Source organism: Myxine glutinosa, chromosome 14 (genome assembly GCF_964187855.1).
Source record: "Myxine glutinosa chromosome 14, kmMyxGlut1.1, whole genome shotgun sequence".
Taxonomy (NCBI): domain Eukaryota; kingdom Metazoa; phylum Chordata; class Myxini; order Myxiniformes; family Myxinidae; genus Myxine; species Myxine glutinosa.
Genome location: NC_136274.1, coordinates 83,267,601 through 83,339,689, shown reverse-complemented (window position 1 = coordinate 83,339,689; position 72,089 = coordinate 83,267,601). Strand labels below are relative to the sequence as shown.

General features: G+C 45.4%; 1 protein-coding gene across 1 annotated transcript; it reads left to right on the top strand.

Moving 5' to 3' along the window:
• Positions 1-13,283: 13,283 nt before the first annotated feature.
• On the top strand, positions 13,284-55,117 carry SF3A3 (splicing factor 3a subunit 3). The gene is made up of 17 exons (XM_078768464.1): positions 13,284-13,773; positions 20,578-20,625; positions 25,765-25,817; positions 27,619-27,724; positions 31,458-31,527; positions 32,507-32,598; positions 39,900-39,982; positions 40,155-40,293; positions 40,449-40,517; positions 40,662-40,729; positions 47,194-47,304; positions 47,589-47,661; positions 50,511-50,675; positions 50,812-50,922; positions 51,780-51,870; positions 52,137-52,192; positions 54,845-55,117. The coding sequence occupies exons 1-17, from the start codon at positions 13,678-13,680 to the stop codon at positions 54,920-54,922; spliced, it is 1,509 nt and encodes a 502-aa protein (XP_078624590.1). The 5' UTR covers positions 13,284-13,677; the 3' UTR covers positions 54,923-55,117.
• The last annotated feature ends 16,972 nt before the right edge of the window (positions 55,118-72,089 follow it).

Genomic DNA, 72,089 nt, shown 5'->3' with positions numbered 1-72,089 from the left:
AAAATCCAAGATGGCCGCCACACATTTTGAAAAATTGAAAAAGTTCAATATATTCGGTAATATATCACATATAACCAAGAAAGAAGTATCCTGTTCTGTGTTTTCAGACATAAAGTATCCAATGCCATCGTTATTACTGTAAAAATACCTCAGGGGATGATTTTGTGCCTTTTATAGTCTTTTATTGGTATCATCTTTTTCGAAATTATATGTCTGTTCTTTTACTTTTCAGATAGATGAGCAGATGTAACCAGCATCATGCCGGCAAAGAAGAGATTGAAGCTTGTTGACAGTGAGAGTCTGCAGTCATCTACATCAACACCTGATGCTATTGATTGGACCCCATGTACCCTGCACCAATAACATAGCAATGCACCACTTCAGCATCCGGCAAATTCTAAACGGACAGATGTTGGAGCTGGTTGTGGGAGTCTGGGTGACAATTTGACAAATTTCCGTGATCTTGGTGAGAAGCCAGTACCAGTAGACTTGTGCCGGCTTGATGAAGGTGATGGGTTTGTAGCCACCCTGTCGAGAGATCTTGCTCGATGGCGTGAATCGTGTCGCTTGAGGTGTTCTACCAGTTGACTGGCAAGATTACAAGGAAATTCTACATCTATAAGTGAGGCAGGAGGAGGCCCATATATGTATGCGTCGACAGGCGACACATACAGACAGACCTTCCCATTGTCACATGTGTTTCTTTTACGACAAACCTGGAACAGAGTCTTGCCCTCTCCTTGAAGCTATGACAAAGAAGCTAACTCAGCAACTTAAGCAATGTGCACTCAAACTACAAGATCAAATCCTCATAGCAAAACTTATCTCTGGTGACTTAGTGGCACAGGAGGCCGAATATCATTCTCCGTGCCTTGTAAGCTCATACAATGCCAGCAGCCGGATGATTGACGATGCAAAGGAGATGAACCTTGATGGATTTTCCCATGGCATGACTTTGGTAGAACTTGTAGGCTATGTAGAAGACATAAAATTGGTAGATAAGACAGTTGCTCCAATTTTCCCATGTTCCATGGCCTTTACTGGAGGCAACACTGTACCCTCATTCGCAGGAAGGGGTAAGAAAGCTGCTTTCGATATTTGGAAGTCATTTGATGAGGGCACTCCAATATTCACCAGGCTCTCTGAAAGTCCAGAAAGTTTTGATGAAAATATTGTCGTGTTCAGGGAGATTAACACTGTCTCTGAACAGATGGACAGAACAGGCTTTAACTCCCTCAGACTGTGTTCAATTATTGCAGTATGATGCTCCCGTGGACCGGGGGGGGGGGGGGGGGGAGGGATTCCTCCAAATCAGCAGAGGTCTTAACTATAACCTCAGGAGGTGACGAGCAGCTCATTCGGGGCTATTTGTATATACATGTGATATAATGCCGAACATATCAGATTTATTCGATTTTTCAGTTTATGTGGCGGCCATCTTTGATTTTACTCCTTACGGGCTTTAGGGGAAAAATTCAGCTTGGCATTATATTTGAAATCATTTTGTGCATGTTAAACATGATGTATTCTATGTTTGGTGCATTTACCACAAAACCCACATTTCATCTGAAGTTTGTCACATATCTGCCCCACAAAGTCACAACCTTCCCTGTAGTCCTTGAGCCAACCGGCCATATTTTGAAGTGAATGCTCCGGCGGGGGGAGTAATTCTCATTATGATTTTCCATTAGACCAATGTCTCAAGTGTCAGAAAAGGTGTGATGGACATCTGAGAACGGTAGCTTAGTGCCCGGATGGACGCCATCTTTGAAACCACCCAGCTCGAAAATGCCCATTTGGTGGGGTACATTGTTGCACGTGTATCTGGACTTCTATACTAGCTATCGATGTGCGGTTGACGACTAAATATACGTCCGATGTGTACCGTCTAAATAAAAAATAATATGAAGCATTTTGTTTTAGATTAATTATTATAAAAATCAATTATCGAAAAAAAATCATATATTTTTCAATATTTTATTATTAGACTTGTACTTTTTTTAGTGAAACAACACTGGTATGATTTTCCAAATTATGTATTGTGCTACACCGTTTATCTGTCTATAAAAATAACTCAAAAACTAAAACATATCATCCACCACGAGTTTACACAAAAAATATATGAAAAGGCATGCACTTTCCACAAACCGAAACTATGTCAGTTGGAATTTCCCGCCGATAATCAACCCACAGAACCCAGTGCCAAAAGTGACGTCAGTCTATTCTATATCTATATTCTATATTCTATATCTCAGTCTGAGATTTGTTGCGGTGACCTGATTAATTTCTGAGGGGGGGGGGGGGGGGGTGGGTGGCTTAAGAACTAAAAGTGAACATGTTAGATGGCGCCACATACAACTCTATTATAGAGTTGTATTGTGGCACCATCTAACATGTTCACTGACTTGGATGAGTATGTCTATGTAAGCTGGCAAGCTTTTCGGATATCGGAGTAATCTAACGTCAGTCTTTTTGTTCTTTCAGCTGAGATGGCCGGTGTCGAGGCGAAACGGGCGAAGATTGAACCTGAGTCCGGAACGTGCATCCTGTGCAGCAAGAAGTCGCCACTCTCTGAACTAAGCAAGGCAGCGGGCAACAGTTCTTGGAAGACATTGTGTGACGCAGCCGCAGTTAGAAACTTTTATCCAATTCTAAAGCTAGTCCAAGAAGGCGCAGTTGAACTTCCTAATATTCCAATATTATACCATAGGGCTTGTAGATCAGACTTCACTCACAAAAACCACCTAGCTACTTTGACCAATGCAGCTAGAAGTTCTTCAGTTGATACTGGCGATGCGGTGCGACGGCGATCATCACGGGAAGAGACAGGATCAACTTCAACGGTCTACGATGATAAATGCATTTTTTGCCAGCGTGCTTCAAAATTCATAAAAGGCAGTCGTACCCGTGAAACAGTTGTCTTGGCTGTTGAACTTCGAGCAGATAAGACAATAAGAGATGCTGCGACAGCTCGCAATGATGAGAGAGTTTTGGCATTGACTACACGAGATATGGTTGCAGCTGAGGCTCACTACCACTTCTCCTGCTATAGAAACTACACACGGCCCCAAAAACCTCAAGTAGAAACTGACATTGAAGATAATATCGAGAAAAAAGAAATGATACGATGTATATTCAATTTCATTCGCACTGACTTGTTCTTGAACCCGAGGATTGTTCCAATAGTTGATGTTGCAACAGATATCCTGTCTTCAGATATATTTTCAGTTGATGTTCGTGACTCCATCAAGAAGAATCTGCAGCGCACATTACAAAGAGAGTTTGGAGAATCGCTCATCTTCTTCAATGTGAAACACCGTGTATACTTGATGCCCGATAATCTGACAAAGCGAGAGATTGCTGCAGAGTGCGTAAACCTGAAAGCAGAAGTGAAAGCATTTGAACGAACGGACGGTGAAAGTAACATTGTGCGTGCAGCTACTTCACTGCGACACCAGATCAAAGATGCTCATTACAATGAACGTTGGCCGCCTCAGCCAGCAGAACTCACTTCAGATTACGTGAAGATACCAGATTCTCTTCGTGTATTTCTGCATACTTTGATTTGCGGGAGTGGGGGTAGCTCTGCGCGTGCCGACACACTGGTATGGTCGATGGCTCAAGATATCATCAATGCTGTACACCGGGGTACCATCAGAACATCGAAGCATGTCCTACTTCCGTGGGTCATGAAAACGCTCACCGGTAATACAGAGGTCATCAGAATATTGAATCGACTCGGGCACGGATGTTCGTACACAGTTCTGGAAGAAATCGAGACAGCGCTATGCATAGACAAATTAGCAAGTGTGGAGAAAGATACAGTACCACTTCCGTCACATGTGCACCCTTCGGTCCCGACTGTATTAGCATTCGATAACATCGACAGGCTAGAGGAATCGCTGAGTGGTGGCGGAACATCGCATCGCGTCAACGGTATCATCGTCCAACCGAAGTCGCAGTCGTGTTTGCCGCCCCAACCTCCATCGGCAGTATCCAAAGCAGATAAGAAGCGATCTATCCCGTCATCCAGCGATTTAGTTCCAATATACAGCGGTGGGAAACGTGAGGGCCCACCTGCAATCAAGCCTGCAGATCTTTCTGACACTCTTGCAGGCGCAACATCCCTTGCGCAGCGCCGAAATCACGTATGGATTATGACTCGCATGCTGGAACCATGCGACCAGACAATCAGTTCGTGGACTGGTTTCAACATCATGACTAGAGATCGTGTTCAGGTGACGGAAGATGTAGTTGGCTACCTGCCGACTATAAACGCGCCTGCCACAGATATGGCAACAGTGCAAGAAATCCTCAGAGAAGCTCTGAACATCATGTCATCACTTCAGCTTGAGCGTATACCGGTGGTGCTAGACCAGGCACTATTTGCTAAGGCGACCGAAATAGCATGGAAAGATGTCGATCGATATGGAAGAATCGTGCTCATGATGGGGAACTTCCATACCATCTGTAACTTCATGTCGAGCATTGGGAAAATGTTTGGAGATGCAGGCCTTCGGGATGTAGCTGTTGAGTCAGGAGTAATCGCTGAAGGTTCCATCAACAGGGTTCTGGAAGGCAAGCAATACAACCGTGCTGTGCGACTCCACAAGTTGATGTACGAGGCACTAATGCGCATCATTTGGAAGGGCTTCCAGGTGTGGATAGAAAGCAATCATCCTGACAAGGAACCCCAGATTCGAAGCACTGACCTCAAAATTCGCAGCATCAAGGAGGATGTTTGCCACGAGACTCTCGCTGCTGCTCTCGATGATGATTCATGTGTACAGAGCTTTGACATGTTCGCGAAATACCTACATTTTCTGCGAACCAAACATGGAGACCTGGCTCGCTTCTGGATGATGTATATTGATATGGTAGAGACCCTGCTGGGGTTGATTCGTGCGGATAGAGAAGGCGACTGGATGCTTCACTTGGCTTGTGTCAGAAGAGTGATCCCTTGGTGTTTCGCAATGAACAAGGTGAACTATGCTAGATATCTACCAGTGTACTATGCACAGATGACGCAACTCCACGAAACATGCCCCGAGTTGTACAGGCATTTCAATCAAGGCTACTTCTCCGTACAGCTTAGACCAGGGAATCCATTTGCCAGAATCGCTGTTGATCAGACAACAGAAGAAACAGTAAACAAAGATACGCAAACAGCTGGAGGAACACGAGGTTTTAGTCTTCGACAAGGGGCTGTGTCACGATACTATCTAACTGCAGAAAATCGGGCTACTGCACTGAGGCAACTACGAGAAACTATCCTTGTGAATGGCAGCGACACATCTCACGCCAAGCACCCTGACTTGTCTACTTCTCGCATCAAACGTGATGAGTCTGGCGTCACAGCTATCTGTGATCTACTGGAAAATGACTGGACCAATCCATTCGCCGATGATCCGTCATGTCTTCTCAGTATATCTACCGGAGCGGCTGCGAGGGAGGACGTTTCTAATGACCTACTCAACACCCTGCAAAAGGGGGAAGCGGCGTACAACGGGAGATCTCGCGAGATCTTGGAGACGGCGGCAGGGATTTTCGAAGCTCCACACGGTCTCCACGTTTTTCGAAGTTAAGTCTGTTCACAATTGTATTTTGTCGAAACTGTATTTATCTTTCGGTGTGTGAAGTTATTGTGTGCAACTTTGGTTATTTCTCGGTGTTTATCTTTCATAAATTGATCGTCTGTTTGCCGTGTCGTGTCTTGAGGCCTTGTACAGTGTGCACTGTACAACCTTGAGGCTTTGTTTTTCTCAGCGGTCCGTCGTTTGTGATCCAATAACTTTCGTTCTCTGTATTCCCAGTCTTTTCACCCATAGCCTACTTCCTTGTGTAAATCTCAACTCCAAAAAAAAAAAAAAAAAAAAAAAAAAAAAATTTCCTTCTCTGTTCTCATTCGTTTATTCATTCTTATTCGTTCGTTCGTTCTTCGACCACGTGTTTCTCCCCCATTTCCCCAGATAGTTTTCACTCATTAACCTTCAATGTTTACACTTTCCCCTCAAGTTATGTATTCCGTCATATTCTATAACACCTTTTTCTTCTTCTTCTTTAAAAGGCTGCTTTCGACTTGCTCACCAAATCAATTCATCCCAAAAAAAATATCCATCTCCTATAGTGCCTTTTTTCTACATTCCCTAAACTCTCCTGCACTCCATCCTCCATCCAGCGTCCTTAAACGTATTTTTAACTCGCAGGTCACAAGAAACTCATTTTGCAATAAATGTTCGTTTCCCATAAATCGTACACTTTCAAAAATCCAATCTCACCCCTCCCCTCCAAATCTTCCCCATAACCCCTCCCCTCCAAATCTTCCCCATCACCCCTCCCCTCCAAATCTTCCCCATCACCCATCCCTTTCAAATCTCCCCCCTTGCCCCCTCCCTCCTAAACTACCCCCTCACCCCTCCCCGCCAAGACGCCCCCTCGCCCCTCCCCTCCTAGACTCCTGCCTCACCCCTCCCCTCCAAATCTCCCCCATATCCCATCCCTTTCAAATCCCTCCCCTTGTCCCTTCCCTCCCAAACTCCCCCCTCACCCCTCCCCTTCAAATCTCCCCACCCTCATTGCTTCTCAATTTCCCCCCTCTCACTCCCCCTCCTCAAAGCGTCCTCCCCGCTTCTTCCCCCTTCAAACTCTCACCTCCATCTCCCCCAACCTTCTGCCTCGCTCTTCCCCCTCCTCAAATAACACCTCATTGTGGCTCACCCAATCACCATCAAACCTTTTGTCCGCCCCATCCTTCCCTTTCTCCGAGCTATTCTGAAATCTCTGACACACCTTCAACAGCTCTCCCTACCTCTTCCACCTCTTCCACATCTTACCCTACCCCTCCTCCCCCCTGTTCTATATCTGATGCTCCCCCTTCCTCTTCATTAACGGTATGGACCTCAAACATCCGGGGCCTTCGTTCAAACTTAACTGATCTCTCCATACAGGTTGCTTCTGTCAAACCAGACGTGATCTGCTTAACAGAAACTTTCCTCCTTTATGATGTCTCTGATTCCATAGTATCTCTCCCGGGCTACTCCCTCCTCCGGTATGATAGACCTGAGCCTCGTCCTGGAGGCGGGGTTGCTATCTTTATCAAAAACTCTCTTCCTCACTCGCCCTGCACTGCACTCTCTCCACCTCACCCCCAGGAATACCTCTGGCTACGGCTTCCCCTTCGCTCCCACCTCTTGTTCATATGTGTGTTGTACCGTCCACCAAACAGTGATGACTCCATCTACATATCGCTGTCTGATGATATGGACAAACTTCTATCTACTCATCCCAACTCTCTCTTCCTCATATGTGGTGATTTCAACTGTCATCATGCCAGTTGGCTGGGTGTGGGTACCTCTCTCACCAGCCATGGCTCCTCAGCAAAGGACTTCTGCGACTCACTGGGACTGACACAATCTGTCAATTTCCCGACCCGGATCTCAGTCAACGGAACATCTTCTCTTCTGGACTTGGTAATGACTAACTTCCCTGAAAATGTCTGCTGCTCTTCTTCTGCTCCGATCGGATCATCTGATCATGTCCTTGTTAAAGTGGACATCTCTCTGACCATCCTCAGGGAGCCTGCTCAGCGTCGACGAGTCTGGCATTTCACTCAGGCCAACTGGCACGGTCTTCAAGCAGCCATCAATCATCTGGACTGGTCTCCCATCTCTACCACCTCTGACATCAACTCATCCTGGGAATTCTTCCAAAGTAAATTGCTCTCTTTCATGCACAGATTTATCCCATCTTGTCTTCAGTTGTCATACCCTTCCTCCCGTCCATGGTACACGGAATCTTGTGGTGAGGCTGTTGCCCAGAAACAACTTGCCTTCGTCTCCTGGAAAGCAAATCCAACGGAAGGAAATCTCATTTCCTTTCACAAAGCCCGAAACAAGTGTGTGTCCACCCTCAGGAGAGCCAGGAAACAATATCTCTCCGTTCTCAAGACCGAACTCTCTTATCTGTCTCCCTCTTCCAAATCCTGGTGGCGTCTGGTCAAATCCGTTTCTGGTGTTTGTTCCCCCTCCATCCCCTCCCTTACCTCAAACGGCTACACAGCTGACTCCGCACGTGAAAAAGCTGAATGCCTCAACTCTGTGTTTGCCTCTAAATCTTGTGTCCCAAACCCATCCCTCTCTGTACCCACCATACCCAGTCGTACCCTGCTGCTCCTGGACTCCGTGTCCTTTCCTCCTGACAAGGTGGAAAAATTTCTGTCAACCCTTGACTCTGATTCTGCAACTGGACCCGACGGCATCAGCCCACGGGTCCTAAAATCCTGCTCTGCTGCTCTATCTCACCCTCTCTCTGTTCTCTTCACCCTCTCTTTTGCTCAAGGTCAACTGCCATCTGCTTGGAAATCAGCCAACATCACCGCTTTGCACAAAAAAGGTGCAAAAACAGATCCTAGCAACTACAGACCAATCAGCCTTCTCCCAATTATCAGCAAAGTCATGGAATCCATCATTGCTTCGGATATGAAATCTTTCCTCTTCTCCAATGGCTTGATCTCTGATCATCAATTTGGTTTCAGACCAGGTCACTCTACTCTGGACATGCTGCTTCTGCTGTCTCAACAATGGATGGAGGTCCTCAATGCCAAACAGGAAATTAGAGCTGTCTCCCTCGACATATCACGTGCCTTCGACACGGTCTGGCACCCCGCTCTGCTCACCAAACTCTCCTCCTTTGGTATCCATGGAAATCTCCACGCATGGCTGGCGGACTTCCTCTCTAGTCGTCGTCAACGTGTGGCCCTGAATGGGTTTCTCTCATCTCCTCTTCCTGTTCAGGCTGGAGTTCCCCAAGGCAGTGTTCTGGGCCCCGTGCTTTTTCTGGTCTTCATCAATGATCTCTCTGACTCTCTCGAAAATCCTCTCTATCTCTTTGCTGATGACTCCACTCTCTGCCGCTCCATTCCTCTTCCCTCAGATCGGCAGTCTGCTGCCTCCTCACTCTCTGAAGACCTGGACAAAATCACAGACTGGTCAAACAAGTGGAACATGTCTTTCAATCCTGACAAATCTCACACTCTTACTATGTCTCTCCGAAAAGATCGACTGGACAATCCTCCCATCTACTTTCTCAACAATCCTCTCCAAGAAGTTCTGTCGCTCAAGATTTTGGGTCTCACTATCTGCCATGATCTTTCTTGGGAAAACCACATTTCCAAGCTGGCCTCCAAAGCCAGTCGCCGACTGGGCATCCTCCGTCGTGCGAAGTCCTTCCTCGGCACACCTGAGCTCCTCACCACATACAAGGCTTTCATCCGCAGCTCAATGGAATACTGTTCTCCCCTATGGGCCGGTGCTCCTGCCTCACACCTAGCTCGGCTTCACGCTGTTGAAACCAAAGCTTTCAGAATTATTGGAATCTCCCGCGATGAAGCTATCTCTGAGGGCCTTTCACTCACTCACCGCAGGCAGGTAGGTGGTCTTTCTGTCTTCTACCGACTCCTCTCCGGCCTTGCACCCCCAGCTCTCTCTGTGCTCTGTCCCCCAAATATTCCTACAGGTCGCACAAGATCTGCCAGCAACCCTCTGATGGTTAAACTGCCGAAATCTCGGCTCTCTGCTCACCTTCACTCTTTCATTCCTCTTTTCTCCCGCCTCTGGAACAAACTCCCTCACTCCCTTCAATCCCACTCCTCCCTCCAGGTCTTTAAAACAGCTGTTCACCACCATCTCTTATCTTCCCCCATCCAAAACCTTGATCTTTTCTACCCCCGCTAATTCACCCCAGATCCACGTTGTTTGAAATTCCAACTTCTTTCCTGGAAGTCCTGGCAGTGTCCATATGTTTTATACCTCTCCCACCGCCCCCTTCCCACGCCCCCCCCCCAAAGCCCTCGCCCTCTCTCAGATCTCTCGATGTCTCCATGTCTCTCGGTCCCTGCTCTCAAATGTTGTGTTTGTGTCCTTCCCCCTCTCTCCCCATCTTGTCTACCGCTCCCTATGTTATATGTTTTATGTGTCGGTTTGTCTTTCTGTGTGATTAATGTTCGCTCTTTCACGAGCCTCGATCTTGTATAGAAAAAAAAAAAAAAAAAAAAAAAAAAAAAAAAGCTTCCAGAAACGTCTTGAAGAGGGAACAGGCTTTCATGACACATTGAACAAGCTAAACTTGAAGACCTTTGGTAAGATCAAGCAGAAAGTTGTGAAGGGCACAAACAAGGAGATCGTCCTGAGAGCTGACAGACAACTGTTTGCCACCATGATACTCATCGCCAAGACAAGGAACCTCGACATGCAACTTGTCCTTTGTCACCCACTAGGGCCGTTACCATGGTCTTTGGCAAACGTTGATGGGGCAATGAAAAAAACGAACAAAGCTGCACTTGCGAAACACATGGAAGGTCTTGTGGAACCAGCCGAGAACGTTGACAAGCGAAGTGCAACAATAATTGATGCGATGGCTCTCATACAAAAGATGCATGGCGAGAACGACACGTTCGAAGAACTATCTGACCGCATCCTTGCTGCAGCGCTTCACGCTGGTCAAGGCAGTGAGCGCATCGATGTTGTCTTTGACACATACACAGAAGAATCCATCAAAGCAGCTGAGCGTGTGAACCGCGGTTCAAATGAAGGCATCAGTTTCAGCGAGATCAGACCCGCACACAAAATCATGAACTGGCGGCGTCTCCTTGCTTGCAGCCAGACAAAGGAGAAACTGGTTGTGTTTCTGGCGGAGTCGTGGAAACATGAAACAAATCGCGAAAAGCTAGGCAACAGAACACTGTATGTCACCTGTGGTGAAAAATGTCTGGTACTGACCCGCGATAGGTGGAAGTTGGTGCAAGCACTCGAATGTAGCCACGAGGAAGCAGACACGCGTATGTTTCTCCACGCAAAGCACGCCGCTACCCACTACAAGACGATCATCTTAGTGGCAGATGACACCGACGTTCTGATCATCAGTCTTCATCTCAGCAGAACCATCGATAGTCAGCTCTTCATCAGACGAGGAACAAAGGTTCGAGTCAGAATGATCGACGTTGGAAAGTTGGCTGCGGTATTGGGGTCTGGAGTTTGCAGTGCATTGCCAGGGCTTCATGCATGGAGCGGGTGTGACACTGTGAGTGCTCTGGCTAGCCAAGGAAAGATAAAGGCTTTGAAGCTTGTGCAAGCGAATGAGCTGTATCTTCAAGCATTCACAGATCTGGGATCTTCGTGGAATGTACCAACAGACGTCTTCAATAGCATTCAGGCCTTCACGTGTCAGCTGTACGCCAAGAACACGAAGATCGTCGGTGTTAATTCGCTCCGTTATCACATGTTCTGTGCAAAGAAGGGCCAGATCGAATCTGGACAATTGCCGCCTTGTGAAGACTCCTTGATGCAGCATACACTTAGGGCCAACTATCAGGCGGCTATCTGGCGACGCAGCCTTGAAAACCTACCAGACGTCCCAACACCATCAGCAGGACATGGTTGGGAACTCGATGATGGCGGTTCGCTCACAATCCGATGGATGGCGGGTCTACCAGCTCCAGATGTCGTCTTGAATCTCATCTCATGCACATGCAGAAGGACGTGTCGACCGTCAGATTGCTCCTGCATACTGAATGGGTTGAAGTGCACTGTTGTGTGTAAGCTGCAGGGATGCTCCAACATGGTGCAGGATGATGCTATCGTGGCTCAGGATGCCAATGACTCTGATGGCGACTCTGATGATTAACTTTGTGTGCACTGTATATTGTATAGCATATGTTGTTCTCTATTATAATGCAGGCCAAATTGCCTGAAAATCTTTATAGACAGATAAACGGTTTAGCAAAATGTATAATTTGGAAGATCATACCGGTGTTATTTGACTAAAACATGACATGTTCAATGATACCTCCGCTTGCTTATTAGGAATATACATCGTATGGTGTTAAAATCAGCTCCATACGTCTTTCCAAACTCTAGTAATGAATAATTAATATAATTGGCGGCCATTTTGAAATCCAAGATGGCCACCAAAGTGCAGATTTCCTATGTAACAATTTCCGCCTGCTTATTAGATATCGTATGGTGTTAAAATCCTCTCCGTACGACATTCCTAACTTGCGTTATCGTCAGAATAGATAATGCCAGCGGCGGCCTAAGTCATTTTATGCCTCTTTACATTTATTTGTTGTAAACTCGTGGTGGATGATATGTTTTAGTTTTTGAGTTATTTTTATAGACAGATAAACGGTGTAGCACAATGCATAATTTGGAAAATCATACCAGTGTTGTTTCACTAAAAAAAGTACAAGTCTAATCATAAAATATTGAAAAATATATGATTTTTTTTCGATAATTGATTTTTATAATAATTAATCTAAAACAAAATGCTTCATATTATTTTTTATTTAGACGGTACACATCGGACGTATATTTAGTCGTCAACCGCACATCGATAGCTAGTATAGAAGTCCAGATACACGTGCAACAATGTACCCCACCAAATGGGCATTTTCGAGCTGGGTGGTTTCAAAGATGGCGTCCATCCGGGCACTAAGCTACCGTTCTCAGATGTCCATCACACCTTTTCTGACACTTGAGACATTGGTCTAATGGAAAATCATAATGAGAATTACTCCCCCCGCCGGAGCATTACTTTTGGTCTGGCTCAAGGACTACTGGAAGAGAACGATCAAACGGTAAGTTAGCTCTGGGGCCTGAGCGATTTAGTCAGAACAACGCCTCCTCTATCGCCTAGTCGTACTAGTAGTTCTGCTGCAATACTCTCTTGCAAGTAATTTTAGGTCATCAGAAATAATTCCATTTACATGAATACAAGACGTACTATAAGCAACACTTCTCATAAAGATGGCGGTGCCTCAAACACGGAAAGGTGTTAAGCTTAATGTGCTGCAGTGCAATAACTCCATCAAGTGATGCGGTGTATGCGCTGCGTCAATTATTTACGTCACCGGAAACATACTCTTCTTCTTCAGATTATTTAGTCCGGGATTGATGATACGGATCTTTCTCTACAACAAACATTATTTCCGAGCCGTTTATTCTCGTTTATCATTGATACCTTGTATCGTCGTTCAATTAGACAAAACAACTCCACAGTCTCCTGAATACTGACGTGCGGTAAAAGCACATACGTCACTTAGACTTCGGGCATACAAACCGGTCACATGACTCGCGCGTCACCAATCAAACTCCTGTGTTTCGCAACGTCCTTATAGTATAATCAACTTTATTCGGCCTGGTTTTGATTTATGTAATAATTCTCATTCAGGATTAAAAAACCATTTTCCCCGCGTTTTTATTGCCAACAAATCGTTTCCGGTAAAATTCGGTGACGTAATTAATTAGACGCGTCGCACACACCGCACACGTTATTGCAATAAAACGATGCAACATTATGCTTTTCCTTTTCAATCTATTTCCATTCTTTGATTACAATGAAAGAAAAACGTGCTGTTATTTCCTATCTACAGGAAATAGTAGTCGACTGTTAGGATCCTTCCTTTGGCGTGGGACCAATTGTCGTGCCATTTGACGAACAAACATGGCCTCTGTCGTTCTTTCAATAGAATGAGTCGCGAATGAAATTGTTCGCTCGTTTGGCGACGTTTCTGTGGTGCTTTAGGCCTTCGAATTCAATTTTGTTGTATTATCGGTGCTCGTGTTTCTGTGTGTGTTTCCCTACAGGTTCCGCTCTTCTTTCCTTTTTTTCAACCCTGATAACATGGAGACTATCTTGGAGCAACAGCGGAGGCATCATGAGGAACGTGAACGGCTCATGGACACCATGGTGAAGGAAGAGCATGGAAAAAAGAGTGTGGTAAGTCCACTCGGTCTATACTATAGCAATAGAGTGTGGTAAGTCCACTCAGTCTATAACAATCGAGTGTGGTAAGTCCACTCGGTCTATAACAATCGAGTGTGGTAAGTCCACTCAGTCTATAACAATAGAGTGTGGTAAGTCCACTCAGTCTATAACAATAGAGTGTGGTAAGTCCACTCAGTCTATAACAATAGAGTGTGGTAAGTCCACTCAGTCTATAGCAATAGAGTGTGGTAAGTCCACTCAGTCTATAGTATAACAATAGAGTGTGGTATGTCCACTCGGTCTATAACAATAGAGTGTGGTATGTCCACTCGGTCTATAACAATAGAGTGTGGTAAGTCGACTCGGTCTATACTATAGCAAAAGAGTGTGGTATGTCCATTCGATCAAAAGCAATAGAGTGTGGTAAGTCCACTCAGTCTATATCAATAGAGTGTGGTACGTCCACTCGGTCTATAACAATAGAGTGTGGTCAGTCCACTCAGTTTGTAGCAAAAGAGTGTGGTAAGTCAACTCGGTCTATGGCAAAAGAGTGTGGTACGTCCACTCAGTCTATAGCAATAGTGTGGTATGTCCACTCAGTCTATAGCAACAGAGTGTGGTACGTCCACTCAGTCTATAACAATAGAGTGTGGTATGTCCACTCAGTCTGCAGCAAAAGAGTGTGGTAAGTCGACTCAGTCTATAGCAAAAGAGTGTGGTAAGTCGACTCAGTCTATATCAATAGAGTGTGGTACGTCCACTCGATCTATAACAATAGAGTGTGGTATGTTCACTCGGTCTATAACAATAGGGTGTGGTATGTCCACTCGGTCTATAGCAAAAGAGTGTGGTAAGTCAACTCAGTCTATAACAATAGAGTATGGTACGTCCACTCGGTCTACAGCAATAGTGTGGCATGTCCACTCAGTCTATAGCAACAGTGTGGTACGTCCACTTGGTCTATAACAATAGAGTGTGGTAAGTCCACTCAGTCTATCGCAAAAGAGTGTGGTAAGTCCACTCAGTCTATAACAATAGAGTGTGGTATGTCCACTCAGTCTGCAGCAAAAGAGTGTGGTAAGTCGGCTCAGTCTATAGCAAAAGAGTGTGGGTACGTCCACTCAGTCTATAACAATAGAGTGTGGTCAGTCCTCTCAGTTTGAAGCAAAAGAGTGTGGTAAGTCGACTCAGTCAAAAGCAAAAGAGTGTGGTAAGTCCACCCTGTGTATAACAATAGTGTGGTACGTCCACTCAGTGTATAACAATAGAGTGTGGTATGTCCACTGAGTCTATAACAATAGTGTGTGGGTTCGTCGACTCAGTCTATCGCAATAGATTGTGGTATGTCCACTCGGTCTATAACAATAGAGTGTGGTAAGTCGACTCAGTCTGCAGCAAAAGAGTGTGGTAAGTCGACTCAGTCTATAGCAAAAGAGTGTCGGAAGTCCACCCTGTGTATAACAAGTGTGGTACGTCCACTCAGTGTATAACAATAGTGTGTGGTACGTCCACTCGGTCTATAACAAAATAGTGTGGGTACGTCCACTCGGTCTATAACAATAGAGTGTGGTCAGTCCACTCAGTCTGCAGCAAAAGAGTGTGGTAAGTCCACTCAGTGTATAACAATAGAGTGTGGTAAGTCCACTCAGTCTATAGCAAAAGAGGGTGGTAAGTCCACTCAGTCTATAACAATAGAGTGTGGTACGTCCACTCAGTCTGCAGCAAAAGAGTGTGGTAAGTCGACTCAGTCTGCAGCAAAAGAGTGTGGTAAGTCGACTCAGTCTGCAGCAAAAGAGTGTGGTACGTCCACTCAGTCTATAGCAATAGTGTGTGGGTACGTACACTCAGTCTATAACAATCGAGTGTGGTAAGTCCACTCAGTCTATAACAATAGAGTGTGGTAAGTCCACTCAGTCTATAACAATAGAGTGTGGTAAGTCCACTCAGTCTATAACAATAGAGTGTGGTAAGTCCACTCAGTCTATAGCAATAGAGTGTGGTAAGTCCACTCAGTCTATAACAATAGAGTGTGGTATGTCCACTCGGTCTATAGTATAACAATAGAGTGTGGTATGTCCACTCGGTCTATAACAATAGAGTGTGGTAAGTCGACTCGGTCTATACTATAGCAAAAGAGTGTGGTAAGTCCACTCAGTCTATAGCAATAGTGTGGTATGTCCATTCGATCAAAAGCAATAGAGTGTGGTAAGTCGACTCAGTCTATAGCAAAAGAGTGTGGTAAGTCCACTCAGTCTATATCAATAGAGTGTGGTACGTCCACTCGGTCTATAACAATAGAGTGTGGTCAGTCCACTCAGTTTGTAGCAAAAGAGTGTGGTAAGTCAACTCAGTCTATAGCAAAAGAGTGTGGTTTGTCCACTCAGTCTGCAGCAAAAGAGTGTGGTAAGTCGACTCAGTCTATAGCAAAAGAGTGTGGTAAGTCGACTCAGTCTATATCAATAGAGTGTGGTACGTCCACTCGATCTATAACAATAGAGTGTGGTATGTTCACTCGGTCTATAACAATAGGGTGTGGTATGTCCACTCGGTCTATAGCAAAAGAGTGTGGTAAGTCCACTCAGTCTATAACAATAGAGTGTGGTCAGTCCTCTCAGTTTGAAGCAAAAGATTGTGGTAAGTCGACTCAGTCAAAAGCAAAAGAGTGTGGTAAGTCCACCCTGTGTATAACAATAGTGTGGTACGTCCACTCAGTGTATAACAATAGAGTGTGGTATGTCCACTCAGTCTATAACAATAGTGTGTGGGTACGTCGACTCAGTCTATAGCAAAAGAGTGTCGGAAGTCCACCCTGTGTATAACAAGTGTGGTACGTCCACTCAGTGTATAACAATAGTGTGGTAAGTCCACTCGGTCTATAACAATAGTGTGTGGTATGTCCACTTGGTCTATAACAAAAGAGTGTGGGTACGTCCACTCGGTCTATAACAATAGAGTGTGGTCAGTCCACTCAGTTTGTAGCAAAAGAGTGTGGTAAGTCAACTCGGTCTATGGCAAAAGAGTGTGGTACGTCCACTCAGTCTATAGCAATAGAGTGTGGTATGTCCACTCGTTCTATAACAATAGAGTGTGGTATGTCCACTCAGTCTGCAGCAAAAGAGTGTGGTATGTCCACTCAGTCTGCAGCAAAAGAGTGTGGTAAGTCCACTCAGTGTATAACAATAGAGTGTGGTAAGTCCACTCAGTCTATAGCAAAAGAGTGTGGTAAGTTCACTCAGTCTATAGCAATAGAGTGTGGTAAGTCCACTCAGTCTATAACAATAGAGTGTGGTATGTCCACTCGGTCTATAGTATAACAATAGAGTGTGGTATGTCCACTCGGTCTATAACAATAGAGTGTGGTAAGTCGACTCGGTCTATACTATAGCAAAAGAGTGTGGTAAGTCCACTCAGTCTATAGCAATAGTGTGGTATGTCCATTCGATCAAAAGCAATAGAGTGTGGTAAGTCGACTCAGTCTATAGCAAAAGAGTGTGGTAAGTCCACTCAGTCTATATCAATAGAGTGTGGTACGTCCACTCGGTCTATAACAATAGAGTGTGGTCAGTCCACTCAGTTTGTAGCAAAAGAGTGTGGTAAGTCAACTCAGTCTATGGCAAAAGAGTGTGGTACGTCCACTCAGTCTATAGCAATAGTGTGGTATGTCCACTCAGTCTATAGCAACAGAGTGTGGTACGTCCACTCGGTCTATAACAATAGAGTGTGGTATGTCCACTCAGTCTGCAGCAAAAGAGTGTGGTAAGTCGACTCAGTCTATAGCAAAAGAGTGTGGTAAGTCGACTCAGTCTATATCAATAGAGTGTGGTACGTCCACTCGATCTATAACAATAGAGTGTGGTATGTTCACTCGGTCTATAACAATAGGGTGTGGTATGTCCACTCGGTCTATAGCAAAAGAGTGTGGTAAGTCCACTCAGTCTATAACAATAGAGTGTGGTCAGTCCTCTCAGTTTGAAGCAAAAGATTGTGGTAAGTCGACTCAGTCAAAAGCAAAAGAGTGTGGTAAGTCCACCCTGTGTATAACAATAGTGTGGTACGTCCACTCAGTGTATAACAATAGAGTGTGGTATGTCCACTCAGTCTATAACAATAGTGTGTGGGTACGTCGACTCGGTCTATAACAATAGAGTGTGGTCAGTCCACTCAGTTTGAAGCAAAAGATTGTGGTAAGTCGACTCGGTCAAAAGCAAAAGAGTGTGGTAAGTCCACCCTGTGTATAACAATAGTGTGGTACGTCCACTCAGTGTATAACAATAGAGTGTGGTATGTCCACTCAGTCTATAACAATAGTGTGTGGGTACGTCGACTCGGTCTATAACAATAGAGTGTGGTAAGTCCACTCAGTCTATAGCAAAAGAGTGTGGTAAGTCCACTCAGTCTATAACAATAGAGTGTGGTCAGTCCACTCAGTTTGTAGCAAAAGAGTGTGGTAAGTCAACTCAGTCTATGGCAAAAGAGTGTGGTAAGTCGACTCAGTCTATCGCAAAAGTGTGTGGGTACGTACACTCAGTCTATTGCAATAGAGTGTGGGTATGTCCACTCAGTCTTTATCAATAGAGTGTGGTCAGTCCTCTGTTTGTAGCAAAAGAGTGTGCTAAGTCGACTCAGTCTATAGCAAAAGGGTGTGGGTATGTGCACTCAGTCTATAACAATAGAGTGTGGGTATGTCCACTCAGTTTGTAGCAAAAGAGTGTGGTAAGTCAACTCAGTCTATGGCAAAAGAGTGTGGTATGTCCACTCAGTCTATAGCAATAGTGTGGTACGTCCACTCGGTCTATAACAATAGAGTGTGGTACTGTCATCTTCACGTTTCTTGTCTACATCAGTTTAACCCCCTCGCCCATCTTTCCCCTTCCACTCTGCGTACCTCATCGTGCACCTGAATCTCAAATACGAGTCGTCGATCATGCGATGTGCAGCATAGCCCACGTGATGCATTCACTATACAGTACAGGATTTTGATATATGTGTTCATGTTTTGAGGGTACAGGTTTGGTGTTCTCGAATGAAGGGCTTCAGCCAATCATTGAGCTTGCATTTGTGTACCTGTGCTCCATGCAGGTCAGATGTGCGTGCGTAGGGCACGTCTTCAGCGGCTCCCAATACATAGATTACATAATATTGCCAATGGCCCTTTAAAGCCAAAATAAGTCTGTCCCTGCTTACATTTCCGACCTAATAATTTCGTCTGGTGAGCTTACTCGACCGAGCAGTGTCCGCAGGTAAGTCCGACAGTCAGTGAGCGAGTTTATCCCTTGCAATTCTTCAGCAATTATCCCTTGAACCAAACACACGGTTTTGATGAAACTTGACCACAAGCTTCATATGTGAATCCTAATGAATGTGTATTGTTCGCATCAAAATCTGCGCTCATTAACGGGTTGAAATTAGGCCTAAAACGCTAGAAATTCCTGCCATAACCCACATGGGTGTTGTATCAGAAACAGTCATGACCTCAGCCAAAACCATGACCTGAAACATGTATCGCTGTAATCGGCATCAATAGGACTTCCATTCAACCGATCACGTGACCAGATTCTGCACATGAACAAAATTTAGGTATTTTATGACGTCATTGACTGCACCTGATCCAGGTGACCTTCAGGACCTGTGGTTCTGTTTTTACCTTGAGCGCCTCTTTCTTCTGCGTAAACGCATTCCCGATCCTGATGGACGTCAGTTCATTGATCACATGTCACTCTAGTCCAACGTGCTTTGAGGTCGTGGTTGGAGTTTAAGACCCCGCTATGGCCGAGCACCAATTGTTTGAATATTCAGTACTTGGCATTTGGGCAAATTTCAATCAAGAGTATTTTGCAAAATATCGTCTCGACCGCAAGAATTGCATCTTGCCGGATATTTCCATTTTGTAGAAGAGAGTATTCGATTTGCCCGAGCAGCTTTTGTCACGGTACCCGAGTCACCTGATCATCTCCACAGCTGGTTTGCTTCTGTTGTAATAAAAACCAACTCGAAGGTGACCTTGTCCCACACTCGTGCAATTTGATGACCTGTGCTTACCTTTGTTATTTAAAAAAAACTTGATCTTGAATGCTCAATTTCTACAGAATTTCTTTTTTTTTTGGATATCTGGTTGAGGCTCATGGAAGAGATGGAGTAGAATGCAATGAAACAAAATGGAAAGGGGGAAACATGAGCAGTAGAGTAGAGAGTGTGATCCAGGGGAGAGGGACACGGAACCATTTGGGTGAAAAAGCTGAAACCATCATCTTTTCTACCCTCGTTAACCCCACCCTAATCCTTCCCTCCTCCTTCCAAATTTCTAGTTTTCCCACCTGAAAGTTCCCTTCTGTATCCATCTTGTCCGCCGCATGCATCCAATCCCGCCCCCATTCCTCCCCACATCCGTTGCTGTCAACAGATGCGTTAATAAATAATAACACACATAATGAGGCAAAGGGAAAATAGTGGGACAACGACAAACCGATGGACCACAGCACAAGGAGGAGAGGAACTGTGGGAGAAAGATGGGCTCTGGGTCTCGTCAGGTTTAGTAAATCACGTTTTGGTAGACATAGGAAACACCATGAGGTTACGTTGGACAGGAAGCTTAAAATACATGAGGAAAGAGTTTGAGACACCGGATTCAGGAAGTGAGTTTGACCAGGTGAGGGACAAAAGCGTTTTGGGTTTGAACTTGGGGAGGGTGACGAGGAAAGGAAAGGGGAAAGAAAAGGGTGAAGAAATTCTGTCACTTGGGATGGCAGAATGTGTGCGACCTGGAGGTTCTCTTATTGCTCTTCTTCTTTTACTCCCAATCCCCTTCCACCCTGGCAGCTCCGCGAACAAATCAACTCTGATCATCGTACGAGAGCACTAATGGATGTGAGTTTTGGCAAAACTCTTTGTTTTGTTCTTTCTTTCTTTCTTTACCTGTAGTAATTACTTTGAGTGTCATCATACTAAAATGCACAATTTGGCGTTTGTGTGTCTCTTTGTTTGACTGAGCACGATACATTCGGTCATTATTTGTTCAATCTCAACCGAACTTGTCAGGGTGACTAAGTGTCATACGACGGAGGTTGTAGTGGTTTATTTGCCCCCCTCCCCCAAGGGAGTTTTCCACCTTCGACAATCACATGTATGTGGACTGCAGTCTGTATGGATTGTTTATTACCTGTGTATTCGTGCCCCCAACACCATTACAATTGTGACCTTTATTTGATGCATGACCCCATTCCTAATGGTCACTAGCATTGTTTAATACTCACCTGAGGGAAATTTTATGAAAGCTGGACGTTTATATGTATACCGACACACATGTGGTGTCTGGGCTAAGAGTCTAAAAGTTAAGAGTCCTCACTCCTACCGGAAGTAAATCATATAACCACAAATGAATCGTTCCATTCCGTCCGATGATAATGGCGTAATAATACTAGATCGTATACATAGAATACTTCTCCTGTGCAGTCAACTTGGTGTGAGCCAACTCTTATGTTTTTGAAGGTTTTTTTTCTTTTTCTTTATTGCAATATGGCTGCCAGACAATGTGAGTGATGACAACATAAATTTATATTCTCTAATATAATGGTTGCATAGATCACACTCAAGAAATTTCAAACTGATCAGAAATTTCAAACTTTCAAAAATTTCCGTTGCCCCTGTCGAATTATGATGTTATAATTAAGGCACCAATGATATCATTGTTAACACCTATTCAGCACTTTAGTGGGGCGGCTTAGCCCAAATATTCAAAAGAATTGTGCATTTTGTGAAACAAGCACCAAATTTGGCACAAATGTACATTAATATGTTGCGAACATTTTCAGATATTGGGCCACTTGAAATTCCGTAATTTTTTTTTTCAAATTTCGTAATTTCAAATTTTTCGGGTGACACCGTCACAATTTCGGTCTTCGAGGCCGGCCGATAGGCAAAGTGTGACCGGAAGGGACGAGGTTCTCCTGACCACGTGGCCCTCGATCTGGGAAGCGAGAGGCGTTCCATTAGTGGACGCGCCCCTCACGCCCGACTTTTGGGCGGCCCCGGCAGGCCGTTTGTTTTGACGTTCCGTGACAGGCCCCGCACCCCCACCTCCGGGCCGACCGGAAGCTTGTGCTGAGTACATCATACCTGAACAACTCAGTGAGGCAGAACACAGCAGTGCACACCAGGGTGACCCCTTCAGTGCATAAACCAATTAACCTGTCCACTGCAGGGCATATAGAAATGAAGTTATTTTCTGCACATAATAATAATATAAGTTCAGTTCTATATAACAATTTCTGTTATCACCACTACCACTACAACTACCACTACTACAAGCTTTGTCTGGAATTTTGTGGACTAACAGACAAACAGACATACAGACAAGCTGGGATCAAAACATTACCTCCTTCCACCATTGAGTGTAGAGGTAAACATCATGGAAATTATATCATGCCCTAGATTTAATTCATGCTTACCCGTGTATTTGCTTCAATGGTTCACAAGGTCTTTTGCATACATGCAATTCAGACTCTCGTCTTCATTGCTGACCACACAATGTTTGCAACATATTAATGTACATTTGTGCCAAATTTGGTGCTTGTATCACAAAATGCACAATTCTTTTGAATATTTGGGCTAAGCCGCCCCACTATATCGGCCAGCCTCGAAGACCGAAATTGTGACGGTGTCACCCGAAAAATTTGAAATTACGAAATTTGAAAAAAAAAATTACGGAATTTCAAGTGGCCCAATATCTGAAAATTTTCGCAACATATTAATGTACATTTGTGCCAAATTTGGTGCTTGTATCACAAAATGCACAACAGGTTTGCTATGCTGCTACACTACTTCCGGAGATAGAGGTGCAAAGTTTTTTGGTTTTTCCAAGATGGCGGCCGAACCACGTGACCGATGACATCATCATTATTTTTTTTTTCTCTAACAGTTTATGCTGACATGGCGCTTAATAGCCGGCGAAGCCGGTGTTGTGAATGAACGCGTACGTATTATGTTGAAAAACCAGATTTTGCTGGATCCTTTGAGAATTCCAAGCTTTGACGCACCAAATCACTCAATGGAGGCCGCCATCTTGCGGATGCGGAAGTATGCATAAAAAATTGCGAAAAAGTTCAATAGGAGTTTGTTTCACCCGTCTTTTTTTAAATTTGTAATTAAAATACTTTAAGACCAACCTCGTTCCCCGGGCCCGCACGGGCCCTGGTTATCTTCAACGAAAATCGTCACCAAACACCGGAACCAATGAGATTCGAGCATCTGTAAAAATATTTCAAAAAAGCTTATTACCGCGTTTCGGAGGCTGAAAATGGCGGCAAATATTCTAAAATTGACGAAGAATTATTTTTTAGAAATCTCGCGGCCGTAGGGGATAGTTTTTCATGGCCGGAAATATCCGAAGTTGAGAGGGAATTCACCGAATTAATCAAGAAGGAAATTTTATAAATTTTAATCTCATCCAGAATGCAAATGGTGTCATTTTGAACTAGGTACGGTACCTACTACACCTACCTACGACCAACTACCTAACCTACTGATGCCATAGTGATAGGTAAAATAGTGGTTAAGAAGCTTTGGCTTCGCCGGCTCATTGCGGCTTTGCAGTCGGGTACTAGTATATTTCATCTTGATTGGATGAAGTTTTGTAATTGTCGAATTATGACGTCATAATGGAGGCACCTATGACATCATCATTAACATATTTTATTCCCCATGTAGAGTTCTTTACAATGAGCCACGTTTCAATTTTTTCCATGTAGCGGTTTTGGAGATATAGAGGTGCAAGTTTTCTTTTTTTCCAAGATGGCGCCCATACCACGTGACCTATGACGTCATAATTATTTTAAAATTACATGGGAGGAGCCCCTTAAATGGTCAAAATTTTGTGTCCATCAGACCAACAGTTGAAGAGAAAATCTATTTTTTCATACTGATCAGATCAAGCATTGTACTTGTCGAATTATGACGTCATAATTAAAGCACCGTCAACATCATTAACATATTGTTATGAATTTAGGTAGAGCAATATCTAGAGGCAGGTAGATCTGTATAGGTAACATGCTTCGACTGTCGCGATAGGGAATCTACCCTGTAATAATATCTATGGTTAGCCCGGTTTGTCGGTATAAGCTGTATTGATGTCCCCGCTACGAGGGAGCAGGGTGTGCTAAATAGTGCAGGGATTATGGATAAGATTCCTTTGTTCGTCGTCGTCCCTGTCACCTAACCTTTGTCCCTTATGGCAATGCATACTCATATAAACACTTAGATAGGTCCTTAGTGCACACATTAATTAGTTCCCTTCCCTTACAATGACCTTGGAAGAAGACCGGCAGGAAGCCAGATCGGGGCACCGCCGGATGGCCGCCGCCAGCCGCACCACCAGCTGGCCTCGCAACATCGCGTGAGACGAGCTGTAACCACGCCCAGGAGGACTGCGATTGGTTGGCGCGGAAGGCGCGAACCTGGAGCGAATCAGCGCGGGAGGAGGTTCGGCAAACGGCGGGAAGCTACGAGGCTCTGGTTGGTAACGCGCCAGAACTGACGTCACATGCCAGGTTTCAAAAGGGCTCTCTGATGTGCTTCGCTCTCTTCTTCATGCTGGAAGCTTCACTCTGGTGGATTGAGTCATGCTGACGGTTCGCGCTTGGATTGCATCATGCTGGAAGCTTCGCTCTGGGTATTGAGTCGTGCCGGTCTTTCGCTCTTCGCTCTCCGTTCCTGGCTCTCGTGGTGCCTCGTGTTGGAGATCGGCTTCGCGTGGAGATCGCTAGCCCAGTTGCTTTTGGGGCTGGAGCGAGGTGTGCCGTGAAGCGATCGGACCTCGTGGGCGGTCGAAAGGAGCCTGGAGTGGAGCGGGTTGCTCGGGCCTGGCGGAGCGCGTGGGCGAAGCGGACGGAGGGCTTCCTCGCGCCGGAGCTTGGAGCCGGACCGGGCCTCGTTGGACGACGGGCTGATAAGCTCGCACCACATTACACAAACCCACGACGAACGTGTTCTTTTCGTAATTCATTTTCCTTTGTGGCGTGTTCAAAGTCTGCGTGTGGGATCCCAATTTAGGATCATTATTTATTTCATCGTCGCGTTTCATTATATCGGGCTCCGTTTAATAAATCCTTATTTTTGTACATTTTACCCCGGATTCCCGTTTGAGTTCGTTCCCTCTCCAGATAAGTGCTTCCGCTTCTTCTTCATTCTTTCGCCCGTGCTGTGATAGCAAAATCCGTATTTGGTCGACGCCTCAATTAAAGCCGTTTGGTCATTCGCGAGCCCTGGTATTAACCGGGAAGGGTTCGCGCGACAATATCTTAGTCCCCATGGGGAGTAATTGACAATGAGCCATGTTTCAATTTTTTCCAATGAGCGGTTTTGGAGATATGGAGGTGTAACGTTTTTCCAAGATGGCGTCCATACCACGAGACCAATGACGTCATAATTATGAATAAAACATTCTACAGGTGGAGGCACTCCTATGTTAAAATTTTGTGTCAATCGGACCAAAGGTTGCCAAGAAAATGAATTTTAAAAATGCAGACACGCATATACGTACACAACCGAATGCTTAACCGTGCTTTTCGCTTCACGAGCACAGGGTAAATTTTAATATCATTACAATATAATAATTATAACAACACCAATAATCATAACGATAATTGCATGGCCGAGTCTAAACTTGAAAGCATCATAAGCTAAGCAAGTGTGAAATGTATAATTAAGGCAAAAAGGACATTGAATACAACTGGAACTCGACTGTGCAGTATCCACGTGACCCGCGGCTGTTCTCGTAGGGAGCGGGTGTTTCTAGTTTGTAAAAACATACAAGTATGACTTCTGAGTTGTTGCACCAGCTTACGCACAGTCTTCTATTGACACCTCGTTAAGTAAGTATGTTTATGCGCTATATATATATATATTGTTTATTATCTCATCCGATGTTTACCTGACTGTGACCTTTGGGCATTATATCGAAGCAGCAAGTTTCCTGATGTGATTACCGATTGAATTGTGTGTGCGTCGCAGAGGTACATGGAAGTGAGTGGAATGCTTCTGGATTTGTATGAAGACAAAGATGGGTGAGTGACATTGCTTTGGAAACTACAACGGCACTCGGTAGAGCGCATACCTCCGCCAGGAGGAACAGTTTATGTTTTGTATCCTACCGATAGGCCGGATCTGGATTCCTTCCTGAACCAAAATCTTATCGGCTTGTTCTGGTCACCGAACCAACTCATCCACCTAGTTTAGTCATAACTCGACCATAACTTTTTTAAACATCATGTTGTATATCGCTATTCACCCGATCCCACAATGGTGAAGAATCACTTAAAATTTTAATAATTATCGTATCCGAATCCATATTCAGATCTTCACCAAGATCGAATTCATTCGTGTTTGTCAGACACCCAAACTCTCCACCAAGTTTCGTCCAAATCCGTCCACAACCTTTTGAGATATCCTGCTATATATCTTTTTTGGCCGAATAATGAAAAGGAACCGATGAAAGTCACTTCTTGAATGGACTTTTTGAAAAACTGCCATTAGGGAGACACTTTCGTGTTAGGAGGATGAAGAAGAACATTTTCAAAAAGTAATTTGTACCAGGTGCAATTCAAATGCTAAATTCAAATTCCCATAGCCATTTTGCTGTTTAGTCCATTTTCCATATTATATCTTTACATCCGCCACCAAAGGTGGATGGAGGTTATGTTTTCACCCCTGTTTGTCCGTTTGTTTGTTTGTGAACAAGATATCTCAAAAAGCTGTGGACGGATTCGGATGGAATTTCGCAGAGATGTTGCGTTTGTGACGTGGACAAAATGATTAGATTTTGGTGAAGATCCGGATTCGAATCCGGCTACTAGAATTTATTAAGTCCCTCAAATGTTGTGGTTGTGTGCTTCCCCTTCTCTCCCCATCTTGTCTTCCGCTCCCTCTTTTTGTGTGTTTTGTTTGTCTGGTTGATTTGTTTGTGAAATAAATGTTAGCTCTTCCACGAGCCTCGATTCAGTATACAAAAAAAAAAAAAAAAAAAAAAAGTGATTCTTCACCATTGGAGGATAAGGCCAAAAACGATACATAGCACGATATCTCAAAAGGTTGTGGACGGAGGATTTGGACGAAACTTGGTGGACCGGTTGGGTGTCTGAGAAGGAAGAATCGATTCGATTTTGGTGAAGATATGAATATGGATTCGGATATGGGAATTATTTAATTTATTAAGTGATTCTTCACCATTGGGAGATTGGGCCAAAAACGATACATAACAGGATATCTCAAATCGTTATGGATGGATTTGGACGAAACTTGTTGGACCGGTGGGTGTGTGACAAGGAAGAATCGATTCATTTTTGGTGAAGATCCGGATCCAGCATGTATAATTTTTAAAGTGATTCTTCACCATTGAGTGATATGGCCAACCAGGCGGAGGTATGCTCTCTACTGAGTGGCGTTCTAGTTGTATTTTGTTTTATCATTCTCTGTGTGTTTCATGTTTTTATGATGGTTCAACTTGTGGTGTCACCAAAGAATAATTTCCCTGGATATGGGACAATAAAGATTATTATTGTTATTCTTAAATGCACGATACCAACAAAATGTTTTGCATGATGGTACATCCGATACATCTATTTTGGCTCGATGTAGTAGCCAATGCAGTATTTGGGTTGTGAAGCCTGTAGGGACATCTGCTGGTCACAAATCGATTACTACACTCGAGTTTTGTCTCCCTCTGCTTTGTGTTTTGACTGCTGGCCTCGCAGTTTTAAATGTTAACTCTTAAATGATTCACTATGTGTGCGAAATGTATTATAACAATGTATTAATGTCCCTGAGGGATAGATTGATGACCGTTATTTATTTATTTATTTATTTCAGATTGCGTAAAGAGGAAGTAAACGCACTGTCGGGGCCAAATGAGTTTGCTGAATTCTACACCCGGTTGAGGCAAATAAAGGAATTTCACAAGAAACATCCAAACGAGGTGGGAATCTCTCCTCTGGGATGTGGTCAAGTATCAGCAAGACACATTGTCATTATCATCTTTTTTTATTTAATCCAGGTCGTACGTAAAGATTTAGTATATCAGTTAAATAGCCAGGCCAAGGGTGCAAACTTTAAAAAAAGTTGTAGTTCTGAATTGCAATGTTGGTGTTTTAAATTTTTACAATCTTTGTTTTTATTTTTTATGCCTCCGCCCGAAGATGGCCGGAGGCATTATATTTTTGGGTTGTCCGTCCATCCATCCGGGCTAAACCTCATTTTCTCAGCAATCACATGGCCAATTGAGACAAAACTTTCAGGGCAGGAGTGACACCCATGCAGAATGGTTTTTAATGATAATGGTGACGTCATGGGTCACGTGGTATGGCAGCCATGTTGGATTAAACGCAAATAAAAGAAAAAATTCTCGGAAACCGCTGAATGGAAAAATCTGAAACTTGGCACATTCTCAAGTACTCCCAATGGGGAACAAAAGCATGATAATGATGACATCATAGTTGAATTGGTATACCAGCCAAAAATGTTTTATCGAATTCCTTGTCCTAAAAATCTGAAATTGCATGCACATGATCTATGGCCCATTTGTATTGAAATATTAAATTTATGACGTCATAGGCCACATGGTTTGGCAGCCATATTGTATTTAACCTAAAACCTTAAAAAACATCTTTTCCCAAACCACCAAGTTGATTGACTCAAAACTTTACGTGTGTCATTGACTAGGCATGTCGATTAAAAGTGAACACGAAAACATCATTGGTCACATGGTGTGGCAGCCATATTGGATTGAAGGAAAATATTAAATAATTGTATCTCTGAAACCGCTTACCCTATCGATGCGAAATCTTACAAATATCATCTAAAACCACTGTTGCATATGGTTTGAAAAGGATGACATCGTAGGTCATGTGGTTTGGCAGCCATCTTGGATAGAAAAATGAACCTTATCCGATCAAAACAAAACCACAAACGTGATCCCCTACCCATGCATATGCAGAGTGTACATTTTTAAAGGTCATATGTCATGTCCATGTGGTATGGCAGCCATATTAGCTTGAAAGCCTATATTTTAAAAAATCCCTTCTCTGAAACTGCTTCACCGATCAATGTGAAACCTGTCGTGGCTGGTGAAAATGTGATACTTGAAAACAGCTGAAGGGAATTAAATCAAACTCGTTTATTTTTAGGACGGTGAACGATGACATCTACCCGTTGTGGGACAATGAGGAGGCATATTGGTGATAGTCACATTGCTCTAGTTTAATTTAATTTGATCAGCAATCGGGCAGCAAGAGGGCATTTGGAAGAAATCGCTCACTTTTACCTCAATCATACAAAAATATTAATGGACAGTGAATATCGACACGACTGTAATACCCCAGTTGACATCAGGGATGGCTTCCTGAAATGTGTGATGAATATCGAAATGATGTCGATCAAAACAATTTTTCTCGTGATATTCTTTACCAACATCTAATCGGTTTGTCCTTGGGAAATACCCAACATGTCCACAAAGTTTTGCCCGAATCCGTCCATAACTTTTTGAGATATCCTGCACAGAGACAAACTGCCTCCCTCCCCAAAATCATGGTGGCGTCTGGTTAAATATGTTTCTGGTGTTTGTTCCCCCTCCATCCACTCCCTTATCTCAAACAGCTACACAGCTGACACCGCATGTGAGAAAGCTGACTGCCTCAACTATGTGTTTGCCTCAAAATCTTGTGTCCCAAACCCATCGCTCTCTCTACCCACCTTACCCAGCCAAACCCAGCTGCTCCTGGACTCTGTGTCCTTCTCTCCCGACAAGGTGGAGAAGTTTCTGTCAAACCTCGACTCTGATTCTGCAACTGGACCAGACGGCATCATCCCATGGGCCCTAAAATCCTGCTCTGCGGCTCTTTCACACCCTCTCTGTGTTCTCTTCACCCTCTCTTTTGCTCAATGTCATCTGCCATCAGCTTGTAAATCAGCCAACATTACCGCTTCACACAAAAACAATTTGGATTCACACCAGGTCGCTCTACTCTGGACATACTTCTTCTGCTGTCTCAACAATGGATGGAGGTCCGCAACGCCAAACCGGAAATCAGAGCTGTCTCCCTTGACATATCTCGTGCCTTCTCGTCTGGCACCCCACCCTGCTCACCAAACTCTCCTCTTAATGTATCCATGGGAATCTCCACGCATGACTTGTGGACTTCCTCTCCAGTCGTAGTCGATGTGTAGCTCGAAATAGAATTCTCTCATCTCCTCTTCCTGTCCAGGCTGGAGTTCCTCAAGGCAGTGTTCTGGCCCTGTGCTTTTTCTGCTCTTCATTAATGATCTCTCCGACTCTCTGGAAAATCATCTCTATCTCTTTGCTGATGACTCCACTCTATGCTGCTTCATATCTCAACACTCAGATCGGCAAGCAGAAGCCTCTTCACTCTCTACAGACCTGGACAAAATCGGACTGGTCAAAGAAGTGGAACATGTCTTTCAATCCTAACAAATCTCACACTCTCCCTTTGTCTCTCCGAAAGGACCGTCTAGAAAACCCTGCCATCTACTTTCTCAACAATCCTCTCGAATAAGTTCTGTCACTCAAGATTTTGGGTCTCACTATGAGCCATGCTCTTTCCTGGGTAAATCACATTTCCAAGTTGGCCTCCAAAGCCAGTTACCGATTGGGCATCCTCCGTCATGCGAAGTCCTTTCTTGGCACCTCTGAGCTTCTCACCACATACAAAGCTTTCATCCGCAGCTTGATGGAATACTGTTCTCCCCTCTGGGCTGGTGCTCCTGCCTGACACCTAGCTCGGCTTCACACTGTAGAAACCAAAGCATTCAAAATCATTGGAATCCTCAGCGATGAAGCTAACTCCGAAGGCCTTGCTCTCTCTCTCACCGTAGGCAGGTTGGTGGGCTTTCTGTCTTCCACCTACTCCTCTCCGGCCTTGCTCCCCCAGCTTTGTCTGTGCTCTGTCCCCCAAATATTCCTTCATGATGCACAAGATCTGCTAGCAACCCTCTTCTGGTGAAACTGCCAAAATCAAGACTCTCTGCTCACCTTCACTCTTTTATTCCTCTTTTTTTCCCACCTCTGGAACAAACTCCCTCACTCTCTTCAATCCCACTCCTCCCTTCAGGTCTTCAAAACAGCTGTTCACCACCATCTCTTATCTCCCCCCATCCAAAATCTTGATATTTTCTACACCCGTTAATGCACCCCAAATCCGCCTTTTTCAAATTCCATTTTCTTTCCTGAAAATCCTTGCAGTCTCCATCTTGTTTATCCCGTGTACCCCGCCCCAGCCCTCTCTTCCACAGATGTCCTGATGTCTCTGTTCTCAACTGTTGTTGTGCTTCCCTCTCTCCCCCTCCCCCCCCCCCCCCCTCCCCACCCCATCTTGTCTCCCGCTCCCTTTATTATGGTTCATGTGTATTTATGTTTATGCTTTTGTGTTAGCTCTTACATGAGCTTCGACTTTGTATACAAAAAAGGGAGAAAAGGTAAAAAGCAGCAGGACTACACATGCGACACACAATGAGAAACGCCGCATGGCAACGCTCTGTAATGGCACATATGGGACACTATGAGTGACAGAGAGAGAGATTTTTGAAAAAACAATGACACTGTGCATTAGACTTGAAGTTTTGAAAGGATAAGTTGCATCTCTGTTTTGTTTTGATGCTATCCTTGTTTCTTTTCTTTTCCTTTTTTGCCTTCCTAGATCTACGTCCCAATGTCAGTGGAATTTGAAGAGTTGGCAAAGGCTCGAGAGAGCACCGATGAAAGCCAAAGTGAGTGGATGGAGGAAGATAGGTTGTATTGGAATCGGAAAGTTCTGAGCTTTGTTTATCTTTTGCGTTGTCGTTTGTGTGCTTGTGTTTTGCCATCACAAACATCCTTGGTGTGACCTCCCTTCGCCTACATCTGTCACAGTACCTATATCTGTGAGAAGGCTTGATCATTCTACATTGGACTTTGACAAATTAGAGCTAAGGTCCAAAATCTCACACATGTCCTGACTTTTTCTCCAATTGACTCTGACCAACCGAAGTCCTACTATTGCAGCTCTATGTTACTTACTTTGAATTACATTCGATTGAATTCTCCAGTAATTACCCTCGCCATAGGAGATCATATTGCATTCGAGTCCGTCATTTGATTTGAGACATGGCTCATTGTATAGAACACTCCATCTGGAATAACATATGTTAATGATGATGTCATAGGTGCCTCCATTATGACATTATTCGACAGGTACAAAACTTCATCCGATCAAGATGAAATTTCTCGAGCATAATCTAGGGATAAATTGATGGAGAAAAGAATGATGACGTCATTGGTCACGTGGTTTTGGCCGCCATATTTGTTTGAACTCAAAAGCCGTAAAAAAAAATACACTGAAAACATGTGGTGGCGAGGATCTGCAATCTCTGATTGTTCTTTCTAGTTTCACTTGGTTCACCTCTCAATAATTCCTAAAATCCATTCGGGTTTTCTCGAATTTGCTATTTTTCTGAAGTTTTCACGTCTCATATCCTCGATGTCCATTTGCAGTTTTATTTATTTTGTGCAAAACTTGCATTTCACATCCAAACCCCAAATCTCTCATAAGAGACCAACACCATTGAGTGTTTGTTAACCTGACAGTATGGTCAGCATCCTTTTTGTATCTTTTATCTGGTCTTTTACCTTTGCGTCGTTGTCCTCATCTCTGTCTCACTCAGCCCTCCACCCCTCCCCTTTGCTGTCCTGTGTCCATTTTTCTCATAGACATGGCAGAATTTACCGATGAGGAGGGGTATGGAAAGTTTTTGGATCTGCACATTTGCTGCATGCGCTTTGTCAACCTCAAAGGAGCTGAGGTGAGCAAATGGGACGAGCGTTTTTTTTTTTTTTTTTTTTTTGTATACAAGATCGAGGCTCGTGAAAGAGCGAACATTAATCACACAGAAAGACAAACCGACACATAAAACATATAACATCGGGAGCGGTAGACAAGATGGGGAGAGAGGGGGAAGGACACAAACACAACATTTGAGAGCAGGGACCGAGAGACATGGAGACATCGAGAGATCTGAGAGAGGGCGAGGGCTTTGGGGGTGGGGGGGCATGGGAAGGGGGCGGTGGGAGAGGTATAAAACATATGGACACTGCCAGGACTTCCAGGAAAGAAGTTGGAATTTCAAACAAGGTGGATCTGGGGTGAATTAGTGGGGGTAGAAAAGATCAAGGTTTTGGATGGGGGAAGATAAGAGATGGTGGTGAACAGCTGTTTTAAAGACCTGGGGGGAGGAGTGGGATTGAAGGGAGTGAGGGAGTTTGTTCCAGAGGCGGGAGAAAAGAGGAATGAAAGAGTGAAGGTGAGCAGAGAGCCGAGATTTCGGCAGTTTAACCATCAGAGTGTTGCTGGCAGATCTTGTGCGACCTGTAGGAATATTTGGGGGACAGAGCACAGAGAGAGCTGGGGGTGCAAGGCCGGAGAGGAGTCTGTAGAAGACAGAAAGACCACCTACCTGCCTCCGGTGAGTGAGTGAAAGGCCCTCAGAGATAGCTTCATCGCGGGAGATTCCAATAATTCTGAAAGCTTTTGTTTCAACAGCGTGAAGCCGAGCTAGGTGTGAGGCAGGAGCACCGGCCCATAGGGGAGAACAGTATTCCATTGAGCTGCGGATGAAAGCCTTGTATGTGGTGAGGAGCTCAGGTGTGCCGAGGAAGGACTTCGCACGACGGAGGATGCCCAGTCGGCGACTGTCTTTGGAGGCCAGCTTGGAAATGTGATTTTCCCAAGAAAGATCATGGCAGATAGTGAGACCCAAAAGCTTGAGCGACAGAACTTCTTGGAGAGGATTGTTGAGAAAGTAGATGGGAGGGTTGTCCAGTCGATCTTTTCGGAGAGACATAGTAAGAGTGTGAGATTTGTCAGGATTGAAAGACATGTTCCACTTGTTTGACCAGTCTGTGATTTTGTCCAAGTCTTCAGAGAGTGAGGAGGCTGCAGACTGCCGATCTGAGGGAAGAGGAATGGAGCGGCAGAGAGTGGAGTCATCAGCAAAGAGATAGAGAGGATTTTCAAGAGAGTCAGAGAGATCATTGATGAAGACCAGAAAAAGCACGGGGCCCAGAACACTGCCTTGGGGAACTCCAGCCTGAACAGGAAGAGGAGATGAGAGGAACCCATTCAGGGCCACACGACGACGACTAGAGAGGAAGTCCGCCAGCCATGCGTGGAGATTTCCATGGATACCAAAGGAGGAGAGTTTGGTGAGCAGAGCGGGGTGCCAGACCGTGTCGAAGGCACGTGATATGTCGAGGGAGACAGCTCTAATTTCCTGTTTGGCATTGAGGACCTCCATCCATTGTTGAGACAGCAGAAGCAGCATGTCCAGAGTAGAGTGACCTGGTCTGAAACCAAATTGATGATCAGAGATCAAGCCATTGGAGAAGAGGAAAGATTTCATATCCGAAGCAATGATGGATTCCATGACTTTGCTGATATTTGGGAGAAGGCTGATAGGTCTGTAGTTGCTAGGATCTGTTTTTGCACCTTTTTTGTGCAAAGCGGTGATGTTGGCTGATTTCCAAGCAGATGGCAGTTGACCTTGAGCAAAAGAGGGTGAAGAGAACAGAGAGAGGGTGAGATAGAGCGGCAGAGCAGGATTTTAGGACCCGTGGGCTGATGCCGTCGGGTCCAGTTGCAGAATCAGAGTCGAGGGTTGACAGAAACTTTTCCACCTTGTCAGGAGGAAAGGACACGGAGTCCAGGAGCAGCAGGGTACGACTGGGTATGGTGGGTACAGAGAGGGATGGGTTTGGGACACAAGATTTAGAGGCAAACACAGAGTTGAGGCATTCAGCTTTTTCACGTGCGGAGTCAGCTGTGTAGCCGTTTGAGGTAAGGGAGGGGATGGAGGGGGAACAAACACCAGAAACGGATTTGACCAGATGCCACCAGGATTTGGAAGAGGGAGACAGATAAGAGAGTTCGGTCTTGAGAACGGAGAGATATTGTTTCCTGGCTCTCCTGAGGGTGGACACACACTTGTTTCGGGCTTTGTGAAAGGAAATGAGATTTCCTTCCGTTGGATTTGCTTTCCAGGAGACGAAGGCAAGTTGTTTCTGGGCAACAGCCTCACCACAAGATTCCGTGTACCATGGACGGGAGGAAGGGTATGACAACTGAAGACGAGATGGGATAAATCTGTGCATGAGAGAGAGCAATTTACTTTGGAAGAATTCCCAGGATGAGTTGATGTCAGAGGTGGTAGAGATGGGAGACCAGTCCAGATGATTGATGGCTGCTTGAAGACCGTGCCAGTTGGCCTGAGTGAAATGCCAGACTCGTCGACGCTGAGCAGGCTCCCTGAGGATGGTCAGAGAGATGTCCACTTTAACAAGGACATGATCAGATGATCCGATTGGAGCAGAAGAAGAGCAGCAGACATTTTCAGGGAAGTTAGTCATAACCAAGTCCAGAAGAGAAGATGTTCCGTTGACTGAGATCCGGGTCGGGAAATTGACAGATTGTGTCAGTCCCAGTGAGTCACAGAAGTCCTTTGCTGAGGAGCCATGGCTGGTGAGAGAGGTACCCACACCCAGCCAACTGGCATGATGACAGTTGAAATCACCACATATGAGGAAGAGAGAGTTGGGATGAGTAGATAGAAGTTGGTCCATATTATCAGACAGCGAGATGTAGATGGAGTCATCACTGTTTGGTGGACGGTACAACACACATATGAACAAGAGGTGGGAGCGAAGGGGAAGCCGTAGCCAGAGGTATTCCTGGGGGTGAGGTGGAGAGAGTGCAGGGCGAGTGAGGAAGAGAGTTTTTGATAAAGATAGCAACCCCGCCTCCAGGATGAGGCTCAGGTCTATCATACCGGAGGAGGCAGTTGCCCGGGAGAGATGCTAAGGAATCAGAGACATGCTTGTGACGACTGACAGGTATTTCCACTTCGGGATGTGTGATTGATTGGTCAAGTGCTACCTGTTTTGAGGGTTTGTCGGCAAATTTTAATGAAGGAAAGCGAGAGATATCTTGAGTTTTTTGTGACACCAGTAAATGCCCGTTCCCAGTTACTTGGCGAATAAAGAAGGTGGGCTGTGCAACAAATACCTTTTTGTGAGATTAATAGCCGTGCCGTCCTGTTTCACTTCACAAACATATTGCATGTCTTTCTGCGATTCTCATTAAGGATGTCAAATGCAATGAAACACGTGAAATCCATTTATAACACACAGTTATTGTTGTTTGTGTGCTTCCATATCCTTCTCAACTATGAAGGGTTCCTGCTGTCATAGAATAATAAATGTTACCTTTGGAACCACTGCATTACGCTCCCATTCTGCAATCCCGTGCACAAGGAATTCCATCTATACCAGAAACGCGAGCGCAGCCAATGCTCCCACTCGCGGCAATCACAGCTGCCTCAGACGTCACTGCGAATTTCGATTGCTGCCATTAAACAATGACTAGAATTCCATCTCGGAATCTCTGGGAAGCCGAGTCAAAGTGAAATTCAATTTAAAATTTGACCCACTTTGTTGAAAATATGATCACTGGCGAAAACCAAAATGCATGCAACTTTGGAGAAACTTAATTTTTTTCTACGGTTAAAAATCATCAAAATCCACGTTCAGAGATCGTCACCAACAATCCAAAACGTCAACAAAAAACCTTTGGAGAGGTTATGTCAATGTCCATAATGCTACATCTGCATGCTTCCTTTGTCCATGAGACATGGACATCATCAAGATTAATTTAGTTTAAAGTGCCACGTCCCATGGATCAGCTTTCAACATTTTACCTATCTCTGCCTTTTATAATTACCTCCGCCACCAAAGGTGGATGGAGGTTATGTTTTCACCCCTGTCTGTCTGTCTGACCGTTTGTTTGGCTGTTTGTTTGTGAACAAGACATCTGAAAAAGTTGTGGATGGATTCGGACGAAATTTGGCAAAGAGGTAGTGTGTATGACAATAATATATATGAATGATCGTTTTAAGGCCATTTTTCCCTGCTAAAGCGGGGGTTAGCCTTGCGGGCCCCATGACAATCATGGTTCCCTGTTTGAGGCAATGTTTTTATGACACACAAACGTGTATGGTAGCATGTATCACAAGGACGAAATGATTAGATTTTGGTGAAGATCTGGATTCGGATCCGGCTCGTAGAATATTAAAAGTGATTCTTTACCATTGGGAGACAGAGCCAAAAACGATGCATAGCAGGATACCTCAAAAAGTTAAGGACGGATTTGGACGAAAGTTTGTGGGCAAGTTGTGTGTGTGACAAGGAAGACTCTATTCCATTTTGGTGAACATCTGAATATGGATTCGGATATAAGAATTTTTTTTTTTTTTTCAGTGATGCTTCACCATTGAGAGATAGGTCCAAGCACGATACAAAGCAACAACAACAACAGGCATTTTAAGGCCATTTTCCCTGCTAGAGCGGGGGTTAGCCTTGCGGGCCCCATTACAATCTTCTCCATTTTGCCCTATTTTCTGCATCTCCCCTTGTTAACCCCCCTTAGCCGCCTTTTCTTCTTCCACCACCTTTAGCCAAGTCTTTCTCGGTCTTCCCCGTCCTCTACTACCTTCTACATTCATTTCCATCACTCTTCTCAACCAGTCACTTTCATCCTTCCTCAACACATGACTAAACCATCTCAAACTGTTTCTCTTCACAGCATCAATCACAGGCTTTATTCCCATCATCTTTCACAATTCATTTTTTTTCTTTTTTTGTATACTGAATCGAGGCTCGTGAAAGAGCTAATTTGTCTTCCTCTCTCTCAACGATACTCCACACATCCACCGAACCATTCGCATTTCCACCCTTTCCAGCCTTCGTTGCTGCTCTAAGTTCATTACCCATGTCTCGCTCCCATAAATCATAACACTTCTCACACATGGAGCATGTACACCTTTCCCTTCAGCTTCAACGACACTCCCCTCCTCGTCAGCACGCCACTCAGTTCCCAAAACTTCTTCCATGCACATCTCACTCTGGCAACCGTTGCCGAGTCTGATCCACCTTCTCCATTCAGCATGTCTCCTAGGTAGCAAAATGTTTTCATACCTTCCAGCTTCATGCCGTCTCCAAGATCCAACTCAACATTTCCTCCATCTGCAGCTCCCTCTGTGCAAACACGATACAAAGCAAGATATCTCAAAAAGTTGTGGACGGATGATTTTGATTAAATGTGATTCTGTATTGTGATTTTCTGGTCTACTCTGGAATACAAAACATAAACGGTTCACCTGGCAGAGGTATTTTCTCTACTGAGTGCCATTCTGGTTTTATCTTGATTTTATCATGTCCCACATTTCTCTGTCACGCTGATGGAAAAAATACACCGACCAGGGCTGCCGCTGCCGTGGAGGATTTTAGGTGTGGACTCGGGGAAAGTTGTATTTTTACCAAACCAAGTGCATCTCTTTTTCGATTGATGACACGAAATGGAATTTAGTTTTTCTGTTTGATGCGGAAAGTCACTGTTTGTACATTTTCCTTTTTATGTGAGGTCAAATCCGGACAGTCTTCAGAAATGAGTGCATCAACCAATTATCATGCAGTATGACAGCTAAACATGAAAACGCTTGATGATTCCACGCTTTACTCTGAACACGTTCCCAATGCAGCTTGCGATGATTGTCTAAAGTTTACCTGCTTTTGCTATTGCTGCCCTCGAGCATATGACGATCTGAGTCCATCGCATCAATATGATGGAGAACAAAGAGTGTGTTGGTGTTTGAATAGATAAATTTTCATGCAATTGTATTCTTTCTTTCTCTGCGAACAAAGTCTAGGCTTATAGAAGAAGAAGAATAAGGTGACAGAGGAGAGAATGTTACTCACTGACAGTGGGACAATGTGTGGGGACAAGGAGCTGACCAAACAATAAGAGACAAGGAATGATAGGAATATACAAGTAGAGGGTTGGAGTTGGAATAGGATGGATGACGATGGAAAAGATCATGGATAGGTATGGAGGATAACGTGAAATTGTGGCATACTGCCGAAGAGACTTTGGAAGGAGGTTCCACGACTGGGAGAAGAGAGGAACGGATGAGTTGAAGTGAGCAGTGAATGAATGAATGAATGATCGTTTTAAGGCCATTTTCCCCGCTAGAGCGGGGGTTAGCCTTGCGGGCCCCATGACAATCATGGTTCCCTGTTTGAGGCAATGTTTTTATGGCCGGATGCCCTTCCTGGCGCCAACCTTTGGTCACGCTCTTACGATGCGCAGGGATACGGTGTACCTATTCTAAACCAGGGTACACACCGGGATAGTGAACCTGCATTTTGGGAGTTTCACAAGGAAATGGTTTCTGGAAGAACACGTGTGACTTGGAAGGGACAGATGTATGAAAGGGGTGGAGTAGAACGTGAGGCATGGCGGTAGGTGACAGAGAGGCCACCACATGTTTGCGATGAGAAATTATCAGGTGCTGTGCTGCTGCTTTATGGGAGATGGCAGTGATATTGAGAGACGTGGACTCCACAACATCTCGGAGAGACGGATGAGCAACACGGGCACCAACCCACAGAGGATACCTCGTCTTTGTCTGCCAGAGCCAAAGCTGGCTTTGCATGCCAGATTTGAGATATTTAGCCACGACGCGCCCCAGTGGTGTTTAATATAGAAGACATGGATTTGTCCCCCCATTGGAGGAAGACCCTCTCGTGTTCAGGCCGTTGGTGCTCCTATGGTTGGCAGCGAGTGCCCCGGAAGCATTGACGGAAAGAGAGTGGCAATCATGTGTGGGGAAAATTGCATGCTCAGTCAGGATCGCCCAGATAGGTCAGATGGCAGAGCACTGGTACGGTTTTCCAGAGGACCTGGGTTAGATTCCTGGTCTGGGAATGTAATTCTTCCACGTATATCAATTTAATTAACCATTACCAAACCCAATTATGGGATTGGTGAACATCAAGTAGCAAAGGCTTTGGATGACATGACATGAAAAGACTAGTGTATCGTCATCCTTGGTGATCCTTTGCATTTGTTGGACAGGGTAGTGGGGAGATTATATTTTGGTGGATGATTTGTATTGGGGGTTCGGCATTGAGGGGATGGGAGGGGAGATGATGGTTCTTTGATCCGTGTTCATTATTACTGGTACCTCACACTCTTAACTCCATGTGACTCTTGCAGAAAATAGACTATGTCACCTACCTGTCAACATTCGACCAACTCTTTGAAATTCCACGTGAACGAAAGAACACCGAATACAAACGGTAAAGGCTGCACTGATGTTGCCGTTCACACCACTTGGATCATTGTGTTGTCATTACAAGCGCTATCAACTATGGTCCCAACAATGATGAGGCTCAAATGCATTATTATCTTATTATGCTACACCTTGCAGTTTTGTTTCCTCATTGTCTATTTTGCTCCTGCTATGGACAGTTACCTGGAATTTCTGCTGGACTACCTGCAGGATTACACAGATCGGGTTAAACCATTGCTTGATCAAAATGAACTCCATGGGAAGATCCAGATGGATATGGAGCGCAAGTGGGAAACTGGAGTGTTTCCTGGCTGGCCGGTGATCTACTTTGACATGAGCCTTTAGCGAAATGAAGCGAACTTGGTCTTAAGCCTTTGGTGTGTCCTTGAATTTTGATTTAATCGAGGTATTTGTCGGTCTGCATGGCCTCATGTTATGTTTTTTTCCCCCAATTCTTTCGCCCTGCTTTGTAGAAAGAGACGAGCAGTGCACTCGCACATTCTGGCGCACACTTGGACCTCTCGGCCTTTTCTTCCTGGGAGGTGGGTGATGCACTGCGGCACTTTCACTTTTGCGACCATTGTTCCTTTCTTGATGATTGACTCTTCATTGGTTGTCATTGTTGAAAAGCTACTGTTTCCTCTTGTGTATTTGTTATAATTCTGAACTGGTTTGTTTCCCCTCAGGAACTTGCTTCGTTGGGTTTGGACAGGCTCAAGTCTGCCTTGATGGCGCTTGGCCTCAAATGTGGCGGGTCAGTACTTTGTTTGGGTCTTTGTAATATTTGATTTGCGTTTTTGATTATCGATTCGGTTTTTGTTTATCGAATGCGGGATTTGTTCAGGTTGCCGATGACGACCAGCCTACTCATCACAAAAGACACCGTGGGATCTTTAACGTCCAACAACTTATTCCGGCAGACGGGACGCCCAGTTTAACGTCCATTCGAAGGACGGCACACACACTGATGAAACACCGGGATGACAGTTTGTAGCTTGGCCGAGATTCCAACCCACGGTAGACTGCTCAGTGGCCCAAATACAGTAGTTGTATAAAATTACAAAGTTTGGGATGAAAGACCACTGATGTGTTTGCTACGACCGTGGTCTGATCCCCCCTCCCTGTGTTAAAGATAGTTCAAGTATGCCTTCGGTGTATCCAATTTGTTTCTGTTCAATTTGCCATTTTAATCGGGCCTGTTGCTTCTGTATTTTCTTTACCTTGGTACTTTATATTGTCGTGATAGTCTTGGGGGGAGTAGGGGATGCATATAGAAGCATGCACATCTGTGTATTGTCTGAAGGTGTGCGAAATGTATGTTCCATGTATAGTGGGGTACAAAGTCTGAGTCCTATAGCAAGCTTGTTAAACTAGTAATGCCAGTGAGAGGATTTGTTCATAATTGACAGTTTCCTCTCCTGCAATACCTCCCCCCTTCGGCAGGGGTCAGTGGTTAAACCACTTGCACTATTCCACGTGTATGGCCGATGATACCGGGTCGTTTCCCCACACTCGCGGGGCGTGAAGGGGATTTAATTTAATTATTATGACCTGACACTGTGTACCCTGAGCAGGAAATTTTGTGGAGATGGGGCTAGCTGTTTGATTCTCTCATGATCCGACATACTTACAAACACAGAGAATTGCCTTATTTTAGTTGAATAGTTGGATGATATGTGCTAACAAAATATATCATAAAAATGAGAAATCAAAAGCACTTTCTTGGGATTTCCACGAACTCTTAAGGATATAGCAACATTAATTATAATAGAAAAGTAAAAATCGTATCTGTTGACACACATTCAATAAATCAGTATAACCACCTTTTCCCTTGACAACGGCCTCACCTCAATTTTTTTTTTTTTTTTTTTGTATAAAAGATCGAGGGCTCGTGTAAGAGCTAGCACATCAAACACAAAAAAAACATAAACGGACTCGTAAAACAATAAGGGGAGGGGGAGACAAGATGGGGAGAGATAGGGAAGCACAAAGACTAGGGTCATGGAAGAGCTAGAACACAGAACGGATGAGGACACAGCATAACAAAAGGAACAGCAGAAAGGAGGTTGGGGGAGATACAAACAGCAGGGCCGAGGGAGAAAATAAATGGAGATGGGATAACAAGGGATGCGGGTTACAATGTGGGTTTGGGAAAAATGCAGGGGTGTATAAGATAGTTACAGAAGAAAAAGAAAAAAAATCTCGGGGATTGGGGTGGGTTGGTTGAAAGGGTTGAGGAAAAGGTCGTGGCTTTTGATGGGGGGGATGATGTGAGAGGGTGGTGAATAGCTGTCTTGAAGACCTTGAGGGAAGAATGAGATTGAAGAGAATGTGGATGTTGGTTACACAAACTAATGAGGTGAGGTGAGCAGTGATTCTGCATTTTGGGAGTTTAACCAGAAGGATGTTACTGGTAGGCTCTGTGTACCCTGGGGACTTTGGGGGGAAATGGGGAGAGAGGAACCAAGCATAGATCTGGCAGAGGGTGCAAGACCAGAAAGGAGGCAAGAGAAGATGGACCGCGGACTCGTCGGCGATGGCGAAGTAATAGGCCCATAGACTCGGCTTCATCACTGGAGATTCCAATGACTGAAGGCCTTGTTTCCTTTGTCAAGCTGAGCAAGATGTGAGGCAAGTTTGCCATCCTCGAGGCAAGAGCTCAGACTATGGGAAAGATACAGTGCCTTCAGAAAGTATTCACACCCCCTTGACTTTTTTCCCATTGTTAATGTTACAGCCTGAATTTAAAATGGATTAAATATGAGATTTTTTGCCACTGCTCTCCACGAAATACCCCAAAATGTCAAAGTGGAATTTTTTGGGAGTGGAAAAAACCAAAAAAAAACAGAGGCTACACTTTTCTGAATGGTCTGAGCAGCATCTGAATGTGTTAAGTGATGTCGATTATTGAAATATTTCTCGGTATTTTAAATTCTGGATACTCCCAAGATGATTCATAAAATGAGCAAAAGCTATTCATTACAACAATCTTGAGTGTCGTGCTAATGTTTCTTTGTGTGCCAGTGTTTAGCTCAACCTTCCGTCCAATGGACAAATGGCAGTGAAATGGAGGAATCTGAGGCCATGGGTCATGTTGTGGTTTCCCATTTTCTTATCAGTCCATTTGGAATGAGAAAAACGATTCGTTATTGCAGTGCGTTGTCACCACCGTCTTTTGGAGAACCTAGTTTTATTGGGTTATGAAATCTGCACCGAACAGTGCTGACTTGGCTACGAGTTGACGTCAACAATCGATTAAAGAGTCTGGATATTTCAGACTGTCTTGGCTTTACCTGAACGGATACAGTCGTGGCCAAAAATATTGGCACACTTGCACTTTTTTCAAATAATGCACCATTTCTTCCAGAAAATTGTTGAAATTTAAAAAATATTTTGGTGTCCACATTTGTATTTCTTTTGTTTGCAGTGGAACAAAGCAAAAAAAGCTGAAAAAAATTACTAGATCTTTGTTTATGCCACACATAAATCCTAAAATGGCCCAGACAATATTATTGGCACCTTTTAGAAGTTGTTAGAAATAATTAGATTTCAAGCAGTTGATTCTCCTTTACTTTGGAATTGAACTCACCTGCAGTGAGTTGCAGGTGTCTGCATTATAAAAATCACTCATTCAACCAGTTTGAATAAAGAAAAGGAGTCATTCTGCTGTTTTGTGTCACTGTGTACCACAATGAGCATGGTGAAAAGAAAGAAAACCAAAGAATTGTCTGGAGGTCAGAGACAAGATTGTAGCCAAGCATGGACAATCTCAAGGCTACAAGTCCATCTCCAGAGACCTTGATGTTCCTGTGTCCACCGTACGCAATGTTATCGGTAAGTTTAAGGCCCATTGCACTGTAGCCAACCTCCCTGGATGTGGCCGCAGGAGAAAACTTGATCGAAGATTGCAGTGAAGGATTGTTCGAATGGTGGAGAAAGCATCTCGATCAACTGCCAAATAGATTCAAGCTGACCTTCAGACACAAGGTACGACAGTTACAACTCGCACCACCCGTCGCCAACTCGATGAAAGGGGGTTCTATGGTAGGAGACCCAGGACTGAGAGAGAGACATAAGAAAGCCTGACTAGAGTTTTCCAAAACATACCTGAACAAGCCAAAATCCTGCTGGGAGAATGTCCTGTGGACAGATGAGACCAAATTAGAGCTTTTTGGTAAAGCACATCATCTCTATGTTTATATAACAAAACAAAAGCCTTCAAAGAAAAGAACACCTTCCATACAGTCAAACATGGAATCGGTTCAGTGATGTTTTGGGGTTGCTGTGCTGCCTCTGGCACTGGGTACCTTGAATGTGTGCACGGCATCAGGAAATCAGGAGATTACAAAGGCATTTTGAAGCCCTGGTGTTGGGCTAGCGGCTAGGGTGCCAGCTTAGGATCCTAGGATCCTGGGTTCGAATCCCGGTCGACTGCTGAATTAACGCCAGGGGGGTTGACTCAGCCTGTCATCCTTTGTCATGTCATGTCATGCCATGTCAGCCAGGAGGGTGTCCGCTTTGCGGGGAAAAATGGCCTCTAAAGGTGGTTACAAAGGCATTTTGAAGCTCAATGTTCAACCCAGTGTCAGAAAGATGGGTATCCGTCGAAGGTCGTGGGTCTTGCAGCAGGACAATGACCCCAAACACACTTCAAAAAGCACCCAGGAATGGTTCAAGACAAAACGCTGGACTGTTCTGAAGTTGCCAGCAATGAGTCCAGATCTAAATCCCCTTGAACACTTGTGGGGAGATCTGAAAACAGCAGTTGGGAGAAGGCACCCTTCAAATATCGGAGAACTGGAGCAGTTTGCACAAGAAGAGTGGACCAAACTGCCAGTGGAGAGATGTAGGAAGCTCATTCATGGCTATAGGAAGCACATGACTATAGTTATTTTGTCCAAAGGCTGTGATACCAAATATTAAGTCGAGGGTGTCAATAATTTTGTCAATGCCATTTATTTTTATTTTCTGATATAAAATGATATATTAAGTTCTGAATCAAAAACAAAGGTTTTTAAAATATTAACAGTGAAATAAAGATTTGTGGAGACCAAATACTTTTGTGAATTTCAACTTGTTTTTAGAGAAAATTGTGTTATTTGAAAAAGGTGCAAGGGTGCCAATACTTTTGGCCACGACTGTATGATGTGTATGTCGGATGCAAAGAAGTACCATCCTCATTGTGCCTCCAGATTGAGCTCTAAAGAATGTAAAACCATTACCTGCCGTGAGGAAACGGTTGGGCGTCGCATTGGCGCAGTGTCACGAGCACTTGTTGAGTACAGCTCAACACCGTCGTGCCCTTTGGAAACGAACCGACAATGGATGGCATGGGCAGAACATGAGATTCTTGAACGAATTTGAAAATGTTTGGTACAACAGGAAAGGTCTCGCTGTGTAACAAGATGTCATTTATTTCATTTCAATGCAGTTTCTGTGCTTTTGAAATGTCTATGCACAATCCACCGTCGACGTTTACGTCATAATCTCAACATTAGATGACGACATTGCCTCAATATAATTGGAGATCATTCATCGCACCAAATACTTTGCAAAAGAAGGGGACTTGGTAGCATGTTCGATCAATATTCAATGGACTGTGGCCCGATGGCAACGACTGGTGGATCCTGATTGACATGGGCCACAGTGGCCTTGACAAACCTCATTACGTCTGTACACAATGATGTATAGGATGCTTTCTGTGACATAGCACTTGACGATAAGCCTAGTGTGCTCTGCCTTAACCGAAACGGTGCCATATCTGAGGACGTATCAAAGATGCACCTTTTAAGCATGTAAGGTGCTCTCGGGTCACATGCTTCCTCAGAAACCTCTTGTTTGGAGTAGGATTTTCTTTAGATGTGTTTCCTTATTTATTTTTATTTTCCACATTGTTTCTTTCATTGGCTCCTTGTATAATCATTAATCAGTCTTAAGATCACGGAGTTCTTCTTTTTCTTCTTCTATATCATTGTAGTTGTTCTAAACAAAAAATCACAATATTCATCGAATTTTGTGCCTTGTCAGCTGGTCGATTCAGATTTTACCCACCTACTGTGCAAAGCAACATTCTCGCCTGTTTCCCCTCCCCACCCCACTAATTCTTCTGTAACTTGCGGAGTCCTCTACAATCTTGTTACGGAGTCCTCTACAATCTCCTGGTCTCGGTAACCTCCGAACCCCGAGAGGAACCCCGGCAGAAAAATATATTACCCTGTGTTGAAAATCAATCATGAAATCACACCAATGATTATAAATGAACAAACTTGTATTATAAATCACACCCAGGTAATACGGTACAGCAAATGGCCATTAAGAGTGCACTCTATATATCTCTTATATACAGTCAGGTCACTCATGGCGTGGTCAGCGAGTGCAACGACACTCTTCAATGTCTCTATGACTTTTCCCAAGGCAAATGGGATTCGCTCCAGCAGTCGATGGAACGAAATCCGGTTGAAGCCCAAATCTCGCTCTCCAGTCGATCTCCGAAGCGTGTACAGTGGGCAAGGGTGCTCTTCCCACCAAACTGTACAACAGCGCCCTCCAGAGGCGCACCTTCACCGCTCCCTCAGCAAATTGCAACGTAATTGGAGACGAGGCGGTCGCACACACCCATCCCCGGCAGACGGTAGGATGTTGGGGTGAAGATGACACGAAGCAAACCTTCACAGGTGTCCGACGCACGGGGTGCAAGATGGCCGACGGCTCTGGCTTGAGCCGATGCAACGAGACGAGGATTCGTCGGAATCTCAGCGCCCCAAATCTGTCTACGCAGATTTCTCCACTCCAGCGAATATTCTTATCGCCGGATGTCCCTTCCAGGAACTCAAAATCCCCTTGCGGCTGTCGGGAAACCTTGCTCGTTCCGGAGCGCTGACATCATGCGTCTTCTCCGACTTTGCTCGCGCCGCTTCTTTCTCTTCACCTCATTGTCTTCTCCTTCGGTTTCCTGTTTCACTTGCAGTTATCCTTTTTAACTTTTGATAACCGTTCGTGAATAATAAACCTTGTGAAACTAATAATAATACATAATATCAGAAACATGTCCAGTGGGTGAAAACCACCCCAGCAGAAGTGAAAAATCCATAACACTTGTCAGCTGGTCGATTCAGATTTTACCCACCTACTGTGCAAAGCAACATTCTCGCCTGTTTCCCCTCCCCACCCCACCCCACTAATTCTTCTGTAACTTGTTCTTCTCTATTTGATACACAGGACACTGGAAGAACGAGCACAACGACTCTTCAGCACTAAGGGAAAATCCTTGGATTTGCTGGACCCGTCACTCTTCACCAAATCCAAGGCCAAGAGCAGCAAGGGTAGCAGGTGAGGGGCATGTCTTGGTCATTGTTGTTGTGAAAGGGGCGTGGTCATGAAGAGGTGCGTCAAGGCATGCTTATTAAAATTGCAGGAAGACTGAACCATAACCTCTCCTTCCTTTTGTGTAAACACGCTCTTGTGTCTCCATCTTGCTTTAATTGTGTGACCATTCGCCCTCGCTGTTTGAAACAACTTGGTATAGGAGATCGCCTTCCTGTAGCCCTCGTAGCACATCTTGCTCACCATTGTTCTCTCCTTTGCACTCATCCCATTCCCCTTTTCAACCTCAGTCGGGATGCTGAGCGCAACAAGGAGATTGCTTTCCTCGAGGCTCAGATCTACGAGTACGTTGAAATTTTGGGGGTAAGTGGGCCCAAACCGAGCGAGTAAATGAACTTGAGTGGTTTGTTTTACTTGGTTATTTGGTTATCCAGGGTGCATATTGTAGCTCTTGCCGTGCACAGCGCCGTGGGCCCAATGGGAAAGCAAACTATGACGGTGGCGGCAGCCTTGGGCTTGCTCGCCGTGGCTAACACACTGCATGTGGAAACACATCTTCCTGTAACATGACGACAGGCTCTCTTGCATCACGTTTCTACACTCACCCCCGCGGGCTATGTTTATTGAGGGAAAGGGTCACCACTCTTCTGCTCGTGTGGGATCTGTGTGCGGCAGCTGCCCTTGTCCGGCACGTGGTTTTCTGCCCTCCATCGATTCATTGTGCCAGGACGCAATTTGCTGTGAGACCGGCTTTCGTTCACGATTTGAGAGCACGGGTGAATTTTTTGTGGGAAAGACTTGAGCAAAATCCAATACCTTGTTAGTCCAACATCGCTGGCTGTCTGCCCAGTTCACAGCGATCTATTATTAGTCTGCGAGCTCAAAAGATAACAAAATATAAAGTTTCATTTTGTGTTTTCTAACCAAGTGTCTGGCGATGGAATGAATATATATATTTTTTCTATCGTTATTGTTTCGCCTCCGGCATGATATTTCATATGGGTGGTTGACTTGACCTGGCCCAGGATTGTACACATCAGGCAGCCTGTCCAGCCATCCAAATTTTTCTGCGATTGGCTACGGGTAGTTTTTCATGGGCTTCCAGCAGTGTTCGTCGAAATTGAGTTTTGATCAGTAATGAAGCACCAAGATTGATCGGAAGCACGTCATAACGTTTTGGTTTATTTATTTATGTTTATTTGGAAGTGGAAGTAAAATATAAAAGGTTTGCTAAAATGAGGTGCTTCAAATGTTCTCAACGTCCCATCCATTGCTTGTTTTGAGTCATTTATTCTTCATTGCAGAAGTAATGCTGTTATTGTAAGGCCTTGAACGAGCACAAGAGTGAATAACCTCTTGGAGAGTTTTCACGATTCCTTTGGTTTATTTGGCTTCGCTTCCCTTGGATATTCGTTTCCGAGTAACTCTGCAGGTGCCCGGCACCAGAGGGCACAGCCCGGGGTCAAACCCCGGACGGCAGGAGATCTGGGCCACGAGTGTTTCTGGAATGAAGTATTTTCCTTGATTATCATTTGGATTTTAATGGGGTCGCGAATTCCCGTGTTACCTTTGTGGCGATGGCTGCCATTATGGGTTGATCTGCTCGACCTCTGCTCGTCTTGCCTTTGTATTTCTTTGCCTGGTCACCGTTAGTTTATCACATCGAGTATATCCTAAAGGTAAACACCAGGGTTTTGAAGACAGCAGGCAGCCATACTATGTATGTGATGAAAGCCATGGAATCGTTTGCCTTTTTTTAAACCAAAGTAAAACTGAATGAAGCAAATAAACTTGAGATGATGTGTAATATTGAAGAGAAAATGACATGATGGAAGTACTAAGGTTGAAAAAGATCGACAACAGTTGTGGCACAAGGAGCTAAGGTGGAAGAGTGTTGGACGGGGGTGGAATTAATTCGCCTTTTTAATTGATACAGTTGGCTTTGGTTTCATAAAGTGTGTCGAGAATAGCTGATGTAGGGGTTTGCCTTAGTATCTGACAGCAAGTACCATCGTTTGCCTCACGTGCTGGAGGTCGCCTCCATAGGAACGTTTGAGCCACACAATCGGCTGAGAAAGTGCGTGTGTGTTCAGATGAAGAGCCGGAGGGCCTGCTTGCCTGTGTGTACTACGACTTTGCACGATGTTCCCACTCCACTAAGATTTGTTAGGGCTTCATGGGTTTCGTTTGTCGCCCTCAGGTGTCTTCCTAAGTTGTTGTTTTTTTTTTTTGTTTTTTTTTTAGTTTGGTTGCGAGGATTGCCATTTGTTTGCGCAGGTGTGCAATTTAGGTCTTCAGCACACGTAAGCGGTAAAAGTGGTTGTGCAGTGTGGTGCACAATGAGGTCTTTTGCTATAACTAACCATACATTTGTGAAAATGAAATTTTTAAGCTTGAGAGTAAAAAGGAGTAAAGGGGGAAAAGGATATTTGGGGCCTATGATGGGTGTGGTGGTGGAGAGGAGGTGGGAGTGAAATGCTCCCATTTTATGCACACAATAAATAGATGGCTGCTTGCATGGACACCAAGATGGGTCTTAACGAGACGACGTCTTGGATTGAATGAAAAACTAGTCTTGATCGTGAAGACTATTGACGGGACAGGTACAACGATGGATGAAATCAAAACTACATTGATCGAGATATGCTAACTGCCGTGGGAAGTGAGGACAAGCTGGCCTTTCGGACATTAATACTTTGTCAGAGCTCGAAATAGGTCTTAGATTGGCCCGTTTTCAAGACCATCCCATCGGAGCACTTGTCTCGTGATGCTGTGACTCCGACCATGTGCAAATCCTATTTGCTGTGTTGATTTGCCTACTCGTGTGTTTGTAGTTCCTGTAAAAGTACATTGATGTAGACTCATGATGTTCTTTTTCTCCATGTGATTCGTGCACACGATTGTCCATGAACCGTAGACGTTTTATTTTCTAATGGTCTATCGACTATCCTCAACCCAAATTGTGAATTTGGAATCCCTCCAGGGTACTGGCCCAGAAGCATCTCGATCTTAAATATTGCAACCGCTCGTGCAAAAAAGGAACATTTGCCTTGCTGCCTCCTCTAAAAGAAGGAATGGTCCAAAAAATACAAATGGGGTAGACCTTGGTAGCCGAGTGATTTGAGTACTCGAGGAGTCATAATTCGTACGAACGTTTTATATGATACGTTGTGAATAATAAATTGAATGCACATGTCTTTATTACATCACAGGAGCAGCGACAGCTGACACGAGAGAACGTCCAGCGGAAGCAGGCCCGCACTGGGGGAGAGAGGGAGGATGAGGAAGAAGAGCACTTCAGTGACAGCGACAGCGATGAAGAAAGCAACGAAATAATATATAACCCGAAAAACCTGCCACTCGGCTGGGATGGCAAGGTGGAAGAAGATACCTTACTTGATTATTTTCATCTTCTTTCCAATGTTAATATTTTGCTATCCAAAAAGAAGTATGTACAGTATTTGGTCCATGATAGGTGATCATTCAACTTTAACCCTGACATTTTGTGAACAGCCAATCCCTTACTGGCTGTACAAGCTGCATGGGCTCAACATCAACTTCACCTGTGAGATTTGTGGCAACCAAACGTACCGTGGCCCCAAGGCCTTTCAGAGGCATTTTGCTGTGAGTGTCGTGAGAACATCTCGATTGTCTCCTAATTTTACTACGTTATTGGCAATGGATTGTCGAGTTTGTTTTTTGACTCTATACTTGTGCAAATTTAAGAATACTCATCACTTTTACAACAGTTATAACAACAACAGTTAAAGGGAGTGGAAGTTAAGTTGTGACATCATCATGGGTTGGGATATAGCAAATATATTTCTAGTGCAACTAACTTGAGGAATACTTATTTCAAACGACCAAAGAGTTCAATCATAATTCTGTATTTCATAAAACTAATTCATTCATATTCATTCATTCATTCACATATAAAACTGTTAAGAGAGTAGGGCAAAAGGTTGACCCATTTGTGCACGCCTCTACCTCCTTGCGTATGCTCTTCTTCCCTGTTTGACCCTTGGCCTGGGGTCGTGCCCTTTATTGGCTGAAGCGCCAGGGCCTGCCACGCTTTCCTTGTTAATTTCCTGTTCTCTTGTGTTCCGTCTGTTCATTTCTTCGTATCTATTTTATTTTATTTTTCATATTTTTCTTTCTCTGCTCGTTTCATTTTGTTCTCGCTGTGACTTCCGACGCTGACCCGTCCTCCTTCCCCATACGTTTGCCACATGGTATCCCATGGGACTAAAAGATGAAGTTTACCCACCTACGCACCCTCCTTTGGGCCTTTTGTAAACCCTCTGCCGGGCACACTTGCTGCTGGAATGCTGCCTTGTGGACTTCGATATTTTTTTTGTGTGTTTATTTTGGAGTAGAGCTGTTGGAGGGTATAGGGGTAGCCACTACTCTCCCACCCAATAACAGTCTAACACCGTTTTATGATCTCCCCCTTCCCCACCCCCCTCCCCAACCCTCATCAGGAATGGCGTCACGCACATGGCATGCGTTGTCTGGGAATTCCAAACACCGCTCATTTTGCCAACATCACCCACATCGAAGATGCTGTTACCCGTAAGTGTCCTCTTGCCGGATTGTGTGTGCACACATGGCCGATACATAATCCGTTTTACATAATTTGGGAAGGGCAAATTGCCCCTATCTCCCACCCGTACATCGTTTGTGCCCCAGTAGGGGGCGCTTATGTGTGTTTACGCCATTCAGGTTTGAAAATGGTAGCGGGATGTCGTGGATATCAATGCAAGTGAGGCTGTTTAAAGAATGATATGTACAAAGCATGGGATGCAAACAACCTCTCTTTCTCTACTTTGCAATCACAGTCTGGGCAAAACTGAAACAGAGTAAAGCCGAAGAGAGATGGCAACCAGATACAGAGGTAAGAACTTCCTTATTGCAGCCATTCCCATTAATTTCGCTTCGCCACGACGGCCGCTTTATTTTAACCTTTGCTCTCCTCTCCAAATCCCATTGCCTGCTTGTAACTGCCAGGCCCTGAGCCTCCTCACCTTTCTATAATCTTTCCACTTGTCCATCCCAATTCTTTGTTGCAAACACACCAAGTATCCTAGCTCTGTTACTTTGGGGCTTTTCCCCAATATTTTGCACCAGGATGCCACAGAAGGTGCTAAGAATAAACTATTCCATATAATTTGAAGAATCTTTCAACATGCTGTTGATGGAAATGCTTGGAAAAGGCGACGCAATCTAGAAACAATCTTGTGTTGCGAGATTATTTGAGACTGGGATAGTTATGACGGTAAGCTGGACAGACGATGCTGTGCCCATAATCACAAATTTGGAGAAAATGTCCAACAGTTTATTACCAAGGAATGTGTTGAGGACGTTTTCAGCATACGAAGGTAGTTCATACGAAGGATGTAGTTGATGGAGTCGGGACTCGGGGAGGGGCGGGATGTCACCTATTTTGACATTGATGACATTGATGAGATGTCACCTATTTCTCAAGGTCTTCTGCTTACACGTACACAGTTACCCCCATCGATATGGCAGCACCATGATGCTACCTGCGCATAAATATTTGGGCTGGGTACGCAGCCGTTTCACGATACGTGTTTTGACATGTTAATTGTTCACAAACTTTGCTTCCAAGATGTTCTTTGAATAGTCCAAGAGAATGAAAATCATCACGTGGAATGTTTGGACTGGTATGGGGTGGTATTGATTTGGAGGTTCCCAACCCACCTCTACGAGATTACTCGGGTCCTTTTGAGGTCTGCTTCACAAGATTCTTTGGTGCACACCTTGCACTCACCTTGGAAAAGTTAAATGGAAAGTGATCGTGTGTTTTGCACTTCCAAAGCTGACATCCATTTTTTCTGCAATTTTTGAGTGGCGCTCCGGTGATTCTCCAAAATTATCTGTTCGACACGTTTAATGGTTGCCTGATTGACGTCAGGTGGTGGCACGTGAGGATGCTCTCGATCGCTCACGAACGTGTGGCCTTTTACAAGCTCCTCCATCATTTAAACACACTTGAGTGAAAGGCCTGTGCCACCAAATGGTGTAGATTACCTGCTGTGAAGTTCAACTTCCTTAATGTTCTCCTGTGCAAGGAACTCGATGATGCATCTAATGGGTCCGTGGAGCACAAGACTGTTGGCTGCCATTTTGATTTTACCCAGAATGCCTTGACCAGCATTGGTCGTCATCGCATTTGAACTATTGCTTTTCGGCGTCGACCTTCAACATCACAACTGAAGCAAATGTGGCGAGTAACATGTTCTACTTTCTTTAAAAAAAAAAAATTCCACTTTCTAATTAGGGAATCGTGACCATCTAAATACCCCATCGTGTGCAGCCTTTGAAGATATTTCCAGCTTTTGAAGAAAAGTGTGTATTCTTTTCTTTTCACCTCTATTACTTTGCAACTAGATATTTTGAGTGGCAAGGGAGGGAAGGAGCTAAAAAAAAAAAAAGAAGAAGAAAAAAAAAGCATTCGCTGGTGACACATTCCACCTGTGGAGATAAAGTGGAGAAAAGGAGGGTCTGAGGTTACTCCCGCAACATCCCTTGGAAACTTTTGTGGCCATGGGCCGTGGTGAAATAATGTGCTTACATGCCTTAAATGTAAGCCGACACGTAAAATTACAGCTCGCAAGGCCCTCTCCTGCACGCTGGACTGGCGGGCTCTCCTGCATCGCGCCCAATCGGGTGTCAGGTTACCGCCGCGCCGCTGACAGCTTTGATTACCACAGCTGATCCCAATCACATCCACGTCCGCTGCCTCTCTCATTCCATCTTCATCTCCTGAATCTTCCCTTGGTCTTCCCATCTCTTGCTGATTCCTCTTCATCTTTTCAATTTCCATTACCCCTCTCCCTCCCACCCCTCCAACCCCTCCTTGTACCCCTTGTACCACCATCACCATCCCTTCATTACCATCGTGGTATGTTCACGAATCGTTCCTCTGTACATCACGCTGTCATTGCAATCGCAGCGCTCGGATCCTTTTTTGCTTTCTCCTGCATCCTTGTCCAACTGGAAACCGATTTGACTCGATTCGGACCCTAACTGCAACAGCTTTGGTTTATTATTGGTGTTCATCGAGCAGAAGAGGTGATTCATTAACGAAACAAGCTGTTGTTCAGAAGAGGTGATTCGTTGAGCTTTCTCGTGCAAACCTCGGTGAAGCCATTTTGCATTCTCGTAGCCACTCTGCATTTCCACCATTCCCTGATGTACACTGACAGAGACTTTTGAAGTATATACCAGGAACATTTGTCTTGGATCATGTATGTTCCGGCAACATTTGAACACATTAAACGTGGAAGGTGGTGGTGACTTTTTTTTGTCACGGTCTTGGTCGTGACCTTATGCTCAGGCCTCCGATGTAATAACATTACTGAGTAGAATGCGACGGAGGGTGGTTGGGTTTGGGAAGGTCGGGACTCGCATTAACACAATTTGCCTCGGGCGGCTACTCTTTGGGGGGGGGAGCAATTGTGGGTCATTCTCACGAGCCTGAGATTGTGCAGCGGCGATCACCTTCTTTTCTTTTCTTTTTCAGGAAGAGTTTGAAGATTCGAGCGGTAACGTGGTTAACCGCAAAACTTTTGAAGACTTGAAGCGCCAGGGTCTCTTGTGATACTTTTTATCTTTTTTTTCAATTTTTACCATCCCCATCCCTAGCTTTATATGTTTTACTTTGTTTATTTGACTCCCCTCCCTCGATGTGGAAATCGATTTGGGTTTGGGGGGCCTTTTTGATTATGGGCATCCAGTTTTGGTGTCTTGTCTCCATTTTTGAAATGATTTGCTCAATTAAAGTTCTTTAACAGGGCTCGCTGTTTTTGAGCTTCTATTTTGCTTTCTCTTCTGCCATTTTTGTTCGTCTGACACACCGTGTACCGCCGGCGGTTTGCTTTGGATGGTGCCCACACTCGTGGCTCACTCACTTTTCGCACTCACCCTTGCCCTCTTTCCCACCCTTTCTCTTTTAAATCGGTTGCGTTTTGCCGGGGGGCAAAAACACACTGCCACGCTTTGTTGCGCACCTAATGTCGGCTGGCAGCGGGCCGCTCGAATTTCTGCGCCGCCTGAAACGCAACGCCAGCCGTGTGCGCGCGCGCTGTACGAGCGCATTACGCGGGATGTGCCGCCTTGCCCGGTCACAAAATCTGCGCCCCCTTTAGCGCTCTCGCCCCTCTATCACTTTGCATCCTACTTCCACCCCACTCCTCCATCTCTTCCCATTCCATGTTCGCTTCACGTTTGGGGGGGGGGGGGGGGTGGGGAGGAGGTCAATGACAAAGTAACATGCATGCATTTAATGACGTGTAATTCTTCGTGCAACTTCATGCTCGTGCATCTCACCTCGGAACTCGACACCGTGTTTGTGGCGCCGTGGCATTGATTTTTTTTTTTACCCCAGGTTTGCGGCCTTCTTCGGGTGCTGATTTTATGAGGTCCTGATGTTTTTGCAGGATTGAGTTTACAAATTGTTGTTGTCACATTCTAACTGGTTTTTTTTTAACGCCTGATAAACAATTTACATTTTTCATCTTGCAGCAAAGTTATAAGATGATGAACTGTTGGAAAAAATGTTTTGTTTTTAAACTTTGCAGCGTGCGTGTGTGTGTGTGTGCGTGCGCTCGCACACACGCACACAGCACAATGAAAAGTTGTGCAAGTAAGGCCTAAAAATGCCGCGATCTCGTATTTCGGCGAACCCCAAACGAATTATTTTCTGGTATGTAAGCAACAGGGCTTCAAACTCAATTTCTGCACGTAGCTCGGTTTTCAGGTGTTTAACTCTTTAATCAGTCTCCTGTCATGGAAAGGTAAGTTTTGCTGTCCCGTATAAGCATCAACGCGTACCATAATATAATATGAGTTCCCTTACATGGAACTTCAATGTAGGACGGAGACCATTAGGCCTATTAAACCCTGTGCTCCGATTACCAACATAAGTTTGTTTGTCCGTGCCCCATACTTTTTAAATGCTGAGCATCAAGCAAGGAAGCAGCACGTACCATTTGTAGTCTTTCGTATGACTGCGCCGCGGTTCCAACCATAGTTCTGCATATTAAGTTAATCGGTGAATTTTAACCAAAACCTTTTGGTTACACAACTTTCCGAGGCTTGCTTTTTTTCTTTCTTTTCTTTTTTTATGTCTCCACCACCGAAGGTGCCCAAGGAATTATTTTTTCAGATAGTTCATGCTTCTGTCCGTCTGTGATCAATTTTTGTTACCGTGATAACTTGTGAACCACTGAAGAGATTGCTCCCAAACTCGGTACAAAGTGTGTTATGATGCAAAGATGAGTTTCAATTTTAGGCTCAAAGGGTCAAAGGTTATGCGAGATTGAAAGTGAAAGTAGCAGATTTCCGTTACCGTAATAACTTGCGAACTGCAATAACTTGTGAACCGCCAAATGGGATTTTGACCGAACTTGGCATAACTATGGAGTGTAATACAAAGATGAACTGATTAAATTTTGGGTTAAAAGGGTCAAGTGCCATTTGAAAATCATTTTGTAGACCATAAATAGAGTAAGAAACATCTGATGTCTCCCTCCTTCCTATCTGTCTTCTCTCTGTCTCTCTCTCTCTCCCTCTATGAGGACCTTTCGTTTTTCATCTGACCTTTGTTGAGGTCAAACGTAAGGTGGTTGACATCTAATGTGGGCGGAGGCGTATCCATTGACACATTCGTTGTCAATTTCTACTTTTGCCATTTAAGTCACTCATTCAGTATTTATTACAAAGGCTAAGGAATATTCGAATGTATGAAATTACAAACATTAACATCAGATGGTCATCTGATTATTGAGTAGGCACAATGAGGAAGGGATAAATTTGGAGAAAATAAATAAGGGCGATGGGAGATGATGATGGACAAAAGATGGACAAATGGGAGATGGACAAAAGGACCACCGAGGCACTTGGAAACATGGTGGTGGGATGATGAAGTTGGAACGAGGATTGACGAGAAGAGGAAGAAGTTCAAGGAGTGGCAGAAGGCGAAGGGTACGGGAGCAGAAACAGCAGAGCATGAAAGTTATAAGGCAGCCAGGAAGGCTGCAAAGAAAGAGGTAGCAAAGGCGCAGGAGGCATGTAGGAAAATGTTCGGAGAACGCTTGGATTCGGAAGAGGGTCAGAAAGCAGTATTCAGGATTGCAAAGCAGATAGCGAAAGAGAGGTGTGATGTGATGGGGGTGAGTTGCTTGAAGGATGAAGTGAGACAAATCGTTGTCGACCCAGATGGAATTAAAGGAAGATGGAAAAGATATATGGAAATGCTGTTGAATACAGAGAATGAATGGGATGGCAACATAGAGAGTAACCCAGTTTTAGGACCGGCAGAGAAGATAACTGAGAAGGAAGTTGAGGAGATATATGAGAGAAGATATATGGAAAGATATATGGAAGATATATGGAAGATATATGGAAATGCTGTTAAATACAGAGAATGAATGGGATGGCAACATAGAGAGTAACCCAGTTTTAGGACCGGCAGAGAAGATAACTGAGAAGGAAGTTGAGGAAGCGATAAAAGCAATGAAGGGTAGAAAAGCGGGAGGGCCGACGGGAGTTGTGGGAGATATGTTGAAGGCAGCAGGAAGTTGGGGTGTGAAGAGAATGACAGAGATCTGTAATCTGGTGGTGAAAGAAGGCCGCATTCCAGTGGATTGGGAACTGAGTACCCTCGTCCCTCTATACAAGGGGAAAGGTGACCCTCTGGAGAGTGGCTCGTACCGAGCGATAAAGTTATTGGAGCATGGAATGAAGGTATTGGAAAGGGTGTTGGAGAGGAGGATAAGGAAGAAAGTGAAGATCGACGAAATGCAGTTTGGATTCATGCCAGGAAGAGGAACGACAGACGCGCTTTTCATTGTGAGGCAGTTGCAGGAGAAGTACATGGAGAAGAGGAAGAAGTTGTTTCTTGGGTTTGTTGATCTGGAGAAAGCATTCGATCGGGTTCCACGCAAAGTATTGACATGGGCATTGAGGAAGTTAGGAGTGGAGGAATGGTTGATCAGAGTAGTGATGGCAATGTACAAAAGAGCGCGCACAGCTGTAAGGACGAAGGACAGGAACAGTGGTGAGTTTGAGGTGAAGGTGGGAGTGCATCAGGGGTCGGTACTAAGTCCACTACTATTTGTAGCTGTGATGGAGGTGCTGGCTCAGAACGTAAAGGAGGGTTTACCGTGGGAGTTGTTGTATGCAGATGATCTGGTGTTGATTGCGGAAAGTATGGATGGACTGAAGGAAAAGATGAACACGTGGAAGGAATGTATGGAGACAAAGGTCTGAAGGTGAATATCGGAAAGACGAAGGTGATGGCAAGTGGTAAAGCATGTGGTGAGGTGGAAAGAACTGGGAAGTGGCCCTGTGCTGTGTGTAGGAAGGGTGTCGGAGTGAACTCCATTCAGTGTACAATGTGCGCTGAGTGGGTTCATCAAAAATGTAGTGGTCTGAGAGGGTTATTAACCAGTGTGGCAGCTACATTCAAATGTAAGGTGTGCACAGAGGGAGCTGCAGATGGAGGAAATGTTGAGTTGGATCTTGGAGACGGCGTGAAGCTGGAAGGTGTGAAAACATTTTGCTACCTCGGAGACATGCTGAATGGAGAAGGTGGATCAGACTCGGCAACGGTTGCTCGAGTGAGATGTGCATGGAAGAAGTTTCGGGAATTGAGTGGCGTGCTGATGATGAAGGGATTGTCGTTGAAGCTGAAGGGAAAGGTGTTAGCTGCATGTGTGAGAAATGTTATGATTTATGGGAGCGAGACATGGGTAATGAACGTAGAGCAGCAACGAAGGTTGGAAAGGGTGGAAATGCGAATGGTTCGACGGATGTGCGGAGTATCGTTGAGAGAGAGGAAGACAAATGATGAATTGCGAAAGATGATGGGAATAGAGCCTGTGATTGATGCTGTGAAGAGGAACAGGTTGAGATGGTTCGGTCATGTGTTGAGGAAGGATGAAAGTGACTGGTTGAGAAGAGTGATGGAAATGAATGTAGAAGGAAGTAGAAGACGGGGAAGACCGAGAAAGACTTGGCTAAAGATGGTGGAAGAAGAAATGCGGGCAAGGGGGTTAACAAGGAGAGATGCAGAAAATATGGCAAAATGGAGAAGATTGTCATGGGGACCGCAAGGCTAACCCCCGCTCTAGCAGGGAAAATGGCCTTTAAAATGCATGTTGTTGTTGTTGTTTGATGGGAGATGAGGGGGCATCCATGGAGAATGTGAAGGGGATGGCCATCATAATTTTGACCATGTTTGCTCACTCGATAGATGGATGACCCCTTGTCCCCGAGAATTGTAAATGACTCGCTGCTTCCTTGGAAATGGATAAATACCATCGCTGCAGGTCCTACCACGTTTCACAACTTTGATTAAATTTCACATGACGCTGCGCCCCCATGCACTGCTAACCGACGCTACGCTTCCACTTGCAAGTGGTGCCAAGAGGTCATGGGCTACTCGCACGACCATTCAAAGCACTTCCGTGACGGCCTGGAAAGCACGAGCGAGTGTAGCTCACCGCTTATTTTGAAGTGTGAATTTGAACTTTTCGTTTAATTTGCTCATCTTTTGGGGATGGTTTTAGGGATGGTTGGGTGTAACTCATCCTATCACTCGGGTATATTGGGAGTGAACCACAATATATGGACTGGCATATGGAGAACCAATTGGGCATTACCAGTTTTACAACGTCATATGATTAGTCTGAAAGAACAGCCATACCTTCGGAAATTGTTTCAATTTTCTCATCTCCGAACATCAGTTTGGCTTCCAACCAGATTATTCCACCTTGGAATGCTGCTTCTGTGTCAGCAGCGGATGGATGCCATCATCCCAAATAAAAGGTCAGGGCTATCTCACTGGACATCTCCCATGCATTTGATTCCTCTTGCCCTCCCCGATTTTTCCAACTGTCAGCTAATGGTATCTAGGTTTCCCTCCGAACCTGTCTATCAGATTTCCTGTTTGTCCGCTAGCAGTGGGTTGCTTTGGCTGGAATCTTACCCCATGCTGTACTTTTGGAGGCTGGTGTTCTGGGTCCAATCCTGTTGATATACTCGTACATCAACAGCTCCTCGTCATCACTGAAAAATCCATTCTTTGCAGAAGAAACCGTTCGGTACAGGACTGTTCCGCATACCAGGCTCAGAGGTACAGTGTCTGGAGCTCCTGGCCCTTACTATGTGCTAAGTTGTCCGCCATTTTGAAATTCTCTAAAGAGCCAAGTCGGCCTGACATTCTCAGATTATGGTGATTCATAAAGAATAATAAAGGTTGTCATGGATTGTGGCTTCTCACTGTGGCCAAGTGCTGCTACTTCAGGCTCTGTTTCATTGGAGTCTCTCATTAGGAAATCGTTATAAAAAAATAAAATAACCACCTTTAGAGGCAATTTTTCCCCGCAAAGCGGGGGTTGGCCTTTTTCGGGAACTGTGGTTGTTGTTGTTTTTCGGTCCCCTATTTGAAGCAATGTTTTACGGCCGGATGCCCTTCCTGACGCCAACCCTTTTTGCCGCCTTTAACGACAAACAGGGAATTACCAGTGAACTGGTACTCATGAAAAAAATTTAGGACTTTATTTTTTCGTTAGGTTTTAGGAAATCTATTTTAGGAATTTTAGGAAAAATTTAGGAAATTTAGGAAAAAAAAAATTGATTGATTAATTTGATTAAATTGATTAAAATTAAATTGATTAAAAATTGATTAATTTTTAGGAAAAAAAATAAATTTAGGAAATTTTAGGAAAAAAAAAATTTTTCATTAGGAAATCGTTGCAGGACTTTATTCTTTTTCAATGTAGGCAGGTATGTAACATGCCAGTTTATTCCTTTTACTGGCTTTTCTGGTCTCCCCCCCATTCCCTTCCTCTCATGCCCGCCTCCTACCCCTTCCAGGTGTCACCCGTTGTGCCAAAATCCCTGTCCTTGTTACCCTCCCCAAGTCTAAATTCAACACTCACCTCCATTCTTTCACACCACTTTTTTCTTGCTTGTGGAACTCCTCCTGAGACCTTAGTCTCGAGCTCTTCTCTGGCGGATTTTGTCTTCTGCTATACCACTGCATGCTCTCCCATTTTTCTCCCATAGACTCAGCTTCATAACGAGGGTAGAGGAGAGGGTGCAAGACCTGCAAGGAGGAGGTAGAATACGGAGACCACTGGACCTGTCTGTGATGGCATAGTGAGAGACCCATGGGCTTGGCTTCATCGTGGGAGATTCCAATAATCTTGGGATTCAATAGCAAATAAATTTAGCTTCACCAATTAACTTGCAGATCACAATGTTCCAAGGAGCGTTGATTTATTGCCATCCCGGGTCTTTGTAAAAGAAAGAGACTTGCTTCTGTTGACCCAATGTTTGACCTAATGGTGGTCTTGCTGTCTCCACTGTTATTGATGTGATGTTCGCTCAAATGTCCTCAATCCATTTACAAGTCTGTCTCAAGTCTCCCACCCATAGAGCACAACCAATCACACAATGACTAAAATCACCACACCGCCATGGTTGGTGATTGATTACCCTTGGACGTAGAAGTCGCTGTCCAGAAGAAGCCACCCAACTTTGGGTTTTGTCCATCAAATAAAATTCTTCAGCTATTTGGATCATGATGGTGAGTTTCAAAAATTCAGTGATGCTCTTCCACGATGCCAAAACCACACGAAGAGGAGCTTACACCACCCACGTCTCGTCTCGTGCACCGAAACATCTGATATCCACGCACGAATCACAAAAAAGGGTTTCGTACTTCATTATTATTCTGTGCTCCAAAGCCAGTCGCTGGCACGACATCCTTGGTCGTACGAAGTCCTACCTTGGCACACCTGAGCTCCTCACCACATACAAGGCTTTCATCCGCAGCTCAATGGAATACTGTTCTCCCCTATGGGCTGGTGCTCCTGCCTCACACCTAGCTCGGCTTCACGCTGTTGAAACCAAAGCGTTCAGAATCATTGGAATCTCCCACGATGACGCTAACTCTGAGGGCCTTTCTCTCACTCACCACAGGCAGGTAGGTGGTCTTTCTGTCTTCTACCGACTCCTCTCCGGCCTTGCTCCCCCAGCTCTCTCTGTGCTCTGTCCCCCAAATATTCCTACAGGTCGCACAAGATCTGCCAGCAACCCTCTCATGGTTAAACTGCCAAAATCTCGGCTCTCTGCTCACCTTCACTCTTTCATTCCCCTTTTCTCCCGCCTCTGGAACAAACTCCCCCACTCCCTTCAATCCCACTCCTCCCTCCAGGTCTTTAAAACAGCTGTTCACCACCATCTCTTATCTTCCCCCATCCCAAACCTTAATCTTTTCTACCATCGCTAATTCACCCCAGATCCACTTTTTTGAAATTCCGACTTCTTTCCTGGAAGTCCTTGCAGTGTCCATGTGTTTTATACCTCTCCCACCCCCCCCCCCCCCTTCCCATGCTTCCTCCCCCAAGCCCTCTCCCTCCCACAGATCTCCCGATGTCCCTGTTATCTCCTGTTGTACTTGTGTGCTTCCCCCTCCCCCCCCCCCCCCCCAATCTTGTCTCCTGCTCCCTTTATCAACTCAACTGCACTATGTCCAGCAGAGTTTTTGTCGACACCCAGTGTCCGTCGTCCGCCTGTCGTCTGTCTGTCGTCTGTAAACAATTCGACGTCTACGCTCTTAAAGTCACAAATATTGATTAAATTTGATGAAACTTGTTATGCAGCATCTTTAAGACATAAACTAGTTTGGGATTGCATTTGGGCGTTGTATGCCCAAAAATGGGCGCGGCAGGGCGGCCATATTGAAAATCTATTTTTGTCATTTCTTTAGCACATATAAACTATATCGTTTGTGGTTCTATTATGCATATTCTAACCATATTGATATAGACCAGTTGAGTTCAGGTTCCCTGGAACCTCTCGAGTTATATGTTTTATGTGTCCGTTTGTCTTTTTGTGATTAATGTTAGCTCTTACATGAGCCTCGATCTTGTATACAAAAAAAAAGGTTCCCTGGCTGTTTGGTTGGGTGGTTAACCTCTCTATTTCCTCCACTAAATGGGAGGTTTGAGTCCCCATGGCAGCTCACTGTGCAAGTCTGGTATGTATGCCAACTCCTGCCCCATCCCATCATTAATTCTGGGGGTCAGGGGGGTCCATATGTTCCTGGGGATTTAAATAGACTGGTTTCAGATTCACAATGAAGGAAGCTGCTTGCACTGCACTTGGGAAGATCCATATTGGAATATCAAGACACCGCCGACGTTTCGACCACTGAGTAGTCATCAATAAATCATCCATTGGTCCTGATAAACGCCATTTGGTGATCTGTACGTCAGAGCTGAGTCCAGGGGCATGTTCAGTTACCAAGCAGCTAACTAGCTCTTACCGTATGTTCAGTTACCAAGCAGTGGGCTAGCTCTTACCGTATGTTCAGTTACCAAGCAGTGAGCTAGCTCTTACCGTATGTTCAGTTACCAAGCAGTGAGCTAGCTCTTACCAAGCTAACCGTTCCTGATCAACGGTTCAAATGGAGTGCTTGTTTGGGTGCTGAAGCGAGTTTGTGAGCGCTGTGCAAGAACCTTGGTGACTGAACACACACCTGAGGTCGACCTACTGGTTAGCTAAACGAGTTCGTGGTGGCATGATTTCGGAGTGCTCGTTTTCAGGGGTGGCGCACACACACACACACACACACACACACCAGGCGGCGCTCTCGGCACACTCTCCGACACGAAACGCGACTCATTCCGACAGGTCCTCGTTTCATTGGAGCTCACCTTGCTCACGCTTAAAACCCGCATTGTCTACCTTGCTCACGCTTAAAACCCGCATTGTCTACCTTGCTCACCCTTAAAACCCACATTGTCTACCTTGCTCACCCTTAAAACCCGCATTGTCTACCTTGCTCACGCTTAAAACCCGCATTGTCTACCTTGCTCACCCTTAAAAGCCGCATTGTCTACCTTGCTCACCCTTAAAATCCGCATTGTCTACCTTGCTCACCCTTAAAACCCGCATTGTCTACCTTGCTCACGCTTAAAACCCGCATTGTCTACCTTGCTCACCTTTAAAACCCGCATTGGCTACCTTGCTCACCCTTAAAACCCGCATTGTCTACCTTGCTCACGCTTAAAACCCGCATTGTCTACCTTGCTCACCCTTAAAACCCACATTGTCTACCTTGCTCACCCTTAAAACCCGCATTGTCTACCTTGCTCACGCTTAAAACCCGCATTGTCTACCTTGCTCACCCTTAAAAGCCGCATTGTCTACCTTGCTCACCCTTAAAACCCGCATTGTCTACCTTGCTCACCCTTAAAACCCGCATTGTCTACCTTGCTCACCCTTAAAACCCGCATTGCCTACCTTGCTCATCCTTAAAACCCGCATTGTCTACCTTGCTCACCCTTAAAACCCGCATTGCCTACCTTGCTCATCCTTAAAACCCGCATTGGCTACCTTGCTCACCTTAAAACCCGCATTGTCTACCTTGCTCCCGAGACCCGAGTGCATTGATTTTTTTAAGTTGGCGGGATTTGCGGGCGTCGCAGTTAATGGGGGCACCAGCAATCCGATCATTCCGGGTTTTGTTCCCTGTTTACGTTTCGAGACATCCCCTGGCGACGGCTCGAGGAGGACTCGGACCCCTCCTCCCCTTACCCCCACGTCCTCCCAGTGAGCCCCCACTACCCCGCCCGACGGCTCGAGGAGGACTCGGACCCCTCCTCCCCTTACCCCCACGTCCTCCCAGTGAGCCCCCACTACCCCGCCCGACGGCTCGAGGAGGACTCGGACCCCTCCTCCCCTTACCCCCACGTCCTCCCAGTGAGCCCCCACTACCCCGCCTGACGGCTCGAGGAGGACTCGGACCCCTCCCCTTACCCCCACGCCCTCCCAGTGAGCCCCACCAACCCGCCCGACGGCTCGAGGATGACTCGGACCCCTCCTCCCCTTACCCCCACACCCCTCCCAGTGAGCCCACACCCCTCCCAGTGAGCCCACACCTCCTCCCAGTGAGCCCCCACCCCTCCCAGTGAGCCCCCACCTCCTCCCCTTATCCCCACCCCCTCCCAGTGAGCCCACACCCCCTCCCAGTGAGCCCCCACCTCCTCCCAGTGAGCCCCCACCCCTCCCAGTGAGCCCCCACCCCCTCCCAGTGAGCCCCCACCCCCTCACAGTGAGCCCCCACCTCCTCTCAGTGAGCCCCCACGCCCTCCCAGTGAGCCCCCACCCCATCCCAGTGAGCCCCACCCCCCCCAGTGAGCCACCACCCCTTCCCAATGAGCCCCACCACCCCGCCCGACGGCTCAAGGACGACTCGGACCCCTCCTCCCCTTACCCCCACCTCCTCCCAGTGAGCCCCCACCCCTTCCCAATGAGCCCCACCACCCCGCCCGACGGCTCAAGGACGACTCGGACCCCTCCTCCCCTTACCCCCACCTCCTCCCAGTGAGCCCCCACCCCCTCCCAGTGAGCCCCCACCCCCTCCCAGTGAGCCCCCACCACCCCGTCCGTCGGCGAGTTCCGCGTCCACGTCACGCGCCGTTCAACAACAAACGCGTAACGCTCTCCAGGTGTTGCGCTGATTTCTAAATGGAAGGTGTCATCGATACAAATAACGCGAAAAATACCTTCGCTGTCACGTTCAACCTCGAAGGACCTTTTTCTCCTCGAAGTTTTAATGCGGGGGATTGGAAAGGGGAGGGGAGGAGTAGGGGTGGGGGGACCAGAGGTAGGTGCGAAATAAAATGGCGCGTAAAAGTTGAGCATACCCACGTGTGCCGGGACTGGAAAAAGTTTAATGAACGTTCGAAACGAAACATCGAAGAGTCCATAAAGATGGAGCACCTTGTGTTTTTATATTCGGTCCTTCAGCCCACCTGGGTACACGAGAAGCGCCATTCATGGGGGTCCGAAGGTGCACTTAGTGTAGTTAATGATTATTTCATTATTGCGTGAATTTCCCGCGTTTTGTGAAAACTGTGAACGATAAATTTGAGGTTTTTTTTACTCCAAAAGTTGAAAAGTTTTTCATCGCAACGTTTGTTTGTTCGTGTTTATTCGGTGTTTTCCGAGAATCCTGTTCAACAAGATGATCCAATCCGTAAAATGGGTGACGTCATCTTGCGAGCAGTTAAATTCATTCATTTATTCACTTTTGGCCGAGTTTAACTTTGGAACTTTCGGACTTTGGTCCACACGTGACCCTTTCGGACTCTGGTCCACACGTGACCCTTTCGGACTTTGGTCCACACGTGACGCTTTTGGTCTTTGGTCCACACACGTGACCCTTTTGGTCTTTGGTACACACACGTGACCCTTTTGGACTTTGGTCCACACACGTGACCTTTTCGGACTTTGGCCCACACGTGACCCTTTCGGACTTCGGAGTATTCCATTTTCCCCTTTCGGTTTTGCCTTTACATTTTCTTTCCAATGAACGAATGAGGTCTTCGTCATGTGTGGAGGTATCCGTCCCACCCACCTGGTTTGATCTCTCAAACGAGATGCCACGGATCGCTCGAACGGTACTCGAGGTAAGTGAGTGTGTCCGCGAGTTGCATATTCCCAAAATACGTCACAAGTCAAGCGAATCGACCTGTAAAAGCGCAATCCCGTTCGAGTCTGCCATGTGACGATGTCCTGCATGGCGATGACGTCACGATGTCCTGCATGGCGATGACGTCACGATGTCCTGCATGGCGATGACCACGATGTCCTGCATGTCGATGACGTCACGATGTCCTGCATGGCGATGACGTCATGATGTCCCTGCGAACCTGCCAATCTGCTCTGCATGGTCAGGTCGTCGCCACTCGGGCTCGATGTGTTGGGGCCCTGATTGGTCATTTGTTCCAATGATGCCGGCGATAGCTCGCCTCCTCTTCGCGAAGGACATCTTGCATCGATTAATCACCTGTGCAACATCCCGTCGGCAGTTTATAGCTGGGTCGGGATTCGAACCCAGGGTGAACAGCTTGGAGGTGAGTGTACGTACACCTCCAGGACATACTGCCAGCCCCAAACAAGCACAGGTTGCCAATACCCTAATGTGTCCATTTGCGTTGCTAATTGCTAATTGACGTACCTTTTGAAAAGAGTACACCTTTGGGGCAATTACCCTGGGTCTATCCCTGACCAAGGTTTCGAGCTCTTTGTTTCTGGACACCTCGAAAGGTGACGCTCCCTGGGTGTCACAGGTGTGTCTCATTGAGGATGCAACCAGCAGAATGATTCTTATTTTTGATCCTGGAGTTTCAAGCCATCAAAGAACAATTTGTAATTGATGGAATCCACAATCGCCATATTCTAATGGGATAACTGACACCTCATCATTACCTGTTGAAGAGTTAAGAAGATACCTGTGGGTTAAGACTGGGACTCCTCTTTATTTTTGTCGTTATTTTTCATTCACCTCCTCTGGTTCTTACAATCTCGATCATTATTCCGGAATTCACATTTGGATGGGGCTGGCAGGATCATTTAGACTTTGCAGGTGTGCAGACTTGCTGCTCAGGTGTCCACCGTGAGTTTGAATCCTCACCTAACTATAGACTCCCACCCAGGTGTCTTTGCTTGCAGGGCGATTGTTAAATGTTTGTGACGTCTCTCGGATGGACGTTAAGCCGGATATCCTGTCTGCTGCCATTACTTGGTGAGCGTTAAAGATTCCACTGCGTCCTTCATGGGGAGTAGGTGAGTTATGTCCAGCATTCTGAACTAATTACAAATTCCTGCGTAAAAGGTGAGGGTAGCGTAAGGTGTTGTGTCGTTCTCGCATATTTCTTGACTTCTTGAGTAACCTGGTTAAACAGGTTGTCATCTCAAACTGAAGTTGTCACCTTCAGGTAGTCCTACACGATAAATAAATTGATGTTCCCTGCAGGTTGTTCAAATAACAGGTTCCAGGTTGATTGTTTCGAGAATGAATGGTCTTTATGAAGCACACGGATCTTTAAAAATGGACACCTGGCAATTTAATTGGTAATTGGTATTTGAAGGGTTGGCGCTCAACGCAACTTTGCAAATGCATGTGATCATTGTATGCTACACCTTTTGGGTTGTATAGCTCGAGTCCAGGTTGGGTTGTATGGGGTACAGGTTCGGTTGTATGGGGTGCAGGTGGGGTTGTATGGGGTGCAGGTTGGGCTGTATGGGCTGCAGGTTGGGTTGTATGGGGTGCAGGTTGGGTTGTATGGGGTGCAGGTTGGGTTGTATGGGGTGCAGGTTTGGTTGTATGGGGTGCAGGTTGGGTTGTATGGGGTGCAGGTTGGGTTGTATGTGGTGCAGGTTGGGTCATATGGGGTGCAGGTTGGGTCGTATGGGGTGCACGTTGGGTCGTATGGGGTGCACGTTGGGTCGTATGGGGTGCAGGTTGGGTCGTATGGGGTGCAGGTTGGGTCGTATGGGGTGCAGCTTGGGTCGTATGGGGGTGCACGTTGGGTCGTATGGGGTGCACGTTGGGTCGTATGGGGTGCACGTTGGGTTGTATGGGGTGCACGTTGGGTTGTATGGGGTGCACGTTGGGTTGTATGGGGTGCACGTTGGGTTGTATGGCGTCCAGGTTGGGTTGTATGGGATGCAGGTTGGGTTGTATGGGGTGCAGGTTGGGTTGTATGGGGTGCAGGTTGGGTTGTATGGGGTGCAGGTTGGGTTGTATGGGGTCCAGGTTGGGTTGTATGGGATCCAGGTTGGGTTGTATGGCATCCAGGTTGGGTTGTATGGGGTGCAGGTTGGATTGTATGGGGTGTAGGTTGGGTTGAATGGGGTCCAGGTTGGATTGTATGGCATCCAGGTTGGGTTGTATGGGGTGCAGGTTGGGTTGTATGGGGTGCAGGTTGGGTTGTGTGGGGTGCAGGTTGGATTGTGTGGGGGGCAGGTTGGGTTGAATGGGGTCCAGGTTGGGTTGTATGGCGTCCAGGTTGGGTTGTATGGCATCCAGGTTGGGTTGTATGGCGTCCAGGTTGGGTTGTATGGCGTCCAGGTTGGGTTGTATGGGGTGCAGGTTGGGTTGTATGGGGTGCAGGTTGGATTGTATGGGGTGCAGGTTGGGTTGTATGGGGTGCAGGTTGGGTTGTATGGGGTGCAGGTTGGGTTGTATGGGGTGCAGGTTTGGTTGTATGGGGTCCAGGTTTTGAGTGGTATGGGTCCAGGTTGGGTGGTTTTGGGTCCAGGTTGGGTGGAATTGGGTCCAGGTTGGGTGAAATTGGGTCCAAGTTTGGTGGTTTTTGCCTCCAGGTTGAGTGGTATGGGGTCCCAGTTGGATGGTATTGGGTCCAGGTTTGGTGGTTTTTGCCTCTAGGTTTGGTGTTATTGGGTTCCGGTTGAGTGGTATTGGGTCCAGGTTTGGTGGTATTGGGTCCACATTTGGTGGTATTAGGTCCAGCTTTGGTGGTATTAGGTCCAACTTTGGTGGTATTGGGTCCAACTTTGGTGGTATTGGGTCCAACTTTGGTGGTATTGGGTCAAGGTTTGGTGGTTTTGCCTCCAGCTTTGGTATGGGGTCCCAGTTTGTTGGGTTTGGTTCCAGGTTTAGTAGTTTTTGCCTCCAGGTTGGGTGGTATGGGGTCCCAGTTGGATGGTATTGAGTCTAGGTTTGGTGGTTTTGACTCCAGGTTTGGTGGTTTTGCCTCCATGTTGATATGGTATGTGGTATGGTGTAGGTTAGATGGTGGTCCAAGGTACTTTCCAGTTTGATGATTCCTTTTGTTTCCGTTTTTCTCACTCAACCAGACTCGGTGGTGTAATATGCTTGGAGCTTCCACTTTGAGTCTGACATGTCGGTGGTTCGAACTCAGACCAAGTCATACCAAAGACTTTAAAATGGTACGTGCTGCTTGCTTGCTTGGTACTCAGCACTTAAAGGGATAGAGCACAAACAGCCACAAGGTCACAATCGTATTGCAGGTTTGTTCAGCCGAATGTCCTCCTCCTGTGTTGAAGTTCCTTTAATTTAAAGGGAACCCATCATATTATTAGTAAAGCAGGGTTAAGCTATTGGTTCATTTTGTCTGTCTACAGACGTCGGTCGGTCTGTGATCAAGGGACAACTTGATTTCAATCAAATTATATATTTTGAACACTAAAATACGAATTAATCGGAACACAAAATTGCAGTTTAGCAGTACTGTGGCTCTGAATTTGGCAAATTGTACAGCATCTACATCTCACTCCTTGACAATATGGATGAACGTTTAACAACTCATTCCAACTCTCTCTTCCTCGTATGTGGTGATTTTTATTTTCACCATGCCAATTGGCTGCGTGTTGGTACCTCTCTCAACAGCTATGGCACTTCAGTAAAGGACTTCTGTGACTCCATGGGAATGACTCGATCCATGAATTTTCCAACCAGGATTTCTTCCAATGGCAAATCGCCCCTTTTGGACTTGGTTATGACTAACTTCCCTGCAAATGTCTCCTGCTCTTCCTCTGCTCCAATTGGTTGATCTGATCATGTGCTGGTGAAAGTGGCCATCTCTGACTATTCTCAGAGAGCTGCATCAATGCCGGCGAGTCTGGCAATTCACTCAAGCAGATTGGCCGGGACTGCGAGCATCTTGGTTCACTCCTATATCGACGTAATCTGCTACCCATGATATTAACTCTGCCTGGGAATTCTTCCACAGAAACCGGCTCTCTCTCATGCATGGATTCATCCCATCACATCTTCAGTTATCCTACTTTTCTTCCCGCTCATGGTACAGTGGATCCTGTGGTGAGGCAGTTGCTCTGAAACAATTTGCCTTCTCTTCCTGGAAAGCAAATCCAACAAAAGGCATCTCAGTTCTATCCAAAAAATCCCGCAGCAAGTGTGGTCCACTATCAGGAGAGCTAGAAATTAAACAACATCTGTCCAACCTCAAAAATGAACTTTCAAACTTGTCTCCCTCCTCTAAAACCTGATGGTGCCTTGTTAAGTCGGTCTCTGGTGTCTGCGTCCCTTACATACCTTCAAATGGAACCACAGCCAACTCTGCTCGTGGGAAGGCCGAATGACTCAATTCTGTGTTTGCTTCCAAATGTTGTGTATCCGACCCCTAACTCTCTGTACCCACACTACCCAGTCATACCCAACTGCTCCCGGACTCTGTGTCTTTTGCTGCTGAGAAGGCGGAGAAGGTTATTTCAACCTTAGACTCAGCAAATGGGCCGGACGGCATCAGCTCACGTGTCCTAAAAATCTGCTTTGCTGCTCCTGCACTTCCTCTCTCTCTCTGCAATTTTCACCCTGTCATTTACCACAGGTCATCTTCCATCTCCTGCAGCATTACATAAAAAGGTGCAAAAACGGATCCTCTTAACTACAGACCAATTAGCTTACTTCCAATCATCAGCAAGATGTGAAATTCTTCCTTTTCTCCAATGGCCTAATCTCAGATCATCAACTCAGATTCAGACCAGGTCACTACACCTTGGACATGCTGCTCCTACTCACCCAACAATGGATGGTGGCCCTCAATATCAGATGTGAGATCAGGGCCGTCTCATGGACATCTCTCGAGCTTTTGATAGTCTGCAGCCTCTTGCCTCCCTTCAGACCATGAAAAACAAAACGAGGTAGTCAAACACTTGGAATATGTTTTACAATCCTGACAAATCTCACTATAGCATTATCTCTCTCCGAAAGGACTACCTGGGAAACCCTCCGATCAACTTTTGAACAATCCTCTTGTGGAAGTTCAGTCATTCAGACTCTTGGGTCATGATCAGCCATGATCTTTCTTGGACAAACTACATTTCAAATTTGGCCTCCAAAGCCAGCTTCTGACTGAGCATCCTCCGTCGTACAAAGTCCTTCCTTGGCACCCCTG

What these genes read in the sequence shown, in the direction of transcription:
- SF3A3 (XM_078768464.1), top strand. Translation starts at nt 13,678, where the DNA reads ATGGAGACTATCTTGGAGCAACAGCGGAGGCATCATGAGGAACGTGAA. An exon ending in ACAAGAAACATCCAAACGAG is followed by an intron (nt 27,725 to 31,457) that starts GTGGGAATCTCT and finishes TTGCCTTCCTAG; the next exon opens with ATCTACGTCCCAATGTCAGT. An exon ending in CACTCGGCTGGGATGGCAAG is followed by an intron (nt 50,676 to 50,811) that starts GTGGAAGAAGAT and finishes TTTTGTGAACAG; the next exon opens with CCAATCCCTTACTGGCTGTA.